Source organism: Tetrao urogallus, assembly GCF_951394365.1.
Source record: "Tetrao urogallus genome assembly, chromosome: 1".
In the NCBI taxonomy this organism is placed as follows: Eukaryota; Metazoa; Chordata; class Aves; order Galliformes; family Phasianidae; genus Tetrao; species Tetrao urogallus.
The window spans coordinates 76480773-76552861 of record NC_136813.1 but is presented as its reverse complement, the minus strand read 5'-3'; the positions used below and the strand labels follow the sequence as shown (position 1 = coordinate 76552861).

Here is a 72089-nt window from a genome sequence, read left to right as displayed (position 1 = left end):
GGTAATCAAGAAACCTGGGACAGTCTGATGCTGTAGGAAGGTCTGCCCTTCTAAAATTTCTTCTGTATAGTCTGCACAGCCTCATTCATACCAGTTATCATTCTGAATAGCACAAACAGCAGCAGTGAGAGAGTGATAGATTCTAAATTTGACCTCTTTTAACCACTTTGGAAATCTTTATTTATTGTGCCTATAGCTGAGGCTTCTCATAAAACAGGAAATGCATTTTGAACATCAGCTGAATCAAACTTAAGCAGCTGTGGTTACATTATGTCCATCACATGTCTTTCAGTAAGAAATCCCTACAGATCAGTTAAGGGAGGAGAGCACAGCTCCAGTTTTAAAATCCAGAAAGAGTCAGGGAATTCATAAAGAGAAAGAAAAATACCAGCATTGCGGAATATGGAGGACAGCTCTGTTATCTCTGAAAAAGCAGCAATACAAACTGTGGCTCTATACGTATCTACTATATGTATTTCTGTATATACACACATAGACAAAAAATTAGAATGACCACTTAAAAATGTAATTGTCAATACAGTTGGTTGTTTCATTGTAATAAAAGAGCGAGTTAACACATTTTCCACTCCAGCTCATCCAGCTCATAACTTTGGACTGAAAAATCTGCAGGTTTGTCTGCAATTTCCCTAGCAAAGTTTTTTGATTTAACTTACAAGGAAGCAAGCTGGTTTTAACTTCAAAGCTAGCAATGAGCGTGTAACATCCTATGTTCTAAGAAGTTACCCGTCATCATTGTCACACCATGCATTATGAGACCATGCTATGGAAGTCCTTGCTGATATTAAAAAAAAAAAAAAGTCTCCTGAAAATAAAAACAACAAATCAGAACAATAATTGATTACAATTATAGAATTCTGACAATTTTCAAGTAAAAACTATGTACAACACTTCCCAATGTTGACATTACTTCTTCCATCTGATACAGATTTTTTAAAATTGTATATATATAAATACTAGCATTCATCCAATCATTAAGAGCGTTCTGTTTTACACTTGAGAAAATAACCCCTATAACGATATCGATATATTCTTTATTACAGAATAAGCTCTATTCTGGGAGGCTAATTATGAGAAGTGAAAAAGATTTCATTTTAAAGTAAGATTGCCTTTTAGTCTTCATAAAAATATAAATAGAAGAAACATTGCAAATAACCCAGAATAAAAAGGCATCACGCAGAACATGATGTGCCCTTCTGTGTTCTCCCTTGCTAAACAAACAAAAAAAAGAGTAGCAACAAAATAAAACAAAACCAACCATTCCAATAACTGTATGTAGGTAAAAAATGGCACTTGCTTTACAGAATGCAATGCATACATTAAGATTATAGGATAATAAAATGGATCCACTAAACAACTTTTTCTTCAGAGAATGGTCCACCTTAGCCATTACCTTTTTCCACAGTTAATCTAAGGTACGTGCTGGGTCACCAAAGTGATCTCAGTTTGCTTAAACCCTTGATTCAAAGTACCTACTCCTACCTAAATCAAACCCCATGCAGTAGAACAGAGAAATAGACCCATGAATTATTTTAAAACCCTTACATCACTGACCTCTACCACAGAAATTATCCATGGCCTTAACAGTGTACTAGCTTGTCTCTTTTGGTAAAGCCATGATCAACAAGTCTTCTCTACCCTCATTTTGATTATGAGATAAAACTTTCAGATTGAAATTCTACTTAGTCTAAGTTTGATTTTCAGAGATCACAAAGTGAAATCAATAGGATTTTTCATTTGCTAAATCATGTTTTGTAGCACATTAGATGATGAGGAACAATCTGCTAGCATCCATATAGTAGATGCAATTTATGTATTATTTAAAAACAACTTCTCTTTGATCTCCAGGAGGAGTTATTTTGCAAAACGGATCATCCCAAGCAGCTGGAGTCAGCATGAATATATAAATCAAACTTGAAATGCTTTTCATTGGATATTTTTGAAATCACTATAGATGCATTTGTTATTCCTCTAGAAATTAAGATAGCTTTACAACTCTGATACATAAACAGTATCTTTTTTGAAAAGCTAATATATCTGGTCTTATTAAATTGCACGAGAGAGCAAATTCATTTTGTGCACTATCGATTGGACAAGAAACAGAGACAGTGGAAACTGGCATGGTGCTTGGAAACTGGAATGGTGCTTGAAAAGAAGAGCTCAGATTAGTAAGCAGCTACTTAGGTGAATGAACAGCCTTCTAGAACATAACTTTAGCTCCAGCCTCTGTAAGAACCAGGCTGCTCATGTCACTGCTGCTTATGGAGAGAGGGAAGAAAGGCACATCAGAAACTGCTACTTTGAATCTTCTGCAAGCTACTGAAAGTGACAATGATCTAGGCTTTTCCTGGTGGCTCCTAAGAAGCCAGTTGGCAGTTTGTAATAGCTCTGTTTTCCTTTCCTGCACTTGATGACTTCTGAAGTCCCCAGGAGGACCAACTCACACTGAATTGGCTGAAGGACTTAATCAGATGCCTAGGCTTAAACAACTGAAAATCAGAGGTACAGGCCTGCCATCCCACAAAGCTGAATTCAGGAGGCCCAGCTTATGCAAAGGCTACTATGCAAAAAAACCGTAACCCATCGGTAAGCAAATGTTAATATCAGAGTTATGTATCCATGCAGCAGCACCAGGAATAGGGCTCAACCCTGCTGTTAAAATTACCCTTATGGCTCTAGCACCAAGATAATGTGTTTTAGCTGATGATGAACGCCTCACAACCCCTGCAGGCCATTACCCATTAACTTATCTTCCACTTAAGTTCATGAATGGAAAGGCCATCTCCTTAAAGGAACTCTGAGCTGCAGAAGCTCCTGTTGGGAGCACTGGGTGAGATACAAGCTGCGGATAATTTTCCAAAACTTCCATATTTCAAATATGTAGGCTTCAAAACCAGAGCAGTATTATTTGAAATATGAGCCTGTATTGAGACAAGTGTCTCAATAAATCTGATTTATACAAAATAGGAAGACACAATGGTCAGTGTACAATCCTACTGAGATATCAAACATTACAGATTTAAAGGGCTTCAGAATATGTCAGACATATTTGAGTCAGCAAAACAGTTTCCTCTTCCATTGCTTATTTAAAAACAAATATATGGTCCACAATAACTTCAGAAAGCAAAACCAAGTGTTAGAAAACTTAGATTCAGAATCATGTTCTTCCTCTAAACAATCCTGATCCCAGAGCAGCTTCAACAACACTCCAATTACAGCACAGGAAAGCAACCCGTTGAAAGACAGAGAAATGTCAGTGAGTTACCAGGCGTACAGCATGCATAGCATCAGAAGACAGACACTATAAAAACAACAGATTTCACTTTTAACTGTATGCAGTATTATTTTCTGAGTAAAAGGACACAAATATTATCACTCAGCAATAATTTTGCACAGCATTCTATAGCACTGAAAAATTAAATTTCAGTTACTGGTCTAGCTATTGTTGACAAGTATTGCCTTTATGAAATCTTCAGCTGTGCAGAGTAATATGCAACCAAATGCCTAAGTAACACAGACACCTGGGCTTTGTTATCCTCCCACATACCTCATTCTCAACAGACACTGGCATTTCCCCTCTACATCCTGAGGACAATATGCTTCCAGTCATTTTGGCCAGCTGTAAAGGAAAGATACTAACCCATATGGCCTCTCTCTCATTAATATATGGCAATCATTTACTTAGTTTTACACCATTTTGAGATGAAGACTTCAAGGTGTCTAAGAGTCCCATTTGGTAGAACACCAGATTAAAAAGCAGAACAGGCACTCAAGATAACACTGACTGAGAAACAATCAGAGCCCACATCTTTTTTTTACATTATTCAAATTATGAGATTTAAGTGTTTTCTCTTTCCACTTTACAAACGTCTGAGGCCATATAATTCCCTTATTCTGAGATTTAAGTTAATAAATCAGGTTTTTCCAGTGAAGTTTTACAATGGAACTTCTCTGAAATTAATACAGTGCTTAAGTGGTACATTAAAAGCTTCTTCTTCTTCTTTCTCTTATTCTTCCCAAGACCACAGACACAACACTGCACAGATTTAAGTTACATCAGGAGCCTCTAGTGATTGTTCTTTCAGTGTCATTTTAAGGGAATTATTTCAATCTGAGTACTGAACAAGTTTTAAAAGGCATTAGACTCATTATGTCCATGTAATACAAGGATTGATGAATATCCGGTGTCTTATCGTGCTGTAACCATCCAAAGTCCCAGTGCAACATTGGCAGCCAAAAGTGTACTCCCAGCAAGCAAAATTAAAAAGCCAACAAGCTCTCTGTTTTGTTTTTCTACAATCAAGGAGCTCAGAGTGGCTTCCAGGAAAGAATTTAATATCCACTGACCATCCAAAGCGAAGCAGGGTACAGCATTGATAACTGCCAGTGCTCCTGACAGTGAAATTAGGTATCTGATTGACAGTAGTTAAGGTCCATTAATAAAATCCAAGAAAATGTAAAACCAAAATCAACAAAAAATACATTTTTTATATCTAGTGTACAGGGAGAAACATTAAGTTGCCATTCTATTTCATGGAAATTATATAAGGACAATGAGTTTTACACCATAACATAATGGCTCAGAATACTGCCCTTATCAGTTCATGCTTTTAAGTGAAAAACAAGCGTTAGCTTTGGATGCTTTAACAATACTGTCCTTTTCACAACTCAGATAGGAGCAGGAGACAGCAAAACCATGCTTTATATGCCCATCTTCCTCCCTTGCCTTGTGTGGTTTTGGAGCAAGGTTATAGATCTGACATTATGCCTGAGGTAAGAAGGTATTATAGAGCTATGATCTAAGTATGAAATAATGATTAGGAATATTTTCCAAAGCACTCCCTTACTGGAGTAAGTAAACGGCTAAAATATGATTGAAAATCTGGCCTCCCTCCTATTTAACTGTTAGCCAGAAAAGTTAAGTGAATTTCTCTGCGTGCAAGTGCATGTGAAATGAGTAAGGGTAGATAATTTCTATGGTTGGTAAAGCCTTGCTAAGGCTAAGCATTCTTAGATTAGTCATATTCAAGCCCATTAGCCTTTATTTGTGCATATATACAATCTCATTCATTAATAAGCATGTTTAAATGCACTATTACTCTGCTTTTTAAACAGAAAAATTTTCTACTGAAGATAAAAAAAAACCACCACTATCAACAAGAGTGAAAATGAACAAATATACTCTATCACTTAGTTGACCATGATGGCTCATGAAAGGTTTTAATAAAACTCTGACATAGCAAAGCTAGCAATAACATTTGTCCTGCCATAAATTCAGGATTACTTTGACTTTCTTGTCAAAACTGCTAAAAATCACTGTCAAGGAATAATAAAGAAAAAAAAAAAAAAGCTGACCAAAAATATCCTGCTAAGCACAAGGAAGTGGGAGATTGCATTTGGGGCTTGGCACGTAGACAATAATCAATGCAGAGATGGGATAAATATGTCAAAACTCTACAGAAATGTTTCAGAGCATCCTGTCTAAAATGATAGCCAACTGAAATTTTGCAGGGTCACCAAATTCTATACAGCTTCCTTCTTGTCTTTAAACAACAAACATACTTCAAAGGATACTTGCAAAATGTCTCTATCACCACTGGCAGATCGATGCTTAGAAAGTTATGTCGTGGTACAAAACTGCTGAGACTTACTGAAATGAAAATATAAAGATAGACAAAAAAAAAATATAAAAAATCAAAGCCATTCCAGAAATTTAACATTGTGAATTCTAGATTATAATTTTGCTGAACAATCAATTTGAAATGACATTTCTTCCAGGGTAAAGAACCAATCTAAATACGGTTTTGCTTGTTCTATTTTGGTTTTAGAAGACGCAGTGCAGCCATTAATTCTCTCTTAAACATACTAACATAGTAAAGTCACTCCACAAAATACATTCAGCATTATTATAGTAAAAGTAGATCTAAGACATGTATTTTCAGAGACAAGAGGACATCTGTACTCATAAAGACCATATGGTGTAATTTAAGCTCTTTTCAAAAACAACGAAACATGTAAAAGGAGATTAAAGTTACCAGGAATTTTAACATATGCAGTCCATATATATGTATATATATATATATATATACATACATTCATACTGTTGGGTGCACATGTGCTCTTTCTTTCAAGGCCCCCCAAATATTTTTCTTTCAGAAAATTCTCATGTTCTGCAGCTCAGCTCATATTGCATGGAAGGGGAACAAACAGGGAGCACAGATCCAGCGTCATTCTGAGAAAGGAAAGGCTGGGAAATGATGCACAGTGCATTGCACTTCTTAACACCAGTTAGCCAGTGCATAAACACCTTTTTCTTCTGTCTTCAAATGATACCTTAAAATGATTCCAAGATGTAACTAAGTACAACATAAAAACCCGGATGTGATACTCAGCATCCTTCATATAAAGTATGGAAGACTGTAGTGCCGAGATCCACATGACCTTGAAGCACTCTTTTGGCACTGTAACTTCTTTAAAGATGTAAATGAAGTTTCAGTTGACTGCAGGTCAAATGCATATGAGAGACTTTCTCCTCAAAGAAAACAGGTAGCTTGAAGTCCCCCAGAGTGCACCCGGCTTGTACCAGGATGCTCCATCTGGGTTTTCTCAAAAGTAATGTTGACACAGTCTTTCAAATTAAACAGTTGTCTGTGTCTGTCAGCCTCAGGGACTGTATTAAAGCCTTAGTTCTTTGACAGCTAAAAGAGAGACTCCCTTCCTACCATAAAACTCCACTCCTAGCACAGTGAAGTTATCCCTAGAGCAAAAAAGTTCAGATAAATTAAGATAGCATTAGAAAATTGTCTAAAGAATTTACCACAGTAAATGCAAGTGTTGCTCTGTCCCTAAAGAATAATTTTGCACAGAGTTGAGGCAAACCAGTGGCCTGAATTCCCCCTACCAATGTGGGCAAAAATTATCACCATAAGAAATACTGTCTCCACAGAAATAAGCAAGTGCTCAAAGCACAGATTAATGAGAGTTCCGAGAAGAAAAATTCAAGTCCTACTCTAAAACAAGCATCCCTTGGGAAAGGAACAATTGAACCCATCCTTTTAGACATTTTAAAACCACAGACTAAGAGAACAATGGAAATCGCAGTGCTAGAACATAATATAGCATTACTGCTGCTAAGTGTATCTTCACTAAGAGGGAAATCAAATTTCTTCACGTTCAATGGATAATTCCAGGAGACCAGAACAAAGGGAAGAGTATAGTTCCAAAGGAACACCAGGCAGAGAATTAGTCTGCTCAGTCAGATAAGCATGCTTTCTTCTCTTAATAGCGCCCTTCTGATGAGCCAGAAGGGCTAACGAGTACCACAGGAAAGCACACTGTGGGATGGGGAGACCTTCATAGCATGGGATGCCCAAAATAGAGTGATTTTGGTGTGGCAACAATCAGAGAACTTCCCAATACAAAAACTGTCTCATCTGGACCAAGATGGTTTGAAAATCATGTTCAGTCTTACCTTAGCTGAAGAAAGACCTTTGATTTAGGGGATCTGAGAGGTAAAGTCTGTTGGACTACTTAGTGAAGAACATACAGACAAAAATCCTGGACATCATCCAGCTCAGAAAACCAGAGGCATCCAAGTCGAGTGATATCCAAGGCAAACAGTTCATTAAGCTGAAGGCTGGTATCAGAACATCTGATCAGATTTCTTGTTCATGAGCCAAAATACAGTATATTCAAAGGTTTCAAAAGAGACACACTGCAATATACCGTATTTGCAAAACCTGACTGCCTCTTGACAAACACCTAATGGTATCATCATCAGAATGGTTCACTGATCCAACAAACTGATACAACAAACTGCCTGTTGTCTCTAAGACAACATGGATCAAACCTCCAAAATTTGCTGCTGAAGCTCGCTCTCCAAAACAGTAAGAAACTCTTCAGTAAGTTGCTGGAGTGAGCTCTAGACACTGTAAGATGAAGTAAGGGATGCAGTAGACCAAATCTAACAGCAGGAGACAAGTCTTTCCTTCAAGGGAGACAAGAAAAGTTATAGAAATTATGGAAATTTCCTAGGCTTGTCTTCAAAAGGCACTGCTGGAAAGAGGAAAACAGTAGCAAAGCTGGGTGAGCAAGAACAGTCATTGCTTTCCCCACTTGGTTTGAACGACTCTTTGACCTGGAATTAAAATGCCTTTTGTTGGCTAATGCTGGATGGTGTTGCAAGTACCGAGAAGACTGTACAGAGGACATACTTTTAATTAGAAGGGTTGGGAAACCGATTGAAGGTATTAACAATGGTGGATCAAAGATTTTTTAAAAATCTCTTTATGGAGAAAAATAACACACGCTACAGCATAAGGTATTTCTGGATGGTGTCCACAAAAACAATGCATGTAGCCCTTCATATTAGGGTAGAAAGCAAAGAATAATCATCCTTAATGATAAGGAAACAAATGTTAAAAGTTAAAACAAGTGAAACCAAACTCTTCCAGACAGAGATCATGGCAGTTGTTGCCTCCAAAACCTAGAAAGTGGCTTTTGTGGGAAGGCTTGGATGAAGCAGAAGTAGGTGAGTGGTCCCATTTTGGAGAAGCCATCTTGAAGGTTAGTTCCACATTCTTTTCATGAAGGAAACCTTGCAATTTGTTGATCCCTCTTCTGATGAGCGATGCAGATACAGTAACATTCCCTCAAGCAGTGTGAATTCCAAACAGGAATGTTAGCCTTCAGATTTTGCCCAAACAACAAGAACCAGAGAAGGAAGCCAAGATTTTGCAATACTAGAAATGACATGAAGGAATAAAAGAACCCCACACATTCAAAATAAAGAAGAAATATTGCAAAGCTGAATGGCAGTAATGACAGGGGATCTCCATTTCAACCTTGCATATCATCATCTGTCCAACAGAAGGAGAACCTCTAAAGTATAATATGCCTGCAGTAAGCAAAGACTGAAAGTCTTGAGTTATACCACACAAATTAAACCCACACATAAATTTAAATTAGATAACATTAGATGCTCTTTACAGAGAGAATGCCAATTCAAAAGATTAATCCATATGTCCACACTAATAATTCCTTTTTTTTCCCCCAGTTTCAGCCAGACTTCCTGCACTACAAGTTAATTTAGGAGTGATTGTTAACAGTTATTTTATATTAGAAACAAGAGCTAAATAAAGATGTTAATCCACATTAACAAAAAATATTTTTTAAATAATATTTTACTTTGCAGAAAGTGGAAGGTTTAACTGGATAGCTTATTTCTTGTAAGTAGCTAATAAGGACATAAATTTTTATAAATATTGGATCCTGAAGCTGGCTTCAAATGAAAGTATGAGATAATTACAGCTCCTCAATAAATCAGAACTATCATGACAGCAATGCAAGCCTAAACAAAAAACAATACACACACTATCTTAATATTTTTCAAACATAACTTTTGAGGCATTACTAGAAAAAGTAAAAGTGAAGTACACATTTCTGCTACTTTGATATTTGGTTGTATGTTAAATGTAGCATTATTCTAAAATGTAACATTTTTGGCAAGCAAAAAGATTATACTAAAAAATGAGGAATATGATTAAAATTTCTTTCTATTTCAAAGTTGGCACAGTAAAGAAAGAAATTATTTGTCCTCCGTAACGATAAAACAAAAACAAAACCCAAAATCAAACGAACATACCATATTGCAATCATCAACTCTAGAAAATCAAAGAAAAAGAAAACAAAAAATTGCAGGCCCTAATCCAATGCTGTGCAAAGCAAGCCTGAAATATTTAGATGTTGTTTCACTGGAATGCATGTAAACCTGTGATGGTACACTAGTCAACCTGATGCCCAGCCCAGCTCAGGATCCTTTAGCTCTGGTGTTTTTAAAAGTTTGTATTAAAGTCACTATTTAGCTTTCAAATTAACACATTTGATATGCAATTCCAAGATACAGAAAATATTTTAACGTTCTATTTCTGTAAATACACTGTAACTTCTTAAAGTAGAACTGCCTCTCTATATGAATTCAATGACACTGTTGTCCTTTCTGAAAAACTAACAGATTTGACTGTTTAGCAGAACTATCACTTAATAGGAAACACTGACTAAAATTCCATTGCTCCAACATGTTGGAAGAGAACAATATCAATTGTTAGAGTACGTATTGTTAAGCCAGAGTTGAGAAAGGGAACTTAATTATCAAACACTATTCTTACAAATTATGATTGCATGTGGAATAGATGTCAAATACAGAACTGTGTGTTGATGTCACACAGCTGAACAATGCTTTTCTTCCTAAGTGACAAGAGGGCAGAAATAACAAATTGAGAGATCGCATTTTGTGCTTACATGAGGGTATAGTGCATACAAATAGAAGTCAATTAATTTTTCACCGAGTATCAAAATAATACCAGCACAGAAAGATAAAAACTAGCAGATTAACTAAAGATATGTTTATGCAAGAACGCTAATATGTTTACACAACCAGATTTCATCACTGTTTCTAAAGCTCTTTTGTATCACATTCTAATGCTTATTCAGAAAAGCATAATGCCTCTCTAAGGAGGTACTTCAAGATGCCTGAAGCAAAACCTCTCCCTGTGAGCCTGTTTGTGAGGAACAGACAAGTTCTTTAAAGGAAAGAACAGTACTTTAAATACTTAATACTTTTTAAAGTATTTAAGTATATGAAGCTTATATTCAAACTGCCACTCAAGCTACTAAGTGAGCATGTATATCAGTCTGTTTATTCTTCCCATTCTTGCTCCAGTGGCAGAACTCCCTTTTCTTTGTATACCTGGCAGAAGGATACAAGCTTGTCCAAGGGAGAGCCACAGTCCATTTCAAAATAGAGAACTACTATAGCTACTTAATTTAGGGCACTTAAAAAAAAAAAACGAAAAAAAAAACAACCAGGAAAAAGCCATGTTTTGATTGCACTTGTGGCTTAGTAGTCATGGGAATCTGACACAGATACTTGGATACTGGGTGTGATTTAGGCAATCATGCTAACGTTCCAAGCAAGGTGTTGGAGCAAGATGCCCTGAAGATTTCACAATACTTCATCTTGAGAATTGTACGTGTTAGCAAAATGCAGGTGCCTAGTTCCCATGACTAAACTCAATGAGATCTTCGACAGTAATAGCTCTTGCATACTTTTCTGAATAAACAGCTATCTCATATCACATATGTTTTCTATTACCTTCGTAACTCATTGCACTGTGCACATTTCATTTTAGGCCTGAGAAGTCCATGTCTCTCCACTGGCTGTAACAAGAAATGGATTCTGCATTAAACACGTTGACTGACAAGTGCTCTAAGACCTTGTTCATGCAGCCAGGAAAAGTAAACCATACAAGAACTCTTTCTTGTTAGATTGCTTTAGTAAGTTACACAAACCTGTGTACTGAAGGTGCATGGGGTGTCCTACAAACAGCATGTCCATATGGGGTGGATGTTTTACCCTGATTAGTCTTGTTTGATTCTCTAAAGAAGGAGTCACACAAAAGCTTGAAACAAAGTCCTTCTGACAGTCTGCATTGGTTCGACAAACTTTGCTGGCCTCGATAACTTTTCGTGCTGGCAGACAGGCATACTGCAAAGGGCAGATATAACAACTTAAGGTAATTTCCAACACAACAGAAAAAGAAAAAAAAAAAAAGGTAATATATGTACATACATTCCTTCTTCAATCAACGCAAAGGTCTCATTGATATGTTACCAGCTCACAAAGAGCTAGAATCTGAGGGATTATTGTTTAGGCTTTTTTTTTTTCCAGATCCCGCAGAACATTTACCTGTTACATATTCAACCTCTCATTCCGCTTCTGGTGGAGAGGATCTACATGCATCCAAATAAAAGCTGACATGCACAACAAAAATCAAGGCATCTGAACATAAGTCAGGGATTCCTAGTAAACAAAGCCTGCATCAATGAACTACTGACTTACCTAGTTAAGAGGTTTCAGCTTTCATTGATCTAAAAGCTTATTTGGCTGAACAAAATCTTATGTTCAGGAAAGCAGCAAACCACCTCGCCCAAGCCATGTCGTTGCTAAGTGGCCTTTTTTACTGGATGAACACAGCACCTGATGCAGTGCTATGTTTCTGGTCCTACCTATGTAATACTCATTCATCCACAGGCTGAAAGACCAGATCTTTCTTGCATGCCACCGGCCAAACAGAACAGTAGAAAGGAACAGGAAATTGTTTTTCCCCACATGTCTCTCCTAAAAGCTCCGTGGTAATTTTCCTTTTGTTCTTAAACACAAGCAAGGAAAGTTCTTCATCTATTGTTTGCCTTGGGAAAGAAAAAAAGAGGATTTTCTTGCTTCTTAGCCTGACAATTACATTGCTTTGTAGATATATGTATGTCAGTCTGACACTCCGCATTAACCTCAATACAAGCTCTTTCTTTTCTGTTTAGGAGGAAGGAGCACATTTTCAAACACTGCTCTGTAGCACTGAAAATACTATTTATTTTATAAAAAACTCACAGCCATTCTAAGGACATACGTAAGTCACAGGATTTTGGATGCTTTTATTTCGTCACTGTTCCTAAGTACCAGATAAGAGCATCAAAGCTCAGTAGAACAATGATTTATCAAACACTGCTGAACTCCAGGATGTTCCCAGCCACTACCACATTTCAAGCAAACTGCTGGTCCATGCTCAACTCTTGGAGCCTAAATACAACAAGAGGACACTGGAGTGGGAAGTTTACAATCAGAGAATCTGAAAATGTAGCAGATATATTTATCCCTACAGGTTGCAACAATAACAAATTTGCACCTGTAGAAAAGTTTACACAGTTGCAACTCATGCTCTTCCTTATTGTAAACAGAACTGTTAAAAATATTCCTTCACTGTCAATATGGATCATGCATTTTAAGAAACTTTTTCATATTTTGAAGACACTAAGGCAAAATCCTACTGGGAAACTTATGATGTTTCCATAAGCTAAAGAAAATCAGTGTGATAAAAAAGGAATCAAATGAAGGCCTCAATGTTGAAAAAATTAATCTTCACGATCTTGACTTACATGGTTTTAATTTTAAATGGTGAACAGCACTGCCAACTTCACAGAAAATAACAGAACAGATAGTCTGGTGTTTTGGTTTGCCTGTAGTGTTCACTACCTTTAAAGGCTGAAGCTCCAAAATATAAAATGTAGCCCTCTTCTCAGAAGTTGTTTTTCTCACCAATATTCTGCATCAAATGGTGAAGATAGGGGAAGTGTCTTTCTGCCTAAATGAATGAGGGGTAAAAGATCTTTTTTGTTTCTTCCAGACGCTGCTTGACTGATCATGGGAAAAATTACAATATTTTGACTCATAAGACATACAGGGGGAAAGTAATGTGCACATATACCTTTAATGCAAACTAGAAGTATTCTTAAGCACTTGAGCATGCTACATACAAGTTAGTGAATATTTCTAACTTCATTTAAATTTCAAATTTATCTAGCAGAATAAGCACTTTAAATAACTTACCCGATGGCTGTCCAAGTTATTGTTGTATGAAAAGCAAATGTCTGTGAGGCTACTGTTACTACAACATTCAACTGTGCCATCAAGCCTTCTATAAACTAAAGAACAGAAGCATAAGAGAAAAAGATCAGTATTATAGTATAGGCAATTCTGAAAAAGAAATCAAAGTTTCTAAATAAAATAACCATTTTGTAGCCCTCAAGAACTAAAGAAAACCACAGAGCCTAGCCATGGTTCATTGCAACTAAAAATACCACCTTAACAATATCGTCTGATTTCAATCATCCCACGTGCTGAATTTTTCATCTTAATAATCTTCTTGAGATCTAGTAGTAGATCTAGGGGATCTATTACTTCTGAGCTCTATGAAAAAAAAATATATTTTAGCTATTGCCTCCAACTTGTATTAAGGGCTGGCATAGAAATTTATGTCAGCTATTGTAACAATTTCACTGGCAGACTACTGAAATAACCAAAGCTCAAAGTGCCTTATTTTAAATGTAAAAGCCCTTTACAAGATTCAGGTTCTGAAAGCGTTCTGAGCCCTGAAAACTGCAGCAGTGAAACAGTGATGCTTTAAAAGCTAGTACAGGATCTTTCTATTCCATTCTATGCCATTTAAATTGTAATTCAATCTAACAGTTAAAAAAAAGAAAGAAATTGAATAGGCACTGTAAGAAGCTGTGTCACAGCAACACTGCAGATCTTTCCTTAGGTAGATCACGCCTGAGATGTTGGTTGCTGATTTAATGCTGCATAAACAGCAGCCCATTAACATGGACCATAACGCCTGGGGCTTACAGGTGTGAGCACTGTACCATACAATTATTTCTTCAAGTACCCTAAAGCAAGCAGAGATATTTTTGAATAGTGAATGACCATGAAATTAGTTCCCATATAAACTAAATTGAAAACACTGCTTTTTTTTTTTTTTTTTTAATTTCAAGAATGTCCCTCAGGTACTGTTTTTTTGTGTAGCTTCATACTCAAATAGTTTATCCTTCATTTGTTCTATTGTCAAATAGATAGGGTCCATTTGCTATATACATTTTTATTGATACTCTGTATTTATGTTAGTTGTGAACTGTCAAGGTTTTGACAAATGACAGCTACTACAGAATGAAAGGAGTTCATTTAATTTCAGAGGAATATTTCTTACTGCTGGAGGCTTATGGCTCTGAAAATGCAGACAGACTGGTCTGATTAGAATGCAGCAATGGGACAAACTGCTAACACAATTCAGTAACTGAGCTGGATGCAATGTTAAGTCTCTAGTATTAAGTCCTTACTATTTTAATCTAAATAGCACCGATTCTGGTGCAAAATAGTCAGTTTTATTATCCATGACTCTGCAATTACATTTTAGAGAACAGTAGAATCTCAGAATATGTAGCTATGGCATCTGAGGATAGGTTCTTACTTGCCATCCCAGCCCAGCTGAAAACATTTGCCAGAAATACCCTCACTTTCAGAGGGATGATCCAAACTGTTACATATCAAAAAGCATGATCTTACCTGTACTCCACTAGTTTCCATATTAAATATTTATCTTAGTTTCATCTGTAAGATTACTTTCCTTACGTGTTAAAAAATTCAAAATCCTACTTTCCCAATCTCATGTCAGAATTCTACTGCATCAAAAAGCATGGGTACTTGGCTTGTCCAACCTCCTGTTTACTCCCATTATGATGAAAAAAAGGCGGTGACAATTTTCTAGCTCTGAGTATCATCATACAGGTTTTGCCCAGCTGCATCCCCTTACCTCCAGAATTCAGTCTCCATGGATGCATCCATAAATCAAACACTGGAGAGCTGTAGGGCATGTCTTGAGACACTCAGCCAATTCAACTTGACTGCTCATTTTTGTTCTACTTAATTTTTGTTTATTGTTCTAACTTAGTTTAGTTCACATTTTTCTTCTTTGTTGGGGTAAGTTGTTGTAGTAACAAGAACTTTAATGTATAAATGAAAACAGAAGAAAAGAGACTGACTTCTAAAAGCAATATATGCAGTCCAGACAAATATGAGTTCATGGGAAAAGATACTGTGAGGCTGAAGAAGCAAATGAAACATAAAACCTCTTTAGTGAGAAACATCAGACGAAATGGCCATAATAAAGCACATCATTGGGTTAAGCCACACAATTTGTAATGTCATGCTGATCAAAGCAATAAGGTGATGAATGGAATTTACAGATGCAAAAGATCACTGAGTTTATCCATATAACTGAACCAAAAATGGAGGAGATAACTGTAAATTGCTAATAACCAAGTCATACAATATCCTGAAAAGGCAACTCTCATTATTCAGATCATACAGGACATTTGCACAGAGTGACTGAAAGACAAGAGAAATTATTTTATCTATCCCCTCCCTGCTTTTGTATTTCACAAAAACAAAAGTCATATTGGTCACTGCTTAAGACATATCTTTATCAGGCTCAATTTATGAGACACCTGTCTCCACTAAGAAACCCTAAATACAAAGTAGTTTTTAAGACATGATAAAACTACAATATAAAATATTGAAGAGAGTATCTAAAACCATACCTCTAGCTGGAAAGCTTAGTTGTTGTAGAGTGGCTGCATTTATACAGTAGCCAATCTGTGATTTCTGCGAAAAGTCTCCCAGACAGGAATTCCAGTCTTCTACACCATAAATTGGGCAGTCTTGTAGACTAGTGACGATATCTCCCACAAAAAGACCTCTTGGTCCATTGGCAGGAGAATCCTGCGAAGAAACACTGAAGTCAGTCTTCTTATTATAGTTAAAACAACTAGGATCCATTTACAGTTGAATGGATGCTGAATATCCATTAAACACTGAGGAAGGGTGTCACTTTCAGACTAACAGAAAATGTAAGGTATCACTGGAACTCATCATACCAGCTCACTGGTAATAGAGCAATACAAAAGTAATATATTCCACAAAGAAAAAAATATTTAGTGCATAAAGAAAACAGGCAGGTCTCCAAGTGTTTTAAGGGATTTCTTAAAATCGGAGCAATTATTTTCATCCAACTTAATATGCTGTGTTTTTCCTGTCATTTTAAGTTGAAGAAGCTTCAGTTAATACCCTAAATATTCCAGCAATGCAAGTTATTCTTATACTGTTAAAAGTATAAATCACAATAAACATCATTCTCCATGAGTTATATCTGCTCATTTTTAGATCTAAAAAGGACTGAATTCTTTCAGTTCTGCTTTTCTTCAACTGTGCTGTATTTGATTAAGTCAGAAAAAAATAATTTGTTTCCAGAAAATCAGCAGAAACTCCACTTTGCTTCCAGCTGACCATGCAAGCATGAAAATCAAACTAATGTCCAACATTAAAACCAGACAGCAATAAGGAGAGTAATAATAGATATCTGAGTATATTAACCTGATAACAATATAAAAAAAACAAAAAAACAAACCACCACATAGAAATAAGCTGCAAACTCATCTGAACAGTCTTAGTGTATGCTTAGTAGTCTTTATTCATGTCATCTTTGTTCACTTACTAATACATAAAAAATGAGATGGAGAAATAAACTTCAAACAGACAAGAAGGACAACATATTGGATTCTGAAGAGCATTGCATTGGTCATATTTAATTGTAATAATAAGGGACGCAGGTACACCTCAGATCACAAAACATATAATATGAAACCAGTAAAGAACTTTTCTTACCTCTGTTACTTCAGTGACAAGTGCCCCAACACCCGTGTAATAGAAAGGGAAAAGAAAGGCTGGCAGCAGAAATAAAACCACGAAACTCACAACACCGAGAACAAAATTATGCCACACTCCTGAAAAGAAAGGAAAAAATTGTTTCTAAGTAAACACTAACAACAAAAAGGTGCAAGATTTTAATGTTAACTTTTAATTAGCTTTCCTGAAATTATTAATGTAAGAATGGATGAAAAATTAATTCATGGCAGAACATTCAGAAGAAAAATACTGGCTTCTGAATCAATTTTTAAACTACAGTTTCTATCTATAGAGATACCCATATATCATAAATATTTTAAAAAATAGTGGAAAGAAATCTATTACTTGTCACCTTTTTCTGCAATAAACCCATGAAGATTCTTAATAAATAGGTTTATACATGAATAAATACTCATTGTCCTAGTCAGCAAAAAGTACAACATTTAGTTGCAGTTCAGTATTTTTCATGGTTATTTCCACTGTAAGAAGAAAAATAATGACATCTGTGTGTGCCAAACAAGGTTAGAAATTTATTTGAAAAAAGGCTTCTTTTACAAGACAATCTGGGCCTAAAACCACTCCATGAAATACAGTATTCTAACCAGCATTTTCAAACATTATTTTAGCAACGTATTTGTAACAGCACTCTTGACAGAACGCTGTGCTCCATAGGATGAAACAAACCTTTGTAAGTCACATTTGCCTTCCTTCAGCATTAAGCACAATGAAAATTTGTTCATTTCATTTACACTGTTGGAAAACATTTTGCAGATCAATGCAGGAAAACTTTTCAGTGCTGAAGACTCTGTATATCTTTCTTCTTCAACTTGGTAAGAGGGTTTGATAAAATTCTATATTTACAGTACAGTGTTTCTGATGCTACACAAATGGGAAACATTGAAAGTACTTGAGTACTTCAGCTGAGTTTGTTCCCATTTTCAGGAGTACTTATTTCCTAAAGTAATTTCTACTTCTGAGAGTTTTTGATCATATCTCACTGATGGATAATCAGATAAAGTGTTTCAGCATTCAGTTATTTTTATCAAACACACATAGGCTTATGTGCACAAACAAATGCAATGAAAGAAGTACTAAGAAAATATTTTAATTGATCTTTTATCTTTAAACAAAACAAAACCTTTATTTTTTTCCAGCTTAATGAACTCTAAACATCTAAGACAGACACAAAATTGTTTCGTAACAGTGTGGTCATTGGAGCATAAACTGGAGGGAAAAAAAGAGTTGATGGAAGTGTTGGAGGGTGACAAGAAATACTTTCCAACAGCCAACAAAACATAGTCCTTAATAGAATAATCTACACAGTTTGCTGTGTGGAATACAGCAGAAAAGCCTAAAATAGGAAGGCTTCAAGTTCATCCCAAGTGATCCTTAGAAAAAACAAACAGCCTAAAAATGAGAATAGCTGTAGAGGCACACTGGACACAACCTTTAACGTACCTTAAATAATACTTCAAAAAAATTTTAACTCTCTTTTTCTGTTAAAGACAAGACAAAATTAAAAAAACAAAAACAAAAGCATTGATTTGTACTAACTACAAGCAAGTGATGTACAGCAGTACTTTTTAATTACTAAGCAGGGAATGAAAGCTAAAAATATGTCTCACAAAAATGCCTGTTCGTTATAGTTGAACTCATGATGCCATCTGCTGTACAAAAATATATTCTTTGAACTCGGAGTAGAAGTGAACTACTAAAGGAATATTCGGTATATTCTCTACTAGTTCTTACATTTAGCAGCCATATAAAATCCAAAATATTGTATCTGTAAGTGCAGATTTTCAGTATACTGAAGATTTGATATTAGATTCATTGAACTGCTCTTAAAATTAAGAAAAACAGAGTCAAATTTACTGAATATCATATTTTAGCATCATAAAACATCCTAGTGCTGAAATATATATATGACTAATTGTAAAAAAACCTGCATATATTTGTTATAACAAAGTGAGAACAAGCCACTGATGCTAAGCAGACTTGCAAGGTGTTTGTTCCTACCTTGTATAACCCTATTTCAGGTTTTCTCAAAATAATTACAAGTGTTCACTCTTCAAGCTATGCAAGCAATTCTTTTCTACTGCAGCTTATAAACTAATTTTTTAAGATGGTTTTCCAGAAATAAATGCAAACAACTCATTTTAAGAATTATTTCTTCTCTTTTGGTTCTGTTTACACCAGCTGAAAATGGAAATTGATTAATTTCAGAAAAACTTGCAAGTATGCTTTGCTAAGTGTTCCTGTGCTAGTCTAAAATCCTCTTTATAAAGCTTTACAGTTACAATATTCAAAAAACAGTGTTAGTATGTTCATAGTACAACAGGCTGGCTGTTTTCTATTGCTCCCTGCAATAGAAAATTATATTTATGATGAACTGAAGCATAACATTAATTTCTCTACCTTTCCTTCAGTATGTTGGGAACCTTCTTTGTCTCTAGAAGTCAGTAATACAAGCAATTGAAGCATAACACCATCTCAGTATAACTTCCCACAACAATGGTGCTCTAATTCCCAGTATCCAGGGATTTCTCTTTAGAACAAAAGACATCAAATAAAAACCATTTGGAAGCTTATTTGGAGCCATTAGCTGCTATTCTCTTTGGAGATGTTTGTGGTTTAGCCTTTATTTCCTTCTGATAGCAACATCAAAACCCAGTCAACTATTTAATAATGTAACTCACACTTTATTGAAAATCACTCAAGATACTGTTGAAAATCACATTGCTCCTATTGCAATTGTGGTCACACAAGAATGTTCAGTTGTGACAGCAAACGACATTTCATACCATCAATCTTTGGTTTGAGCATTTTCCAGCTTGCATGCCCCACCATTTCACTATTTAGGCCATTCAATATGCAAAAAGAGTTAAAGGAGCTTCTGTACCTGAGCTGGTCTAAGAGCTTATGCTAGTGGGAGAGGATGATCAGAAACTACATTCCCAGCCACATCTATGAGCATTCTGAATCAGATATAAGACTTAATATTTTTCAAGGCAGGAAAACAGTACTCATTAAAGTCCTAGAAACAGAACTATTCTGCCTCAGAAAATAAACATAATAAGGAGAATAGCAATTAAAAACAAAATAATGACATCACAGTTTAGGTTCAGAACAGAATGACCATCTTTAGGTAAAGAGAAGTTTTTATGCTTCTCCATTTTAAATGTTTGGTTTTCTACCAAAGATTTACATATGATGCCTGCAAAGTAACTGTGCTAAGCAAAGACTTACTAAAAGAGCAGAAAATATTACCTGCACAAAATATTCTTAACTGCTGGACTGGTGATATTAGTTGCAAGTGGGTTGTGAAGAGATCAACAAATGCACCAGGATAGACAATGAAGATAAAAATCCCAAATCCATTAAATCGCACTTGTTCTCTTAAAAAGAAAAAAAAAAAAAAAAAAGAAAGAAAAATGAAGAGTTATTGTACACTAGGAAACAAAGAACTGTGAGATTCTTCATGGCATATGTACTTTTGCCTATGAGAAGAACAAAAATTATAATTATAAAGCTAACTTATTTTTCATAACATGAAGGACAAAAAGATAATTAAACTAGAGGATACCTTCTGCACTATCTGCCACTTTTATGCAACAAGCAGTTATGAGCCTGGTAAAAATAAACACCAAATTCAATGTCTTTTCTGCCTCCTACACAACAGTAATGCATTAAATACTACTTTTTTTTTTTTTTTTTTTAAGTAATAGATACTTTAACATATAAGTTAATATTAGGGACGTCTTTTAAGTAAAAAGTGATAATGTTTATGACTCAATTTCAAAGTAATCTATGAAAAATTACTTGGAAAAAGCTATGTCTTCCCTTTACCAGGTACACCCTTAAAGGCACTTTTTTGGTGCTCTTTGAAGTTACATATTTTATTAGGGACTTGTAGAGGTGTGGCAATCACATTCAAAGACAAAAGTTGTTGCAAACCAGGCACAAATCAGCTAATTCTTTTTGTTTGTTTATTTTTGTGGATGTAGCATTATATTTAAATCCTTTTTAAACAACACCAGCTCCAAGAATGAGGTGCATATAAAATAAAAGACAGAAAATTATGAATAGAATTTATGCAAAATGACCCAGAGTGAACACATGAATTCCCTGCATTCAGCTCTTAAGACCTACCCTTTCTACAAATAAGAAATCTGCACTCTCATAGGCATTCCATACTTCATCACTTGGATAGAAGATGGACAGAGAAAAGACTTCTTTGGCACAAGCTTTGACTAAGCTAAGACTTAAATACTTTAAGCTTTTGTAGTTCACAGCCAATACTATCTTGAACTGAAGTTGGCAAAAGTGTGTAATAGATTTCAGAGAGTCTAAGTGATTTGCCTGAAAACAGGATTATCATAGATGATGATAATAATAAACAGAATTTTTCCAATTTTTCCACAGTACAACTATTTAGTAAAACCTGAGGATTGACTGCAACAGCACTATACACCCAACCTGTACTAGGAGGAAAAATAACAAATCAAACAAAATGAAAACGGAAAAAACAGCAGCAGCAGAAGTAAAAAACTTAAGCCTTCCAGATTTTAACCAACAGCAACTTTACATTGGACAATACCATTTTTTTCTCCTAAAAATAGATGAGAATCAAATTTTAACAAAAAGATAAACTGAAGCTGAATATTCAAAGCCATCACCCCAGATCTTGAGTGAAAGTATCATACTGCTCTTATACGATACCAGGTTACAAACGTCAGAAACAGCTCTACAGTTACTCCTGAATTCTCTGCAGTTAACCAACACCACCTGAAGGAAATTTTCTTATCTCTTCCTGTTGTGGGATGCACAAGTGTAAGAACTTCTTCTTCCACCAATAAAAATATTGAACATAAGAGAAACCAAGCTTGCAGACAAATGGATTATATGATACATGGGGACCCACATCATTCCTTTGACTGAGAACATTCAGGACCATAGAACAGGTAGTAACAGGTTTAGATGTGTCACGTCTTCCTACGCTCAAGAAAATCAGTGAAACAATTTAGGGTTTCATGCCCATGGGACAGCTAATGCCTCTGATGATTAGGAGAAACATGGAGGACACTGGAAAATCAGTTCCAGGAAGCACCACTTAACCATCCTATGCTGAAGTGCCATTTAAGTGGAATGATTAACTAGGTCAAATAACTTTTTTTGTGAAGTAATCGTCACAGTTAAGTAATAATAAAAATCTCATTTGTGATAAAAAATTCACACATCATTGAGATTAACAGGGACAAATCACATTTGACTGAATTGCTGCTTTAGCCCTTTTAGATGCTACTTCACAAGCTGTGTTTAACAACTAAAAAAAAAAAAGTATTTTAAAGTACCATTGTGCAATAGCATGCAAGTCCTCTTCAAATGCCACAGCTCCAGAAATACAACTGCTGTGTGAAAAACAGGATCACTCAAAAGCAGAATTATTTTAAACCTGATGTGGCGTGGTATATTTACAAAGCAGAATTCCTTTCTCACAATCAGTAGAAAACACTTTTTATGAAAACTTTGTTCTTTATTGTACTTTAGAAACTTAAAATCTAAGAAAGCTATGAAATAAAGAATAAACAGATTGTCAAAAAAAGCTGAAAAAATGATAACAACATTTCCCTTGTAATTAAATACTCTGGAATATTAGGCTTTGTTGGCACATAGTAAGAGAAAAGTAGTTTGTATTACCGAATAGCTGCCACCCCATGGCCGACTTCATGTATCACACCACTGATGAGGATTGCAGAGAAGAAATAGGTCAGCTGGCTGACAGGCAAATTTACACCAGGCACCTGTTCATGTGGGCATGACAACAAAACAAAACACACTAGGAAACCAAGAGGTACAAAGACAAATTATTCTGTCTCTAGCCTTGCTGTTCTCACTCAGCTTTCTCAGCCCACCAACACAGTAAGAGCCACTCACACAGCGCTGCTGGTTTGTAACTCTTCTCAGTTTACTCAATATATTTTAAAATACATGGAACATATATTCGTATGTTAAAGATTGAAAAGCTCTCTAGGAGAAAAAGCCTTCACTCTTCCTATTCGGTCCTCACAACCAAGAGAGTGTGTGTCCTACTTTATATTAAGCTCCAAAACTTTATAAACGCATATGCAGCCTTCAGCTATAATGAGAGAGGGTTGGCACTGTGAGAAGTGGTTTAAATTGTGCTGCAGACAGTCAGCTATTGAGATCCACTCTCCAAATGAAAGGAAAAAGGAAAGGGGAAAGGAAAGGGGAAAGGAAAGGGGAAAGGAAAGGGGAAAGGAAAGGGGAAAGGAAAGGGGAAAGGAAAGGGGAAAGGAAAGGGGAAAGGAAAGGGGAAAGGAAAGGGGAAAGGAAAGGGGAAAGGAAAGGAAAGGAAAGGAAAGGAAAGGAAAGGAAAGGAAAGGAAAGGAAAGGAAAGGAAAGGAAAGGAAAGGAAAGGAAAGGAAAGGAAAGGAAAGGAAAGGAAAGGAAAGGAAAGGAAAGGAAAGGAAAGGAAAGGAAAGGAAAGGAAAGGAAAGGAAAGGAAAGGAAAGGAAAGGAAAGGAAAGGAAAGGTGTATTGCACTTAAAACATGAGCACTAAAAGTTATTAAAAAAAAAAACAAAAAAAACTAACAGCCTTCAACTGGAATTGTCAGTCTCCCCTCTCTCTGTATATAAAGTATGAGATCACTCCAAATTTAAAAGATCACAAAAGGGTAAGTTCTCTCTATTGTTCAAGTTCTGGCAGTCTACATATGGCAAATTAACATTTAAAACAGCGCTTGCAATGGATATATTATTTTGATAAAGGTATAACATGCATGCCATATTGCTGTGGATTCCCACCACACCTCAGCTCTTCTGAGGAACCATCAGAAGGAGGAACCATCTTCTCTCTCCATGGGACAGATGGCTGCTCAGTTCTCAGATCTTCTCAGCTGCTGTGGCTGAAGTAGCAAGGCCACACCACTTGAGCTGCTGACATGGGAGGCAGTTCAGTCATCCTGCCTACCCTGCTGCTCTCCCATTTCTAAGTAAGAAATACTGGGGTACTATCAGCTGCAGTATACTTGGCATTAATTGTGGCTTCAGAAAAGAGATGCTATAGGCAAAAATTCCTCACCTGCCTCTAAGACTCTTAAAATGACCTTGTTTTACACAAAAAGCTGCAGCTCCTGGCTGCTGTTCCAGCAGCAGATTCAACTGAACAGACCCCAGTCAACTCTACCGTTCAGTCCAGCTCATTTCTCAACTATATGCATTTTACTACCCATGCAAAACTCTGCAACAGCTTGATGAGACTAACTTGCTTTAAAAAAAAAAAAAATCCTTCAGAGGACCATATTCACTAGTATTATACTGAACCATTTCACAAATTCTGGTCAGACTATGATCATGACCAAGAAATACTGGCACAACAGTCCTACCTCACTGCATGAAAATAGCTACTATTTACTTGTTAAGCATCCATTGCAGCTATTGAAGCATCAGCTGGTGGCACTAATGGATCTCTAAAGTGGTGTTCTCAGTGGCTGCCTGCTCTATATACACAGAAGGACAGACAGCAACAGCAAAAGCCACCATCTTAGTGCCACCCTGAGTGTAGCACATGAGAAATGCTTTTCAGTGCACATGTCAAAGCAAGTTTAAGATACACCTACAAGGGAAGCTAAATATCATGAAGGATTCATGCAGTAGTTTGTGAATAGGCATTGCCATCTTATATTTCATGGTCTTCCAGTAATGCCTTTATTGAAAGATCCTTTCCTAGTAGCTGATCTTCTTAGCTGCTTTTGTTAACAGGCAGCCAACACAAGAAGGGGCAGCTACTGAGTTACCTACTGGTGGACAGTTTGAATAAAGTACAGGACTGAAAAAAAATAAGAGAAAAGGTGCAAAAAAAACTTAATCAATGGAATGCAAGCAGAACTGTATTTCCCCTCCCCCAAAACTGAAGGCTAAAGGCTAAGCAGATCCATGCCAAACGCTGAAACATAGTTAACAAATTTATTTATTTTTTAAAGAAAGCACCTAACTTTGTCTCTTCCAAGGCAATTAATTAATTATGAAAAATACAGATAAATAATTTAAATGAGGAGAAGACTTTCCTCACTTTTTCTTCATTATTTGCAACCTCATTTGGGTCACTTTTTAGAATTAACTTATGCTACCACATTCCCCTCAAACAGAATACTGGAATTCTTTAAAAGCAGAATTATACAACTGAGTATAATTCATTTCAGAAACGAAAGAATAAGGTAGGAATGAAAGTCAACCACAAGTCAGCTTAGGAGAAGTAATCTCATCCCCATACATATGGCATAACACTATCCCTATAATATCCATCTTTTTTAGTACTGATCTGTCTTTGGTTTGAGTGCAGTGATACTGCCAATATGCAGTTACTGAGGAATCCATTCCACGCTGAAATTGTTAATATTATGCTATACTTCAGCTTCCACAGTTACAGTTCACGCCAGATTACTTCCAAGGGCTCATCTTTACTTTGCTTTCCTTTTATTTATTTATGTCACTTACATAGAAAAGTTGAGTATTGCAAATGATCAGTTTACTCTGGTATCAAAAAAGTGGATAGATCCACTGAATCACAGAATGGCTTGGGTTGGAAGGGACCTTAAAGATCATCTAGTTCCAACCACCCTACCACGGGCTCAGTAGCCACCCACTAGATCAGGAAATGATCTTGGAGGGGAGGGGAGGGAAGGGAAAAGAAAATGTAAAGGATGTTTTTCTTATTGTGGAATGTAATAAATATACATTCTTAGGATTGACCCTATTTGCAAGTAAATGAGAAATCTTCAGTCTCGTGTTCAATTTGTGCTCTCTTGGACACACAGCAAACCACCAAGACATCCCACTTGCTCCTGCCTGCCTCTAGAGATAATTCAGGTGCAGGTTGTGGACCATATGACCACATTGGCCATACCAGTACTTCTTTCCCAGGTTGTCTCCTTTTCCAGCACATACTGCATTTGCTATATTCACCCTGTATGTGTGAAAAAAATCCAAACCATACCAAATGCACTGAATTTGTAGCACATACTAATGTGAAGGTCTATCCTGCGAGCACAGAATCCCCAGCTTCTGCTCACTTGACTGAATATTAAAATAGAGCAAAATGGTTGGGTATCACTGCCATATAATGGAAGGCAGAGCAACCTCTGCCTACACATTGTAGTCAGAGAGAATTCTTGGAGAAATAAAGTTAAAACTAAGGTTAAAACTGTTCTAAGTTCAGTGTCATTTCTTCCATTACCACCTTACATATTTTGATGCAAGACATAAAAAAGACAATATTTGCAATCTCTCCCATTCTATAAAATACATTCCTTTCTAAAATAACATTCTATATTGTCCATCATCAGAAATCCATGAAACAATAAAATAAATTGTTACCAAGCCTTTGGCTAGGTATTGCCAGAAACAGGACCCTCAATTTCATACTGTAAATTAGGCAGAAGTCCTTGAACAATCCAAAAATACGCCATCTCCTCACTAATGAATCTTTGCTTCTACAATAACACAAAGCTCTTTAAAATTCTTTCCCTTCCCACTAATACTTTTATAGTAACAAATGAAAGAAAATACCTCTCTTCTTGTCAATTATGGATTAGTTTTGCAAACTTCAAGGCCACCATTGCCTCTACTGCTCAGAGAAGGTAAACTCCTACTGCTGTTTTGTATTCTTAGTACTGCGATTGCTGTTTTCTATTCTAGTATAATAACTTAAAGCTTTTCAAAATCACTAGCCATTTCTCACTTCTGAGAGAAGTATTTAATATGAGATCTTCCACATATTTGCCTTTATTTGTCCTCTCATTTTTTACCACCTCCATCTCACTTTTAAGGTTGATAATAAACCAGCAAATTTTTTATTTAAATGAGTATCAGCAGATGGGTTATTCTTACATGGGAGAATTTGAGTATTGCATATCTCATTAAGAAGATGGTTAGTATCAGCTCACGACCCTCAAATGAAGACCTGAGGAGAAAACACTTACCACAACTTGCAGCATGCGATCATTCTGGGCCGTTGGTGCCTCAGTCAGCATCTGTGTCAGTGTTTGCATCAGTGTCTTTCCAAGAAGAATCACAGAGCCAAACATAGCAGCTATACCAAACACCATTCCCATGCTGAACCTACAAAACAGACAAATGGTTAAGAAATGCATAGGTGCTAGAATACACTTAACCGCATTAGTACAACTTAGCAGACAAAACAAGTAAGGCAAAACTTACCAAGTGCTACTACTTTTCAAACATCAACAATACAGTACAAAAACATTAGATAAAGAAAACTAACAGTGCTAATAGCATATATCAGTAACATAAACTTGTATAACACTGTCCTTGTTTAATAAGTGTTTGACATCCAAATCACATCTCAATTCATTTTCAAATATTTTTATGCTGTTCTTATATATTCTAATCTTTATTCAGTTACCCAATATGAGTAACTTGTCATTAACCATGAACAAAAACAGAACTTTACAATGTATAATTTAACATGCTGTAACACACCACCGCATATTTAGTGCTGTGGATCAAGTGATGAGGTAGTACACATACATACTTGCATCTTCTTCACCAGCAATAAAAAAATAAACAACATTTACATGAGACTCAAACTTCCTTAAAGAAGAAAAATTAGGAGATACAAATGCAACACTAGGTTAAAATCAATTACTTTAAAGACATTTTTCCTCTCATCCATTTAATTTATTAAAACCGTTATGTTGAAAAACATTTCAATTTAGATCAGCCCATCTAATGGCTGATTTTTATTCATCACTATTATACTTTTACTCTATCATATACTTGAAGGATGTGATAAAATTTATTTTCTAGCTAAAGCATTTCAATTCATTAGCTGTTCTTCTTTTCACAACAGCATAATTGTTCTTTTACCATCCTTAAAAAGGCTCACTGGAAATTAACAAATTTATTTTAATCAATATGTACCTATAATGTTAATTAAATAGAGTGGTATAAACATTATGCTGTAATAAATTATACACAGTAAAAATTGTGATTGACATTGAACTATTTAAAATCAAAGTAAAATCACTCCATGCTAGAGAAACCAACATGAAGCAGAATTATCTTTCACAACTATCTCTTTGGAGATAGAAATACAGGAAATGAAAATAAATTCAAGCCCTACTCCTTTTTTTCAGATAGGATAAAGACTTACAGTTGGAAAGCAGTTCAGCAATAATTTCCTAAACCAGTCCAGAAGCATCCATACTAACCACTCTGCTAATTTACTCATTACTAGCAATCTGTGCAATCTTAGCAGGGAAAAGAGTAGGTGAGTAAAAGAGAGAATGAGAGCAATGTGCTTCTGATTAGGTATAGTTGCTGAATGCCTGGGAAATGATTGGCAACAGGGGCATGATCAGAGGAAAATTCAATGTACAGTAATGGACAGATCTGGGATATGAGAAGCTGCTTTCACATCTGCGTCTTCACACAGTAACATATGTAACAGCTCTGTATTTAAGAACTATGAATGGCTCAAACCACAGGTAGAAATACAGTTTACGGATTTCTAGTTTTATAGTATATCCATGTGTAACTTAGCTATGTTATTTTTAGCAGAGAAGATAGACTTATGCTGACACAGTACATTTATGGCTACCATGTTTGTTCAATTTTACTGTTAGCCTACAGTAATAACCAGATCTACCCATTCCACTGCTATGGATAAAAGGCATACATATGGTGATAGTTGCTGCCTCTGTACTCATTTGACAGAAAAAAATATCCTGAATGTATACCATAAATACAGAAATCTGGGTTTCCACCTCCCCCAGTTGTAGAACTGCCGGTTGAAGAGCGTTGTTTGCCATCGCATGTGAAAAGGAGAGACACTCAAGCCATAATTCACCAACCAGTCTTCATAAGATGCCTTCAAAGAGCTGGATGACTGCAAAACAATGGAAAGTTAGGTTAACCCAAAAATGTAAGGATGATTTGTGCTACGTGGCGAAGCAGTAAAACAGATCCATTCGTATGTAAAGACAAACATATAATTTCAGGTGCATGTAATTGAATCATAGAATCATAGAATGGCCTGGGTTGAAAAGGACCACAGTGATCATCCAATTTCAACCCCTGCTATGTGCAGGGTTGCCAACCACCAGACCAGGCTGCCCAGAGCCACATCCAGCCTGGCCTTGAATGTCTCCAGGGATGGGGCATCCACAACCTCCTTGGGCAACCTGTCCCAGTGTGTCAAAACCCTCTTTGACTCATAGGTGTGACATATAGTACAAAAAGGTATGCTACTGCTTTGAGTAAATCACTGCAGTTCTAGGATTATGAGAGAGATTGGGTATTCAGTAGTATTTATCAAATAAGATCCTTATCATCTTTATTATTGTTACATCACTTTGAGTGATTTTTTAACTGTCTGGATAGAAGGCTACAAAAATGAACTTTTATGGTATTTCTTTTCTGTATATTTTAGTAAATGCTTTTAAAATTGTAGTAAAGAAAAACACATTCTGTTGGCACTAACTTGTTTCTAATATTGGTAAGATGCGGATCAGTAGTGGGAGTATCCTTTAGCAAAGGTAAAAATGAGGTCTACTTTTCAATCACAGACTATTACTGAAGAGACTTGAAATATATGGTCATACTACCAAAAAGGCAGAAGGACTTTAAAATTACCAACCTGTTCTGCAATTGCAATTTCACTGATAATTTTACAGCTTTTCAAGATACTGTTGGTATACCTTCCTAATAGTTCCAAAGACTTCTCCTTACATTTGTCTTTGTAATGAATGCAACCTATGGACTGTATAATTAATACTTTATTGCATTAGTACCCAGTATTATGAATGAACAGTAGCAGTTTTGCAACTGCTATTATATAATATACGGTGGTGGTTTTCTCAATAGTCCTTTCTCAGCCTGCTTTCTGGAAGATAGTATCAGAAAGCCAAAGAAGGACAGCTTTCCCTAGAGGTTAAAAGAGAAATCTGTAGCTGAGGAAAAGTGTATCAGAGCAGAAGTGTGTCTGACATAATCCAGACAAGTCTTCAGAGCTGTCTGAACGATAGCATTGCTCCTGAGTTTCCCTACGAGAAGCAGAACCTACTGAAGATGTCAGGAATGTGCAGTTCACAAGAGACTCCCCTGCACCCCTAGATGGATCTTCACAGGTTCCTGGCTGCCTTCCATGGTTCTTGAAACAAATTTAGAACTTGCCAAGTTCCTTGCACTACTTCTGGCCTTCTGTGGTGGTGGCAGGAAACAAGCAGGGTGTCGTATCTTCTACAACCATACTCATAGCTTTTCTCATTTTGTTGAATTAATAATAACGTACACTAAAATTTACTAAACTAAAAAAATAGTTCAAGTAACAGTCTTCCATGTTATTCTTTCTACTCGTATGTTTCTGTGTAACTTCCATCTACAACTTGATTGATTTTAGTCATATTTTTGTTCAGTCAGCTGAGGACAACCACAGAAATTTTTGTTGTAATGTATCCCCTAGTCAATACTGGTCAGTCATTCCCTACAACACTGCTAAGTTTACTATCCACAACCACGTCAGCATTTGCTAGCCTACTTTTAATAGAAGAGACGACAAAGAATATCACACTTTTACAAATAACACTTAGGCCAGAGAAACAAAGAAAAATGCCTTCTCATATAATGTATCTGGTAATTAAGAACAAAAATCTGCATGACATTAAATACATCTGACATGAGAAATCATCTTTTGCAAATTCAGTAAACATATGTAACCCATTCAGTTCACATAGGATAAAAAACAAAACAAAACAAAAACAAAAAACAATCCCAAACACTCTGAAACCTAAGCAAACAAAAACCAACCAACCAAAAAAAAGAAACAAATAAACAAGCATTATAATCAAAAAAAGAGATCTGGCACTTCAAAACTATCTGTTCTCTTAACCACATACAAAAACATCAACCACATTTCCCCTAGAATTTCCACTAATGCATCCCTTCAAATTCATTCTAACCAAACCACAGCCCTTCTCTACTAGCAAGGCATAAACAAATTAGCAGCTCTTAATGAGAAATGCAGGATTCTTCAATAATACATTTGCAAAGAGACACAAAAAACAACTTTGGTTTGTAAATGGTATTCATAATCACTAAATGACAGCATCCCTTGAAACAAGTTACTACATTCTTTTCAAAGTGTATTAAAAATCTCTATGCAAACTTTTGCTCCTTCTGTTCTGAGTCCAATGATCACAACATTGCGACATGCACCATCTTGCCCTGGTATGAGGTATGTTATTACCCTTTGTTTCATCTCAATCCTCCTCCACAGACCTGGGTTCAGCTTCTCTAACTTGAACTCTAAGTGATCTCTGCTACATTAATTTTACTATAAAAGCGATACCCTTTTTATTTATGCAACCTTTCAAATTAATGACCGCCTACTAAATACTCCAGGAGCTCCATAAATATCTGCCAGCAAGCAGGAGCCCTTAACATTCTTTTGTGCTGACAAAGGCTGTTCAAGAGCCCTAGACCATTTCAGCTTCCTGACCTTAAAAGCTGAAGGCTCACCTCGACTGAATGGGCCTAAAGCATCTTTTATTTCTGATATCAGAAGGAGGGACAACCTTCTACCCTTTTCACATCACTGGTCCTTCAGGCAAATGGGATGACTTAGCATGCTGGGGAGCAGCAATTCAGGGGTCTGCCTAAGTGACACCTTTTTGTAAGATCCAGCCTTCACCAGGAAGCTTTCTTATTTATCAGTGGTTCAAATGAAGAGCAGCAAGAGGAATTTTCCAGAACCCAGCTTGAGTCATTGTTGATTTGCTAACACAAATGTACCTTGTAGTTCAAGCAATATTAGGTGAGTTTATTTGTGCAAAATGTCATTTATACACATAGCTCTGCCTTTCATATTACAGAATCCCAAAGAGTGAGACTGTCTAACAGAAACACTTGAAATCGAACAAAAATAATAAGAGATCAAATTAAGCAAGAGACATTGCACGTCTAAAATGTTTACAGAATAAACATGAAGTTACAGCACATATCCTCTTGCCCAAAACACTATCAGTATAATGAACAGAAAAGTACTCCAGAAGTACTTTTCCCTCATGTTCTGTATGTCCTTTTCATGCACTTACACTGAAAGAGACTGGAGATCTAGGCAGTTTGCTACAGTTGCCAGCAGTTCAGAGTTAAGAGTGTGTTGGGAGATTTAGAGTACTAGCAATAAAACAAACATGAGTTTCCTGATTACATAAATCTGGTTATTTAATCCATAATTTATTTTGGCTGTGGTACTTGAAACTTAACAGATCTACCAGCAAGATCTACTGAAACCCAGCAGCTCCCACATACTTCCAGACGATTAATAACCATTGATAACTTGTAGCTAAAGCATCAAAGTTACAATTTAACTCCTGGACATTCCTGCTTGCAAGAGCATTCCTGGCATTCCCCTTTCTTTCTCAATATGAAGTAGATACTAAATTGCCCCCAAACAATGTAGATTTTTTTTTTCTCCTTTGCTGCGTCTAGTTCTCAGAGAAGAACTGGCCCTTTTTACTTACAAAAAGGAATTATTTTAACCTCTAATTCTGAAAGAAAATCTTCCAAATCTCAGATATACAAATGGGTCTCAGCACCATGCTGTAAGAGTCTGCTATGTGAATTCAGTGATTGCTTTACAGCCCGAGATTTTTCATCAAACACAAAGCTGCCACCAGAAGAACATCAGCTTGCTGACTGATCCTCCTGATAGTTTTTAAAGTGTCTCACTCACTCAGGAGCACGTTCTTCTTGTGTTCAGCCAATTCTCTAATGTGTTTCCAAGTAATGTTGTGCTTGTTACCAAATACCAAAATTATATATAGATATATTTAACATACACATAATATAGCCTCGATGCATTAAAATCTGAAGATTAAAACGTACAGATTAATATTTGACAACTAATGGCTCTCACCGTCGATTGTGTTTGTAAGATCCAGCCTTTGCTGCGTTTGCTTTACGACAATTAGCAGCAGGGGGAGCTACTTAATTTTCCAAGGGTCCTCACCAGCTAAAATAGCTTTCCTTATAACATTTTTCCCCGTGTTTCACACCAGTGACAAAACGAACATTTGTTACTTTGATACTGCTAGGCCCTATCCGTACTTGGTAGAAACAGAGCAGTTCCTGGACTGTAGCATCAATTTCAAAAAGCATGAGAATTCTAGGTGGAACCTTTCGTTTTATATTTTCCTCGTATTTCTTGTGCCACCGCACCTCATAGTAGGAACAGCGGGGCAGCGCTGTGGGCCCGGCGGCCTGAGGCAGCCCTTAACTTTGATTGGCGGGACACCGCGGGTAGCTTCAGGTCTGCAGGGCCCGCTCAGGGGAGCGGCGGCCCCTCGCGGGCGAGGCGCGGACCGTGGCCGGCCCCCGAGGAGGGAGGGGAGGCGGGGAGGCCGCTGGCTGGCGGCGGTGCCGGATTTCGCCGGCCCAGAAGGGGTGGCGGGGGGAGGGGAGAGGAGAGGAGCGGCGCTGCTGACCCGCCTAAGGGCTCCCGGTGGGCTTTGCGCCCACAGCCCTCACCTTGAGCAGAGTATCCGCCAGGTAGATGGCGCACCAGCCCCCCAACACGCACACCACCACCGGGATCGGGATCATTGTGGCAGTCCAGCCGGCGGTCGCGGCGGCTCACGAGGAGGAACCTCTCGGAACTAAACCTGTCCCGGAACCTTTCTCCATCGGTTGCATTGTCCGCACGGACACTTCCGGGATCCGTATCGAGATTGGGCAGGCGACGCCGTGACGTCACGGCACTGGGGGAGCGCGGGGATACGTTGTTCCGCCCAGCGATGCGCGTGCGCAGAGAGGCGCAGAGAGCAGAGAGGCCGGCCGTCCCGCTCGTGCTGAACCCGGGCATGACCGCACCTGCGCGATTGGCTCGGGATGGGGTGGGAGGGGCAATACCGAAGGAGACCCCGGCATGCCCCGCCTTGCCTTAGGGTTGGCGTTCCGTCTGTGTCGCTTTCGCAATGGTCAGGAGCATGGTGTGCCATGAGGTCACGCCTTCAGAACTCACGTCTTTAACTCAAACCTTGAGCGCTAAAGGCAAACAAGTACAAAGCAAAGAGTAAGGAAAAGTGATACTTATTAGCCTGTACAAATGGTGACATTTGACCTCTTTTCCCCCCCACCCCCCAATCTTCCCCCCCCAAACTGAATAAACGAAAACCACTGTTATGCTTTCAATTATCCCATTATTTCTCAAAAGTTCTTTTTAGCAATGAGGACACCAGTGCTGGGGGAGCCCTTTGCAGTTTGTGGTTTCCAGTTCACCTTTCCCTGTGTACAGCAGATATATTTGGCCTCTGTCAGCACTCAGGACACATCTACTAAAAAAAACTCACTCGCTTGGTTCTTCAGCTCTGATGTGTTGGTCTGTGGGTTCACAGGCTGAGCTGTGGAACAGCTGGGAGTTCATAATGTCAATCACAATCTGTATTTTCCACACAGAAAGCTTTGCAGCAGTTGTGTTCTCAAGAGCTCTACCAGTGTCTGTGCTTTGAATCCAACAATAAGCTAAGCCTTCCCTTTGCTAGAGTTTAAATGTTTTAATGCTGTTTTCCAGTAATTTCCAGCTCCTTCTGTGTTCTGCACACGTATTGCTTCATTCTGTCCTTCCCAAAGCGATCTGCTGAGGGTTTTCCTTGCTCCCACCATCCGGAAGAGCACCTCAGCTCCGAGCTCCTGGGCTCTTTCCTGCTCCCTTTCTTTTTACTGATAACATGGCATTGCTAGGGAGCTGATACACGGGAGATGGGTAGGCCAAGCATTCAAGGGAACACTAAATCTAGATTTTAGAATCATAGAATCATAGAACAGCCTGGGTTGAAAAGGACCACAATGATCATCTAGTTTCAACCCCCTTGGTGTGTCGCCAACCACTACACCAGACTGCCCAAAGCCACATCCAGCCTGACCTTGCAAATTTTATTGTAAGGTAGAGTCCAGCTCTGACCAGTCACAAGGGACTGGCCATTGCAGGGGCAAAGGAGAGCTGGTAATAGACTTTTGGCCTCTCTTGTCTTCTGCTGAATTTGTCTTCCCTCTCAAGCTGGAGGTGCTTTTCCCACACACTTCAGATTTTCTGTTGTCCTTAAACCATTACGCTTATATAGGATCTTTTAACTGATGCCTCAAAAACTGTGGAAGGGCTTTCATTCCAAGTAAAAACAGAAGAATTATGGGGAATGTACTCAGCCCTACATGCAATGAAAATGACCAACATGCATTAAATATAAATATACAACATTTATTCTATCTGTGGTCTTTGGAAGCAATAATGGACGCTCACACTTATACAGTTATGAATATTAGTACTTAGAGTGTTGATACAGTCTCTGTATGAAATCAAGCATACAAAAATGGGCTCAGTGCCCTAAAAGATCCAGTCAATAAACAGCTTCTGCAACATTATTATACATTTTTCTTCAATGTTCACTTAATATACCATACAGAATACAGAATTGAGTTTTATTGAGTTTGCACTGAAATTGGCAGTGCAGTTAAAAAGGAATGTGACTAAAATGCACAGTCTGTGCTTTATAGATAGAAAGTTCACCACAATAAATCAAAGAAAAATGATAATTTTCTGGAATGTATAAGTATTGAGTGAACTAGAGCACTTTTAGCCCCACTGCTTTTACTCACATAACTTTAGTGGTAGTTTACTGGTGGCCAGAAGGCAAAATTAACCCTCGTTCTCTTAGAATGAAACCATTGTAGACTGTAAAGTGTTACAGGAGAAATTGCATATTGTGTTTTTAAAATGAAGGTTTTCAAGATTTAAGATTTCTAATTTAAAATTATTTAGGAGGTAGCAGAAATATTGATACATGCTTTTTGCTACCACTTGTTTTTCTTCACATTCATGTACTACACTAAAGTAGTGACAAAAACAAAAGACAGTAGTTAGATCAGTGTGTAGTGTCTGTAAGTCATCAAAATGCTGACTAACTCTCATAGTTTTAGAAGTTACAGCTGAGGTGTGCACTGATGGGAGGGCACGAGTAGACTTCTAAAGGGTGAATATATAAGAACATTAAAAAACGGTATACATCAGTCATCATGCAATGTTAAGTCCATGCAAAAACTTAAAAGGAAAAATTGATAGTATAGCAATAGTGATTAAATGTAATTAGGCAAGTAAATACCAAACAAAATTTGTTAATAGTACATGAATTAAGATATTATCAAAAGCAGTTAGTGAATTAATATCATGCACATCTTTTTATAGACATAACAAATATCTTTTTCTAAAAATAATTATGAACATATCTAATAATGAATCTCTTCGACTTTCATTTATATTACTGAAGTGGATAAAGAATTATTCAGATTTTGTCACGCTGGATACATGACACATTGCAGGCTAAAAATAAAATTACAGTCCTAGTAGTGCTTTCAAAAGCTCTAATGTATCAGAGGCTTGCTGGGCCTCAAGGAAATTGTGCCTTCTCACAGTTCTTTATTGGCTCAGACCTAAAATCGGCTAAATGTGTATTTTGCCGGTTTGAGATCAATACAATCAGAATGTGACCTGGTTGGAAATGTGTTTGAGCCTTGAGGACTACAAATGGGCTTTTAGACATGTTTTGAGGTGTATTTGTTACTAAGTTGCTGGGTTTTGAGATGAGCTAAACAGAGGAAAGGAAGGCTGGAACAAAATGTGGCCTTGATTCTGCATTAAGATCCTGTTTTGACTTGAAATGAAGGACTGGACTGCTTTCATGGAATGCATGAATGCTTGCAGAATTTCAAGCACAGAGAAGGATGCGTACAAGAAAAAATAAATGGGTAAAAATGAAATGGGTGATCCATTAAGCATGTATGCAGGATTGGCTATTGCAGCTGGAAGAAATGTAAAGATCAGGGAAAAGAAGAAATCTGACGCATAAGAGATAAAGAGACTGGCACCCTAGAGAAATATATAGAGTGTTGCTTATAAGTGTTTGAACAAAAAACACTCATCTCTTCAGTTGCTTTACTAGAATTGTTATCGAAAAATCTCAGAATGTGGAAAAAATTCAGTAATGAGAGTTCTGTAGTTATGTAATATGCACGGTATTTTAAACTGGAACCCAAACAAGGAAAGAAAAACTTTTGACCCTTGCTGTGCTTAATGAGCAGAATATCTTACATTTTAAAAAAATATATTTTATGTTCCAATTAAAATAGAAAACAATCTTACTTTATTCAAATACAAATGAGGTCAAAGCATTCTGTTTAGTTGCACCATTTGTTTGCATTTGTTAACCTGTGTACCAAAGTTACATCCTGGAAGTGTGGGACTTTGATATTTAAAACAAATGAAATCGGTTCTTAGGTTACTGTTTATGTAGACAGTTTAAATAAAGGAAAAGTACAAACATTCATAGAAACATGCCTTTACTATGTTTGTCTGTTACAAAGAGTAGTTGTATATGCTTTTTCATCAATTGTTGATTACTAGTTCTTGATCTATAACAAAAGGTACAGATCTTTCTTAATTGCTATCAGTTCTCAGCATTTATTGATCTGTCATAATTCTTTCAGGCACATCACAACTGAAATTGATTGAAAAAGGTCCTCCAAAGCAGTTGTGCTTCAAGGAGAAATGGGCATAAGACTAAAAAATAACATCAAAACCCTGAAGGAAATACAGAGTCTTGAGATCTGTAGCTCGAATGTTAATCTAGAATTAAATTCTGTATTAATAATAGTTTCGGGCTTCCACTGCTTGTTTTAGATGGTAGTCTTGTTTGCTAAACTGTTTGGCTTTGCATTCTCTGCAGTTGTTAAGACTTTACATATGAGGAGAAGCATAGAATTTCTACTGCAGAGTAGCTGTTTAGCATTAGTTTTTGTGCTGGGATACTTCTGTGATTTTATGAATCCATCCTTGAAAATAGATTTATCTAAACTGCAGAAAACAAAGGGTTCAGACAGTGAAGGAGGAAAGCACACATGGGAAGATAACGCCAAACAGCTGTTGTGCTTTTCTGTGCTTTAAATTACTTGTGAAATCCCTAGGTACACAAATCCCTGTTCTACTGCAGCGCAATAAATAAATAGTTTCCTTTTAATGGGTATCGTTTCATGCTCACTGTAACCTGAAATAAACGCACGTGATAGCATTAGACCTATCTAGTCTGAATCCCAAAAGCTGCAGGGCAGCCCTGAACCCTAGGGAAAATACTGCACTATCTTGTGTAAGTCAAAGTGAGATAACACTTTGAAGAAGACAAAGCCGTTTTTGATTCACTGTTAAGCAGATATACTGCTTGAATCACTTGTATTAACCTCTGCGTATAAGGCATTTAGCTGTTCTAACAGGAAGGTCTTGCACAGGAGGAACGTATGAGGTTTTCACTGTCTGCCTTGCCTGCACAGAAGGCTGAAGTAGCTCCTGAGTCACTTCAGCACAACACAGCACTCACTGGTTTTGTTTTGTCTCAAGGATCATGCTGCAAGCAGCAGCTGTTTCATGTCCACTTAGCCCCCAGGCAGCAGATAAACTGAGTTTTGCAATTTCCCAGTACTACAAATGCCCCCTGCCTCTTGTCATTCTATGTGCATGGGGACTGCTTGTGACAAAACCACTGTTTTGCCTTACGTAAGTTATTGTATGTTAGGAACCTGAGCTAAGGACATTTCCTCTTCCTTGATAAATCATCAGTTTGAAAGTTGGTTCTAAGTAAGCTGTGAGCATCTTCCTGTAGCACTCAGAATGCAAATATTATATTCTAGCACCTCGCTGACAGTTGGTGGGCACAGGAAATACAGAGCAACCGGCAGTTCTCAAAATTCATATTCAGGACAAATGATTTTCAAGTACCACTGTTAGCTCCAGCCCTTGAGAATTGAACTGTGCTTTGAAGGGCTACCCCCTGTGTTGCGCAGCCTGATGTGAATGAATCAAGAGGCTTAATATCTATAGCTTCTTTTTTGAGGGTCTTTGCTATCCTTGGACAGAAGATAATACCAGTCTGCAACCCTGCTTCATATAGGTATAAAGTAATACATGAAGATTATAGAAAATACTTTGGGCGATTTCCTAACAGAAACTGTTCATACTATTTTTAACACCTGAGATTTGATACTGTGCTGAAAAGCATCATTTAGAAGTTATCAGCTGGAGAACTTTAGTGATCTTCCTGTGCCAACACTGATTTCTGTTGACAGTTTTTCTCTGAATGATTGCAAAGTTTGTGTGGCAGGAGATTGCAAATGACTGGAAATGTTACTGCATCAGGTCTGATTCAATAAAAATAAGGTTTGATATAGATCATGTTTGACTGCTGGATATATAGGTATGACTAGTAGATTTATTCATATCTTCACCACAGAAAACATTCATTCTTAATTATCTTATTTTTTAAAACTTTGGAGATATGAGAAGCTCAGGATTTTTTTGTTTTTCTTATGAGTCATAGTAACTAAGATAAGTATTTTTATATTGATTCAAACTTGAAAAATCTTCACACCTACAGTTTATCAATCTTCTGCTTTTATTTTCTGTTCAGCAGATACAAACCAAATATAGCAACTGATCGATCATGTGTGATTCAGCAGCTTGACGAAGTTGTCCTTGAATTTGGTTATTTTTTATCTGACAGCGTTAATTTCTTTTTAATGTCCTTGATATTCTGCTTCCAGTGCATTGCCTTGTCTCCCTCATTCTGGATCCATCTACCTAGCCAGGGAGATTTTTCACGTCTCAGCCATGCCTTTTTTTGCTGCCACGTAGATGAGGAATCTTTTTTGTTTTCTTTGTTAGTCCTTTGCTGAGTGCCCTACTCAAGTCATTTGCTCCAGGAGCAGGAACATGTGAACTGAACACCTTCAAAACTGGAATTTAATTACATGCTTAAGAAACAAGTACATTGCTTTATATGGTACTCAGTCCCTAGTTCCTTTGATACATCTGTATCTAGCTCTTGTTCATCTTTGGACTAACTGGACAGAATGGCAAAATTCCTTTCTGTATGTCTGGTGAGACTTCTTAATTTGACCACTGAAGATGAGAGGTAATATTGTTGAGCATATGTAATCAACTGATGATTTAATCAACTGCATCAAAGAAGTCTCTTAGATACTACAGGCACATTTGAATTATCCTCATTTGTGAAAATGATGGATGGCCCTCTGCCCATAATTTCATTAATGATTCACTTATTTCCTTTTTTTTTTTCTTTAATATTCAAAATTGTATGTCCAGAACAAAATCTGATGGTTCGATGTCACGCTTTTTGTATCATTTCCAAATTATGCTGAGTCACTGTAACAGGATGTTTACACAATCAGCATGTCACTTAAAATTCATACTGCCCTCAAAATCTGCCAGTACTTCTGCTCTTTATTATGATATCAGCTTCTACTGGCTGAAATTTCCCAGGAGGAAAATGGAAACAAATCTGCTATTTTTATGTCATCATCACATTTCAGTTACTCAAAGCATGTACGAATTTTACAGAACAAAAAGCAACAGAGAATATAGCTTTTGGGGTAATTCGGTGGTCAAAGATGTAATGTTCTAACATTTGTGAGGGTTATATTCGTAATGCAGTTTTTAGAACTTAATACAAGTTCTTAGGTGATGCTAACAAAGCTATTAAAAGATGCTGGAACTCGGAAATTTAGAACAAGGTCACTGGCAGCCTCTAGTGAGACCATCTTCTAATACAAGGCTAATTATTTCTTGATGGAATAGTCTGTGATAATAATCACCATGCTTTTATGCGGAAAAGAGAGAGTGCATGAGCTGAATTGATATTCAGCAGCTCAGAAACGTCACAGAAACAAAACCAGAAAATTTAGATATGTTTTTTTATTTTCTGTCCATTAGATAATAGCAAATATATTTGCACGCTTTTCTAATGCCATTCATTATTGAAACAGGCTGGTGTTATTGTTATTGGCAGAGCTGTACAAGTAGAAACTCAAAGTGATGAATTTCCCTGGGTACTAAGACACATGCAGATTAGGGGAAATTGGGAAGAATAAACTGTACCTCAAATAATATTTCTTTTGACGCAGCAGTTGAGATTTGTGAGTCTGAAATATTGGATTTACAGGTATTTTTGGTTTAAGACAAGAGTAAGAATTGGCTGTGAGAATGCCAAGTTATTGCTAGCTCTGGTGTATATATATATATGTATATATAAATATAGTTCTTGTTGTTCTGTCTAGCTTCATATGATACCACTGCTAAAATTCTCTGTCTTTCATCAAGCTTCTGTGCCAAATAGTTGTTAACTGGAGTACAAAACTCTTTAATAGGGGGAAGGGCCCAAATAGTCAAATAAAATTTGTGTGGGTTAGAAAATAGAGAGTTCTTTTTTTTCTCCAGGATCCTCTAGGTTAGTCCTCTGATAAATTGGACTGATAACAGGTTCCTTATTTTTAAACCTTAGTCATTATTGTGATTTTTTTTTTAATATCAGTAGCTTCCAAACCTATGTGTATTGAAGGAGGAGAACAGTTTATCTTGCACTGCAAAGAAAACTTGCACTCCTAAATCTTAATATTCTTTGCCAAAAAATTCAAATAAATATAATTAATTAACCAAATACTTCATACTCTCGTTCCGCTATTTTTTGCCTAGCAAGAAATTGTAAAAGAGTTACAAATAAAATAATCAAGCAAAGCTTTATATGGTCAAATATATTACAATATGCCAAACATACTAAGGTGCCAATTGCTACTATCCAGTAAACTGAAGGAAAGCTCTAGGGATATATTTGTTAACTTCTTACTGTAAAGAAGTTTTATTTCATGTGAACTGAGGGTGTGGCTACTCCTTTGTTTACTTGCATTTTTATTTGTATTACATTGCTTGTATCACACTACAGTATTTTGAACTATAGGAGAGAAATATTTTTCTTTCAGGAGCCTCAGGGAAGTTATATCTGTGCTCATGAGATTTCTCAAAGGGCAAAACATTTAAATAAGCATATTAAGTAGTGACAGACTAAAGAAACAATTCTGACATTACGCAGTGAAACATCCCAGTCAAGAAGAAAGATACGTACACATTTCTGTTAACCATCAACTTTGTTTTCAAAACTAATAAGCTGTTCCAGCATGTTAATTAGACAAGCTTCTAGAAATGCAACAAAAGTATATTTTGATCTGTATTGGGATTTTCCTACTTCAAATAATTACATTACTATGTCTTTTTGGATCTTTGGACATAGGACAATAAGTTTACATACTGTGTGTCAGTGTACTGTTATCTGGCCCTAACACAACATGCAATTAGTCTGTCATTTGAAATGCACCTATGTCTCATGATTTACTTATTAAATCATTGGCTGCACGTATTTCGCAGACAAATCTGCAAGTCATGGGGCTGTGCATCCTAGTGACTATTAAAAGGCAGTCATACTCTACATTGTAAAAAATGTGTTTTGTTTTTTCTTTTTCCATTGACAGCTATGCAGAACTACATTTTCTTCTTTTAATGATAAAACTTCAATCACAACTATTTAAGACCTTTTAGGTGTGATAGTTCATGAGTGTTAGATAAGTGACATCGGTAAATTCTCTTCGTGCTTGAACATCACTGAAGTTACCTGTTGAATTACTATATTAAGAAAATGTTGCAAGAAACGGTGTTGATCTTTCTCAGACATATTTCTAAGACACTGGGTTTATAAAATGGAAGCAATGGCATGGTTTGAACTATGGAACCTTTGCTAATTTAACAGCACATGGAGGAAAGAACTCTGCTTCCTGTACTCCAGAGCTGATTCCTATTATGATAATTGTAATATAAATTTGAATAAATTAATTGTCAAGATCATATTACAAAAATATACCACCTCTCTCACCGTCTTCTAATAATTTTATTCTAAATATGATTCTTCACAAAGAGGTACATAAAGTCATTTATGTAATGCCAACATTGCTTTAACATGGTCTCAACTACCTGGAAAGCATGACCTTGGACCCTAACAGAACAAACTTCTGCATTCTAGGGAAAAGACCTGCCTGTGAGCTGTTACAAACTCTGCCAAGTTTCAAGTGCAATATTCTTCTTAAACCTCAAGACACTTCATAACAGTTATGCCTGCCCTTTCTGGATAGGTAGGCCAGGGGCCTCACTGGCAAGGCCTGATAGCTCTCTGTACCTCAGCTGGACTCGACCCAAACACATGTGCCTGTGGCATGCCTTCCTGTGCATCCTTCCTGGGAATGAAGGGGCTATGAATAGCCCGCAAGCTGCCAAAGCAAGTCATCAACTTTATAAGCTGCTTACAGATGACAGCTCTTCTGGGAAGAAGGACAGCAGAGAGTGAATCACTAGCTTAATGAAGTGGTCTGGGATGTCATCTTCCTCTTTGAGGTAGTTGAAATGGAATGAGTGGCATGTCAAGTAAGTTAAAGTCAAGGGAAATCCTCCCTGAAATCACTATTGCAACCATATTTTGGCATAATTTTGGAACTTGTTGACTGTCCTTGAAAAGGACATGTCCTTGCCATATCCTTCTCCAGTCTGAAGTGGTTGTGCAGTATCACAGAATCATAGAATAGATGTTAAAGCCCACCCAGCCCCAACCCCTGCCGTGAGCAAGGCTGCCCCCCACCAGCTCAGCTGCCCAGGGCCCCATCCAACCTGGCCTCGAGTGCCTCCAGGGTTGGGGCACCACAGCTTCTGTGGGCAGCTGTGCCAGCGCCTCACCACCCTCTGAGTAAATAATTTCTTCCTAACATCTAACCTAAATCTGCTCTCTTCTAGTTTAAAGCCATTGCTCCTTGTCCTCTCATGGTTGGACTATGTGAAAAATCGGTTCTTTTCCTGTTTATAAGCTCCCTTTTAGTACTGGAAGGCCACAATGAGATCTCCCTGGAGCCTTCTCTTCTCCAGACTGAACAAGCCCAGCTCCCTCCACCTCTCTTCACTCCAGCTCTCCAATCATCTTTGTGATCCTCCTCTGGATCCCCTCCAACAGCTCCATGTCCATTCTGTACTGGGGGGCCCCAGGTCTGGACACAGAACTCCAGATGGGGCCTCACAAGAGCAGAGAGGGATAATCCCAGTAACACCAGTAATGACACTGCTGTTGTTGCAGTTAGTGCCGTGGGTCAGTGGAAAACAGGCATAGCAGAGCAAGAGGAAAGTTCATTCCTCTGAAGCTGTAATGGGCAGGAGGCTGCACTTATAGAAGTGGGAAATGAGGCTGTGCCCCATGCATGACTTGCTCGTCTCCTTCACTTGACTGCAGCACTCACAGGTAGCGTGAGCACAACTGTATAATAACTTCTCATGTTTTTATTAACTATGTAAGCTTTCCCACACACTTTTCCTTTGGCTTTTCTTCATCTATACGCCCTACCTTTTAACAACCAGCAGCCATGGCCTCACCAATTCAGGAGCTCTCCTTCCCGTCAGCACAGCCTTCCTGCATGCAGGAACAGCAAGCAAAGACCCTTGGCCAGGTTTGCTCTCAATCCAGCAACAATATAGCAAATACTGGTGTGACATTTACCTCCCCTAAATAGTCCCACTGAGGTGAGTTCTTCATAATTACGTCTTCATAATTATTTCTTTCTCTGATGTAGCAGGAGGGAGGGAGGCATGTGCTGCCCCACACGCCGCTGGAGGAGATGTGTACTACCTCCCACCATCATGTGCCTCAGGGAGAGGGAGGGCATGAAAAGGACCCAAAGGTGTGCTCCTTCAACACCTACTGCTTGACACTTGAGCCCTGGTTTTACGATGGTCAAGTGTCACAGGGGACCAAGTTACAGGGTGAATCAAATGCTATATTTAGGAAGAACAACTGGAAGCTATGACAGGAATTCTCTTTTACACTTTGCTTCTCAGCCGAGTTCCACTCCAGCCTGGAGCAGCTCTCGGTGCCGTCCAGGCTGAAAGCATCAGAGCTGTTTCAGACACATTTGGCGGATCACAGTCAATAATTCAGCCGGTAGAAGAAGGTACCTCTTTCACCATCGGAAGGTGTATATATTCATTTGACGGTTTGGAACTTTTCTTATATAACTAGATAAGTAGGCTAATGTTGAAGGGGTCAATTAAAAAAAGACTTATGAAAAGTCTTTAATAGCTGGCTGCGAGTAGTACTGTTTTTATGCCTGTTTTAATGTCTTGTGCACAGTATTTAAAACAGATCATTATAGTTATTGCTCCATCTACTGCGAGGATCTTAAAAGATTTAAAACTGTCATTTAAATGCCTGCTGACTCATAAGAAGCACAACCGTATTAGCTTAAATGCTGTAGTCCATAGGTACATGCTTATTGTTTTCTATATGCTACATATAGTGAAATGTTATGGGAGGGGTTGATAATAAGAGAAGTAGTCTTTCACTGTTAGTTTAACAGGTAATAGTGATGGTGGGAATTGTATTACAGGAAATACACCATTTTCTTACAGCATGTACTAACACTCAGGAAGCTGCAAAGTGGGGGTTCTTTTCTTTCTTTGTGCTAGCTGGGTTCCATAATGATGTGGTTCCTGTCTAAGCCTTTTAATAAGATAATACACTGTGGTTCTGTGTCCAAAATAGCCTTTGTGCTTGATGCTGTAAGTACAGCAGGGGGGAAAAGGACAGCATTCAGCTGGGGGGAGTCCCTCCTGGTGTGTGTAAGCTACTGTGCATCTCTTGTGCAGATTACAAAAGATGGCATTATGATACCTCATTGCATTTAAAGCAAATTGAATCAGTCAGCTCATTATCTTTCTGCAGCCCTGTCAGAAATTATTTTTAGCAGAGGGACAGTAGATAGGTCCTTTGTTTTTTAAAGGATCTTTTCACAACACAGATTTTTGTCAGCCTACAAAATGTAGTGGTTACTTTCACTGGGAAGTGAAGAAAGCACAGGAATTTGCAGGGGCTGCCTGGCATTAAGCAGCTCCAAACTGAAATCTGTTGCTGCTGCTTCCTAAGTTTGGCTCAGCATGCAGACCATAAAAGGTAAGAGATAAGGTATGGAGGAGCCCAAAAGGCACCAGGGCATAAAGGCTGTGTGCCTTTACTGCTTCTCTGAGCCTGCACATGGGAAATTTGGCTGTGGAAGTGACTGTGGAGAGTGACTTGTTTGAGTTTGCAGATTGGAGTGGAATGACAGAAAAAAATCAGTCAATCAGTCAGTGCAGCACTCTTAACTTTCTGAGATAGCTGGAAAAAAATATAGAAATGTATACGAATACAGTAATTACTTCAGTAGTAGATGCATCTGTAATGTGGGGTTTATTTTCCTGTGGTTGATGGTCAGTACTGTTTGGGAGGGAATATCAGGTGAGGGAAGGAAGAGGAAAGAGCTGGGGAAGATTGTCTATTTTTACTCAGTGGTGTGCTGTTGTCCTGATTTCTCTAGCAGTAATGAGGACAGCATAAACTGGTAGGAAAATCACCCTCCTCCGAAAGCAGTCCTACACAACTGTATCATACGTCTGTCTTTAGGAACAGGAGTTTGATTGCAATCATTGCAAGCTCAGAGGATCTAACTGAGGAACATGATTGCTTTTCTTTTAAAGTAGAAATTCCCTGTAAATCCCTACCCATTTGTTTAAGGTAGCCACAGAAATGTGGGGCACTGTTTCTGCAATGCAGACACGCAAGATGGAAGAGTTTACCTTAGCTTGAATTTTTTTGTGACTGTGTTTAGAAAGTAGACCCGCAGTGTTTTAAAATGTTTCTATTAATTTCCTGCCCTTTTGTTTCCATCTTTCCATTCTAATTTGAAAGAGGAAAAGATAAGAAAAAATAATTAAACTTTTCTGTATTATGAACCCTGTTTTCCAATAGCTTGGTGGGTTGTTCTGTATTTATTTTTGGAACAAAACTCCTGATTAACAGCACAATGCATCAGTGTAAGCTGTGTGGCAGTCATAAAGAAATGTTTATTTCTATGCATAGCAAGGACTTTTAAAAAGGAAAGAGAGTGCAATAAATCTGTCAGTTGAAATTTTGGCTTACTGAAATCTTTGCAAATGTTGCTATGAACTTCAGTGACTAAGATCTCATCCCTCAAACTGAATTCTGAACTTTTCTAAACTATCTCTGATTTCAATATAGTGCCACAATGTATGATTCACTTGAAGCATGCTGTTTGCATTTTGTATGGATGGATTATTTTTTTACTGATTTACAAATGTCAGTTCATCTGTTTAAATCTGAAGCCTACATCCTCTGAGTTCAGGGTGAGCTAGGACCCATACAGCTGAGTGTGCAATCAGAGAGAGACCTCTAATGGCAGATCACCTGCATTTTAAGTTCTCAGAATTAGGAACAGATTTAAAGCTGATAAGAGAGTATGCAAGAACAATCTTCCATGCAGCTTAAGGAATATGACTTCGGACTGATACTCTGGTCTGAAGGCAACCTACAACGATCGGTATTTAATTTGTTACTTGCCTCCATGGGAGAGTTATGGCCTTTGGAGTCACAAAATCTTTGGCTCACTTGTGATTTCTTACTGTATTTCTACTATTCTCTCCTATATCGTTTATTACTATTCTCAGTATTTCATTTTCAATGTTAGGTAAAATACTGTAGTCAAAATATGCTACAGTTTGGTTGTTATCACTGAGTTCTCTGATGGATTTTCAAGTATTTACTGATCAACTTTTAGTATTACTATTCTTATTTTTCATTGTAGTGAGATAGTGATGAAGGACTAGTCCAGTTGAAGTAATAAACCTCAGTGAAATAGTAAAATGCTGAGACTATTATTCAATTAAAGGGATAGTAAATTTCTTTTTCATTCTTTTCTTCCCCTTTGCTTCCTTCACCCTTCCCCTTTCCCTCTTCCCTCTCCCCCCCTCCCCCCTTCCCCTTCCCCTTTTCCCCCCTTCCCCCCTTCCCCCTTTCCCCCCTTCCCCACTTTCGCCCTTCCACCCTCTCCCTTTGCTCTTCCCTTCCCTTCCCTTCCCTTCCCTTCCCTTCCCTTCCCTTCCCTTCCCTTCCCTTCCCTTCCCTTCCCTTCCCTTCCCTTCCCTTCCCTTCCCTTCCCTTCCCTTCCCTTCCCTTCCCTTCCCTTCCCTTCCCTTCCCTTCCCTTCCCTTCCCTTCCCTTCCCTTCCTTCTTTCTTTCTTTTTATCTTTACAAAATCATTAGATCTTTGTTTTTGTTATTGAGTATTCTGTACCAGTCTGTGTTTCTGTTTGCATGAAATTATATGAAAAATATTTTTTAAATTTTTTTAAATTTTCTGATTGCTAAATAAAATTAATAAATCTAAATGATCTAAAACTTTGAAGAGATGCTGCTTAGTGCCCTAGCAATATTTAGAGAGAAAATTGTTGTTTAACCATCTTGATTTCCAAGACAGTTTCATCATTTTCAGTCTGCACGTATGAAGAAATTACAACGATGTGTGAATTAAATGATTATATCTGCATTTATCAATGCTTTGTGACAAGTTATGCTTTATTTGAAAGAAGGTTTAAACTTAGAGTTCTAATAATTCCTACACACATACTGTGTCAGTGATAATCATGCATTGTTTATTCTCAAGCACTTCCTTTAGCTCATGCTCATTTTACGATGCCATTAAGGTTTGAGAGATTGTTTATCTGTACTCACTATTGTTTTTAATGTGAAAGAGAGAATTCCATTTGTGGCTATAAAAGATTAATTGGAGAAGCTCAGGTGTTCTGTCTCCTTTTGATATTCAGAAGGAATACCTAAGCAACTCTGAAACTGAAACGGAAATAGGAGATGGGCAGGTGAAATGGATGCCTCTCAAAAGGCAGCATGGGTTAAGTTCTAGTTTATCTCCCCTAGGTATCAGAATGTCACAGCCTGTAACACTTTCCCATTTTGCTTGCAGGGATAAGACACTGTCTTAAAAATGTCAAAACAGCCAGCGTCACATGTCAAAGCCATTCAGGTAAGAGACAGTATTTATGTTTCTAATATAATAAATAATAAATCTCAACCTCTGTTGTCTGACAGACTGCACTTTGCTCCTACAAAACCCTGCAGAAGTGCTAAATGGGGATTATTCTTTCAGAGTTAAAAGCTTGGTACTGAAAAATTTTGACCTGAACAAGATCTTATAATGTGAGCCGAAAAAAAAAGTGAATCAGATAGGCTGTTTGCTCACTTTCTTGCTGATGTGTCCTTTTCAACACTAACTTATGTCTGTTGGTGGACCAGCAAAGTAAAACATGGTGATATATCTACAAAAGTGATCAGCATTATGAGTAAAACTAATTATTGCAACTATTGTCTTTTCCATAAAGTTAATGTAATTTTGGGAAAACTTTAGTCTAAAAGGATAGCAGAACTATTAAGGTTTTTAAATGCCTGTATGTCCTCAATAAAAAGAAAAAAAAAAAGTAATATTTGATTAAGAAAACATTTTGTTTAAAGCATAAATAGAATGTGAGAAAAGTTTACATTTTCATTAGAAAAACCCTTTGTGTCATATACTTCCTCAAATGGGTTATTGTCATAAGAATGAAGTCGGTTTTTATATTGTTGTAAAAGAAACACTTGGAGAATTTGCCCATTGTCGTCATGAAATAGTTAAACTGTACTTAATTCACGCTATCATTGATTCTTGTAAAAACAATTCCTGAGCTGCAGAATTTTACAGAGCGTTCTTGTATTTTGTAAAATGCACTTGCAACCAAATTTTTGCCACAAGTTCAGGTTCCCTTTAAAATATGTAAGAGTCAAAAAATGGATTTTCTAAAGTCTGACCTACCCTCTGTTTCCCCAAGGTAATACTAACTTAGTGGACTAAATTATCAAGAGGATTAGTTATCCGGTGGCTAGACAGCATACTAAAGTGGAAAGACACTAAAATGCTAATGTTGGTCATCATCACATGTACTGGAAAAGAGATGCAAGTTAATTCAGTTGAAATCATCAGAAGCTACTGATTTCATGTAGTTCAGATTTTTATCCTTCATATACAGATGATGGAAATATTTATGTGATTAATGAAAAAATGTAGATAATTCATAGATTAAAATGTTTTACATTTTACTTTTAAACTTCATGAGCATGTACAAGTGTTTTTAAGGAATGAATTTAGTTTGTCCATTAAAAATGGATTAAGTTTAAGCAATGAGTTTCATATATTATGAAACTTTAATTTTTACAATGGTAATTTGCACTAGGAAAATTACTGTACAAACTTTAAAATAAATCTATTAAATATTGTATCAAAGGTTACTCCTGCAGGGAGACTTGTTCTTGAGTTGATGCTTGTTGCCCTTGGAGCACTCTGAGAACCACAACTCAAAACATCACATTACTTTCATACATTGTGATTCATATATTATGATCCTTTGCTATTAGATGTTATTGCAGTAGGACTGACATCCTGTAGAAAATATACATAGTGCTGTAACAACAGAAATGTAATGTCACCTCACTGACTGAATTATCTGGTGATGCTGCATGTCAGGAATAGCTTCTTTCTGACTGTACAAGATGTACACTGAAGTCATCACATGCCAAGAGCCACTAAATACAGACATGTTAAGAGTAACATCTTGTTCCTAAGAGTAGTTTGGGATCACAGGGGACCAAAGATGTATTAACTTCTGGTAACTTTCGTTGCTTGTTTCCCTTTACTCTCCCCCTCAGTGCATAAAAGGATGTTTATAGATCTCGCTGACAATTATTCTCCCCACAAACACTACTCTTTTTTTTTTTTTCCAGTTCTTTCTTTTCTTTTTTTTTTTTTAGTTATATTCAGTTTTTTTCCCTCCCCTCTTTTTGTTTTGTTTTTTGACTTGAACATGTTCATGTTCAAGGAGCTTTCCAGCTTATTTAGTAATGCTTGTGGACAAGTAGGAATTGGTATGATACTGTGAAGAATTTATCTAAGGTCATGTGCCAACATAATAATACAGGAAGCATTACTTTCGGAGAAGCCCTCATTCTCACAGAATCACAGAATCATTTAAGTTGAAAGGGGCCTCTAAAGGCCATCTAGTCCAACTCCCCTGCAATGAACAGGGACATCTACAGCTATATCAAGGTGCTCAGAGCCCCATCCAGCCTCACCTTGGATGTGTACAGTGACAGGGCAGCCACCACCTCTCTGGGCAACCTGTGCCAGTGCTTCACTGGTTCCAGTTTGCTTCACTAACTGTTTCAAAGCCCTTTGTTCCTGAATACCTGAACATGATCCCAGTCAATTTTGGTTAAAATACAAGCAAGGCTTTGGCTTTTGATTACTACTGAATGAGCAACAACCATTACCAACAAATACAAGGGACACACAATGTTTACCAAACTAATTTACACATACTCCACATTCATTCATAGTTCATAAACTTGTTATTAGTTGCAGCAGAACTTAGAAGGTGGCCTCGAGAAAGACAAAGATAGGATGTAGCTTCTCAGAAAGAAGCCACATACTTTTAGACGTGTTCCCTTCAGAGTGTTCAGGAAGACCTTAGTAGAGTGCATTAAGACAAATTTCTACTCATTATGAGAACTGCAATGACATCCAAACTATGATAGGCACTTTCCAGAAACAAAGAAAGATGTAAGTCCAATAAGAATCAGTATTATTAAAAATAAGTAATGCAGATACAGAGGTCTGTCTACAGCAATTATAATTTACAGCTTCAAGAGTTTGGAATGTAAAATGTTCTATTTAGCATTCCACTGGATGGGATCAGAGAAGAAAGAAGTCACCAAGACTTGTGTCTCTATCCCAGCAGCCAGGTAGCAAAAGCCCCAAGGAGGATTTTTAAAAGCACAGTTATACACTTGTGTTGATTGCAATACAAACACAGTCCTTCCAGAGCTACACTGGCATGCAGGACTCAGTCCATTGCTCATGTTTTACATTGGCTTCTTATCCGCGATAATGGACCAGCCTTGGGTTAAGAGGAGATTTATGCTCAGAATTCTGGCATCTCTGGTCAGGAGCTGCTAGGAAATTAGCCATTAGCCATTAGCCAAATATTTAAAGTTATCATGTGTTATAGTGTGGTGTGTGATCAAGTCCAGACAATATTAAACTATGTCTTAAAGGCTACTCATTTTACTAAGTAAGTATTTCGTGTCTGCATACATCTTGTCTAAACTCTGAAGTGAATGCATTTATTGCAGGAAAAATGGTTCAAACCACAGCAGTGTGACACAGATCAGTCTGAAAATGCTGAAGTGGACCAAAGAATGGCTTCTTTAATTTGATTAGCAGTCTGGCACTTACCGATTTGCTTTTGTTTCCTGAACCATTTTTAGTCACCGTTGTCATCTGTCCCCCACAGGAAGAAATACAAGGATTTATGGTTTTGTGGTCAGCCTTGTAGGAGTCTGTTTTATGCTTTTATTGTCCAAGAAGAATAGATGCCCCCAAAAAATGAGGAGGATAGATCCATCCTGGGAATAGTGCTGGTGATTCAGTTCTGCAAACCTGTGTGGCCACACTCTCTGTAAAGTGCTAAGCTGTTTCCTATTCCAAAAAAAGCATCTGGCTGGAGGTACCAGAGACTGTCTGGGGAGATGCATAAAATTATAAATAGCAAAGCTGTTTTTTTCCACTGCTAAATGAAATAATGGGTTAAGTACTGTGAGGCTGAAAATGCCCTGTCTCCTGGGAACTTAATGAGTGCAGACGAAAGGTTTTACAATATCTAAACTAATGCTCAGCGAAAAAGCATGTGAAATGAATGCCTATTTGTCTCTAAAATACATGGCTCTACAGATCTTTGCAAGCCCCACTGAAATGGAATCAGCAACTTGCATAAATAGAAGTGTAAAAAAATGAAAAAAGAGAAAGCTGCTTATTTCATATCAATTGGATTCTTAATTCATCAGGTGCTGAATTATGGCCAGAACATTTGTGGGCTGTGTTCCTGTGGTTATCCAACCTGGGCGCAATCTGCAGCACCATGATTTGAGCAGAAGGATGGTATTGTTCATCCTCATTTTGTGCAAATCAGTCAGATGGTAAATGACAATAAAGCAGCTCACTGTGTGAAGGTTCTCTGCTTCAGCTCAGTGGCATTACCAATTCACCTGCTGGTTTTCGAAGTGGGAGTCATGATATTTTGATGACATTTCCTATGAGCAGCTTCTTTTCAGAGATCATGAGATAAGAATAGGTTTAATTTGTGCACTTAGTTGATCACGCCATTCGACTTTTAAAATGATCCTGTCTGGGTCACACAAGGACAGATACATTTTAGCCATTCTTTCCTAAGCTGTCCTTCCAGGAGGCTTTATTTTTAAAAATGCATTGCAAACTGCATTATTATTATGGCTACTAGCTTATCTCACAAATGAAAAAACAGATTTCTTTAGTCATACAGGTAATATTTGGAGGAAGGCTGTTGAAGCTAAGGCTCTTTCATGTGTTTGACCAGGATTGGGCTGATTTGAGAAGTGGGCCACTTTGGGGCTCCTCCTACCCTTGTCTGGGTAGCTTTGTTTTTTCCATCTTCAAAATAGAATCATGGAATCATAGAGATGGAAGTGTTTCTCTTTCCCATGAAAGTGTTGTTACAAATGTCTGTACAATAATGTCTATACTCCTGTTGCACCCTTTTAGAGTTCTGCCGTTAACCATGTCTATATATCAGTCATTATTATAAGCGTTATGATTTCGTCCTGACAGGCTAATATTAACATCCCCATGGGAGCTTTTAGACCTGGTGCAGGACACCCTCATAAAAGAAAAGAAGTAACACCTGAAGAAGTGGAGGAGGTAAGAAGAAGTGGGCTTTTTGGTATTTTCTTTTTTTCAAGGGAGTCCCTGACGATGTAAGAAAGCATTTAAATCAATCTTACAGCACTACCTACCAATCATAGGTACCACAGCTGACATATGACAATGACTCATGCTAGTAACTGACCACCTATGAAACACTTTGTAAAAAAGTAGCTTTTGCTGCCAAGGTATCAAGGTAGGAACTCAAAGTATTTCGAGGGTCTGTAGCACTACTTCAACAACAGGATGAAATCTGCTATCAGGACCTCGTTAAAAGTATTTATCTAGGCTGAAGCTGGTGGAATACAGCAGGTAAAGTTATAGCAAGGCTTTGGAAGGGTCCACTGGTACCTGCTGCCCTGCGGTGAACTTTATTGTTACACCTTAACAATATTGGACAGGAGTTCAAACCTGACATTTGGAAAGCTTTTTGAATTATTTATCAACAAATAAAAATGGAGTGTAAAGACTAAATGTTTGCAAATTAAAACCAGAAACTGTGAACCCATTTATCTGCAGATGGAAGAAAGTACTCCTTGCCAGACTGAATTCTGTGTTTTGACACCTGTAATTTACAGGGAGCATTTAACACTGGATTTATAACAGGAAGTGTAATTTATACCTTAGCCAACAAGGATCACAGATGCCATATTTCTGGATGATATTAGAGCATTTTATTTACCATGAACTTTTAAGCATCTAAAACCAACTGTGGAGAGATAGAGATGTTCCAAATAAGAAAAATACATTAGTTAGGATGGTTGCTTATTGCTCCTTGGCCAGTTGGCATAGTCTGGCTGTGTAATCCCCATCTCAGAACTGGTCCTTCTGTGCCAGAACTAATGATGCTCTGTGGAGCCATGGCCAGCAGGGCTCAGATTGACCCATGCAGCCAGGCCAGCTTGGGCAGGACTCAGTGCTCACACTGGCTGAAGCAGAGTTGCTGTTGGAAAGAGCATTCCCCATTCAACAGCCTGGTTCACTTTGGACAAATCCTCAGCTGCTTATGACTAGGTACAAGCACACACAGTGGGAAATTTTGGTTAAGAAATGCTTAATTCCTTTTCAGCCTAAATGAGACAAGTTTTCTTTTCTAAATTTCAACATACTCGATATAAATATTGCTCTGTTTATACAAAATTATTCTTACCAAATTCAGCCTGATTTAACTCTTTTTAAGAAGATTTAAAACAAAAGAATACAAAACAGAGAAAGTGACCTTAAGCACGTACTGCTTCCTGTAAGGAAATAAAAACACATTGCTCTACAGTAATTAAATTGGTGAGGAATTAATATTTTTAAGCAGAAACTAATGTGATATGAGTGAATTATGGTAGTATGTGAGAAATAAAATAAATGACAGGTACTGAAAATTAATTTTTGTTGGATAATTCTGTATTGCTTTGCTTTACAGCATTACATAAATACTGTACACCAGACAGACGTTACAAAATGAAAGTTCTTGGACCTGATTTTATATTCACCCAAACCAATGGAAGACTACAGAAACAGCTTTTGTCATGGGAATAAAATAAAAATGCTACCAGTGAACTTGTCTTTTTGCATTCTCCCCTGGTTAATCTTTGCAGTCAATATAGCTCATGAGTCTTTAGAGCAGCCTTAGACGAATATATCTTTTGCTAATAGTCTTTTGCTAATAGCATTTTTCACTGCATTTTAAAACCTTGGCAAAGGACATGAGAGAAGTATGGTTCTTACTCAAATGGTTGTTATAGTCCAAAGGAAATGCATATTTGTGAAGGTCAAAGGAAAGACCTTAGTGACATGAAAAAAAAAAAAAAAAAAAAAAAAGAGGGGGGGATTTCAAGAAACAACTTTTCTTCACTCAGAACAATCCCATGCATGTATCTGTTAACTCTTGTCATACATCTAAATCATTTTACAGTGTGCACCATTTTTACTACCGGAAAGAAGAGTTTTGGAGAGATGACTTGAAATGGTCTCTATAGTATGATATCTGCTATGAACTAGTAAGAACTGTGGGGTTTTCAGGACAGTAGCTAGGGGTAGTTAGTAGTTTTTTTATGAGTTTTTTCAAATTAGCAAGCTGTGCAGTATAGCTGTGAAAGGAAGCAAAACAAGTTCATGGCACCTTTAACTGATACAATTTTGTGCATCTCTCCAAACAATTTCTGTGTCAATTTAATTATTCTCCTGCTGAGTTTTTTTCCCAGATGTTAGATCATAAGCAAGATACTAAACAGTTCATATAGTATCTGGGGCTGGACTACTGACTGGGATCTTAAATGACCAAAACAAAAAATGGTAGCTTGCAATAACTAATACCACATTAACTAAAAAAAAATGGGAAAAGATAGTAAAAATCTACTAAGCCAAGCAATATAATTGCTCAGGTTTTCTTTTATATGGTGATCTCTAAGAAGCTCAGATAAAAAAACAGAAAAAACAAAACAAAACAAAAAAACAACACAACCACAACAGAATAGAGGATACCACATAAAAAGAAACCTGGTTTTCTAAAATTCCTTTTATTTGCTTATTTGCTTTTAATTTGTTTATTTGCTACTTAACATTGTAGAATTCTTCTTCCTAATTGGTATGTAGTCTCTTAATCATAAATTGATTTTACTGGCCAATAATAATTAACAAATAACTCTGAAATTTTAAAAATGAAATTAAATGTTAGGAATTAACTGATTATGGGCTAACTTGAATTAACTTCAAACTCCAAAAAGCCCATCCAAGAGTAATTTAAAAAGAAAAAATGATTTGTGAAATTATTTGCAGTAAAGTATTCAGTCACCTCTGATTCTACCTGATTCCCTCTATGTGTTCAGTCTATAAAATATAGAACAGGCTGGATAAACCTTAAACTCCCTACTGGAAAGCTACACCTTCAAAAAATTGCTCAGTATAGAATAGAAATTGTCTAAAATACATGCTCTACCTCACTGAGGAACAATAGTACAGTGGAGGAACCACTGAGGGGTGAAATGCTATCAGGTCCATCAGGAATATTTGCTATATTTGCTATTGTGTTAATGCTGCTATTTAGCCAGTATTTTTGCAGTGTCAGCAAAATAGCCATTAGGCACGACACCATTTCAAACATAAAGTGGCAAAAATCCCTTCAGAAAAATTAAACATCAGCTCAAGCTGAGACTGGACAGAGCTTTTGGGGATAGCTTACTGTTGATATAGTTGATTTCCAAATCTGGAGAAAAGCATGATGTTTTTGCTATCCAGGAGGCCAGCAACCATGAGACTGTAAGAAAATGGATAATAAAAATGATTCCTTATCCTTTTCTTCCCCCCAAAGTGAAAGATCTGCAGTTGCTTTTAATATTCTTTTGCTTTTATGCTAACAAGCTGACAGTGTAAATTCTTCTCTATTTACAGAAAGATCCATGTTCCTCTGCATTGACCATCTTTTTTTTTTTCTTTTTTTCTTCCCAAAATGTATTTGGAAATTCAAAACAACAACCAACAAAATAATCCATCTCTTCCCACCCTCCTCCCCTTCTAGTGTTTTCATTGTGATTGCATTTAGTATAATATCATCCTTTACTGTTTCTCAAATAATTGACCTGTGCTTAAGCTCAAGAGCTTTCTATTGCAGCAGCAAGGTGACTGATATCCTTTTGTGCAGAGTGTACCTGCTACAGAAGAGGAGAAAGACAAGAAGCATCTCCCAGGAGCTGTAAAACTTCCAGGTCCTGCTGTCAACTTGTCAGAGATTCAGAACATAAAGAGTGAGCTGAAATTTGTCCCCAAAGCTGAGCAGTAGTTGGAAGAAGCAGGTAAGTAAGAGAGGTTCTTTCCATGGCTCTTGGAAAAGCAGGGTGATCTAGACACATTTTTATGCCAAAAGATGGCTTTCCAATTATTTCAAAAATCCTGGAATCACATCCCATATTTCAAAGATAAAATACAATTTGTAGAAGAAGAGGTCAAATAATCCTTGGAATTCTGCTTTATTTCAAACATGCAGCATGCAGGAGACTGTATCTGATGATACATGATGTACTTCAACCTGCCTTACAAAGAGTGTGTTTTGCTATTAGGAATATTTTGAAGCCAGCTAAAGAATACCATCTTGTTCCACAAGCACAAGTTCCAATTTTATGGAGTGCAAGATTTGTACACTCTAACTACAAATAAATGTATTATAATGCAAATAAATATGTTAAAATGATGGAGAATTAGGTCAGTATTTTTAAAAAACTCCTTCAGAACACTAGAGATTGGATATAATTTTAATTTATGTAATTCAAAACTAATGTACTAGCGCCTCCAATCATTTTGTCACACAAATGCACCCAATGCCACTTATGGCATCCAAGAACATGCAACGTAGCTATCTGGTGTTCAGAAATATGATGTGGGACCTCAAGAAGATCTTTGCTCCTCTGGAGTGAAAGCTGGAGATCAAAGAGGGACTCTCAGTTACTACAGACAGCACCAGATACTACGGATTGAGGTGCTAATCTGATCAGCACCACAACTCATAACTCATCTTGGTTATATTCATCACTTTAGAATAATAGAATAGAATTGCAGTAGAATGGTTTGGTTTGGAAAATACCTGAAAATCATCCTGTTCCAACCCCTCTGCCATGAACAGGGGCACACACTTTCACTACACCAGATTGCCCAAATCTCTATCTAACCTGGTCTTGAATGGGGAATCCACAGCTTCTCTGGGCAACTTGTTCTGATGCATCACAATCCTCTGAGTTAATAATTTCTTCTTAGCATTTAATCTAAATCAACATTCTTTTAGTTAAAAGCCATCACCCCTTGTCCTATCACAATACTCCTCAATGAAGAGTCCCTCCCCATCTTTTCCCATAGGCCTTCTTTAGGTACTGGAAACTACCTGAAGGTGTACCTTGGCCTTCTCTACTATAGGTCGAATAACCCAAATCCTCTCAGCATGTCTTCATAGAAGAGGTGTTCCAGTCCTCTGATCATATCTCTGGATGCACTCACTCCCCAGGGCTGAACATAGTACTGCAGGTGGAGTCTCATGGAAGTGGAGCAGAGGGGGAGAATCACCTTCTTTGCCCTGCTAGCTATACTTCTATTGGTAAGGTTTGCTCTCTGGTCTTCAGGCATACATTGCCAGTTCGTGTTGAACATTTTGTCCATCTGTAACCCCTTGTACAGCTCTGCAGTGTTACTCTTTCACTTATTGCCCAGCCTGTATTCATATTTGGGATTACCCCAACCTTGCACATTAACACAGATTTTGGAATTATTTGCACCTGATTTCAAACAAAGCCAATAAATCTCTGTTCTACGTTCTGAGCCATAGGAAAAAAAAAAAAAAAAAAAAAAAGGTCATTTCCATCCCTGAAGTTATGATCTGATTTTCTTTGACAAGCCTTAATCAATAAAGATATATCAGGCAGTTATGATGAATGTTCCACTTTACAGAGGAGTTTCAATCAAAAATAACTGAAGAGGGTAAGATACTTGTGTCAGATTGTAGTCATCTGAATGGCCAGCTGTGGCTACTGACACAAGTCCTTTTTATCATGAAGAGAAACAGAAGAGCTAAGCTGAGTAAAAGAACATCGTCTGGAATTTACTGCATATAAACATTAAAACAAAACAAAACACAATGCAGAAAGATTTTGTGAACACTGAAGTGCTACGGTCCAGTGATCTTAAAGGAAATGGCTTATAATCTGAGTGAATTGTCTCAACATGCTCTGCAGCATCAATATATTTTTTTAATGTACACTATAAATATGCCATTTAGAAGGAAAATGTGTTTAGTTTTTTCTTGCTTTTACCCTGCTGTGTCACAACGTGCCTGTTATTTTAAAAGAAATAACAGCCTTTCTCTTTGGGAAACCTGGGAAAAGGAAAATTAATATTTTGTAAAATGTAACATTGTAGTCATCACACCAAAGGAGTGCCCAGAGAAATATGAATTTTTAATGCCAGGCTTTAAAGATTTTTTCTCTCTATAAGAGGTATTTATATAGATACGTGACTCCACGTTTTGTCTAAGACAATTGTTGTTTTCAGTATTTAAAATTGTAATTTTATTACTAGCTTATGGAGCATCTGAAAGTAACAATTAGAGCATGCACAGACATTTCCTATACGGAAAAGATTTTGACAGGAAGGTCAGTAAAGTAGAATAATAGAATCATAGAATTACCAAGGTTGGAAAAGACCTACAAGATCATCCAGTTCAACCGTTCACTTAAAAGTAAAAAAAGTAAAAGGCATCCTGAAAGCTGTGAGGTCATTATGAAGTCATTTCCTTCTCCATGCTTCTTTTGATGTTGCATTGGTTACCACGTTCTGATGGGAAGGCAGATCACATTGCTTGTGGGGAGGGCAGAAAGGAGCAAAGGGTAAAGGGGGCCCCGAAGTACAGGAGGATTGCAAGAGGGAATGGCTGTGTGAAATGACATAGTACTGTTGGTAGCAGGAGGTGATCAGAAGTTACATATGTCCAGCCATTAACTATTTACCTTTGCAAGGGGAAGCAATCGATTAGAGGTATCTCTCCCAAGAGATGAACAGCTGGTTGTTTTTGATTCCAGACACTACTGCAGTGATGCTAAATATGATCGCCATTTACGTATTTATCTGACTACTGTGAGAAATACCACTTTCTAGAGTATGGATAATAAAGTCACAGATCATTTCTAAAATGAGAACTTCTAGAAGACTTTCAGGCACAGCACTCACTGGAGATCAGGAGTTTGGTTTTGATTGCAGTGCTGAACTAAGTATATGCATGAATTCTACATAATATTGAAATGCAAATCAACTGTATGCCACATCCAGTGGCTTGGAAAGGTACTAAATCTAAGGATAATGCCCCATATAAGATATTCATATGTTCAGTTATTTTAGTCATGTCCTGCAATCTCATATAAAATATGAGGCAATCACTGAATTGTTTTATGGCTGACCATTTCAAGCTAGTGAAGATTATCTGTATTTGTGAGAAGTTCACATTCACATCTGCCTCATACTTTGCTTCATGGCCAAGAAGAGGTTACTGACCATCATTTGGATGTGGTGCTCTCTACAGAATGGTATATTGATTGGTCAATAGAATATGTCTGTTCAGAGTGTATAGTGATAAATGGGTACATTGTTTGGCTTTCATAGTTTGGAAATGAATTATCTCTCACATTAGTACAATAAACTCTTCAGATATTCACAGTGGAGGGATTTCCCTTAGTTAGTATTTTTATATTTCTCGTGGTACTCTGTAGATAACCACTGAAGCTAGTGTAATAATTCCAAATTCTCTAGATAGTTTCCATTACGTTGTAATTATATAATGCAATATCATAAAAGTATCAAAAACATACAGAAATGTATCAAAAATACCAGAGGTTTTATAACTACAACAATTATTTCTAACACTTCCTTCTAATACTGTCGTTTTCCAAGGCATAGTTTCAGTAACTGCCAAGTCAGTATTGTCTATTTTGTTTAAATTTTGATCCATGTTGTGCTCAGTTTTATACTGCAAACTCATCAACAAAAATAAAGAACTGAAGAACAGTAGGTTGGTCCATTATTTACAAATTCAGTCCTGCAAAATTTGTACTTTAAAGTAACTTCAGTTAAATATCTTTGGTTTTACTCTTTCACCAAACTAGGAAAAACTGCAATCATAGCTGTGAGTCTTAACAGTTTGTGGGAGGGATATAATTAGTAAGGTGTCATAAAGCTGGATCCAGTGAAGGTCACAGAGTGCTTATTAGTTAAGATATTCCTGTAGTCATCTCTTACTGCTGATCTATCACCTATAAATAGCCCATTAGAATACTCTGCTTTGTTATAATATTTTTTTTCCACAGAACTGTAAATGTTGTTTGATGCAACTAGTTTTATTATACAAATATGATTCACTTTCCTTTTCTCACCTGCAATTTTTTTTGCTGTTTCCCTTCCACTGACCCCATTGGGACCCCAACTGACCCCACAGGGACCCCAACCGACCCCAATCGACCCCATAAGGATGCAACTGACCTTCCACATACCCATTTTTACATGCACAAGAATGAAACATACACAGAATAGAATCACAACATAATAACACACACTAATCAGCTAAATATATGTCTTGCTGAGTTAAGCCATGCTACGAAGCATTTAATTTCTAATAAATGGAGCATGCTATGGCTGTGATTCGTTACTGATTGTGGTTATATCTCATAAGGTAACTAGCATAGTGATTGGAAATGGAAATATGACAGCACAAATTGTCATTTCTCCTAAATAGAGTGTATATTACTTGAAGACATAGAATATAGAATATTTTGGTTCTTTCTACGTTCTATTCTGCTTTGTGTTTTGTGTCCTAAAAAGTGGATGTTTATGTAACAAGCACTTGTACGAGTACCTTGAAGGACCATGGAGTCTGAACGCTGGGCTGTAGTTTCAAAGGGCCCAAGCCATCAGCTAATGTGGGCCAGTCTTTTCTCTTGAAGTAGATTTTCATACAGCTATTGAAGAAATTTCTCAAAAGGGAAAAAAGGGAAATTTACTGCCTTGAAGTTACAAAAAAAATAAAAAATAAAAAAAAAAATTCCTTGTCGTGGACATACAGGCAGCACTGCTGGCATTCTTTTCTGGACATGTTTGGGGAAAGCTCTCATTGCAATCCCAATCACATCCCTACTCAGAGTCTGGTCAGACACGGTTGCTAAGCCATGTCAGGGCTGTTTCTAACAGGGTGCCTGTCTTGTTTAAGGTGTGAGAAGCACACAGCTGGCACTCGGAGATTATCCCTTGTCCGGAATTCTGGGAGAGTGGCTTAACTGCCAAATGAGCACTAGTTCTGTTGTCAGATACAGAAGCAAGTGAGTTCTCAAGGAACAAACAGCTAGCAAGAACTTCCCAGGGTAGCTTAGACTTTGCAGTCCTTGCAACATTACCTCCTCTGTAACATATCAGAATAATTTGCCTCACAAAAAATGAGGACTCTTGTCAGCAGAGCAGCTATGCAGATTGGCATCACTTAAAGAAGAAAGAGAGAGGAAGGGAAAAAAAACGGAAGTCCCTTAGAGGATAGAGCTCTTATATCCATACTTAAAAGACTTTCCTTGGTGTTGCTATTAATTATTTACAAAAAAAGTCAATTACTCTGAGCTAAAAATACACATTATAATTTTTCCCACTGAGTACTATGGATGTTAATTACAGCTTCATGCTACATACTACATTTAGGATGCATCTCAGCTGCAAGCTGTTATGTACTTCTCTTTATGTCACTGTTTTGATACACTTTTCAGTGATTGTGTCTTACTTCTGTGCTCAGGTAAACCAAAAGAACATGGTTAAACTACTACAAGTCTACTTATTTCATTATTTCAAACTTTAAAATAGAAGACCTATAGATTTCTTTTAAGAGAGAAAACTGGGATCCCAGGAAACAATTCCATTTTAGAGGAGCTGTATTAAAAAAAAAAAAGAAAAAAAGTTACTCACGTTTTGTTTCCCAGTGTTTCTGGGTTTTAAAGTAAAAATTGAGTTAATCCCTTCAGCTGTCCATTGGAAACCAAGTCTCTTCGCTACCACTGCTGAAATGCTGCAAGCCTCAGCATGATATTCTTCAGGCCTTTGCAAATCAACTAGAGGTTGCCTTCATGTTCACTTATTAAATGGTGGAAGTGAGCAGGAAAACTGGCTGGAGAGACTCTGCTTTCTAAATGCCTTGGATAGCTTAAAGGTCTGCATTTGTAGAGCAAAGAACAAGATATGCTCTAAAGAACAACAAATACTTCCATATGAAGTTGTTACACAGAAAATTATTGTGTTTTGTAGTTTTGAAAACTAACGGCTTCAAAGCAAACACTGTAAAATCAAAAAGCATTTTGCTCCAAAGGAAACTACAAGAATGGATACTTAATTTCTTTTTCAAAGCGTAAAATATGCAAAACATATCTGTGCCAAGTTGTGTCTTCAAGCAGAGTGTTTTATTACTGGAAGAGACAAGCACAAAGTAGTAACCCAAAGAGCTCTCATTTTTCCCATGGGTCTGAGTGTGGCAGGAAGTCTCTATTAATTTTTAGAATGTGACCATATTATTTACTACTGTGCCATTGCTGTGTTCAGGGCTCCTTCTGAGAGTCTGCAGACATGTGGAGGTCAACAGACCTCAACTAATATACAGAAGAAATTTCTTTGTTGAATCTCTTGCATCGACCCATTAATGACTTTGAAGTAAGAAAGTACCTCTCACATTAGCAGGGTGGTCCTGCAAATCTCTGCTCCTTTCACAGATGAGAGCCATTAGTCTTCAAAATGAGAGAAAGGCACCAGAGGGCTGCTCTAAAAGTAACGCCTTCTATTTTGTTATGTTGCTCCACTATGCCAGAGGTGAGTGTTCATGGTATATGGCAGCAGAGGCTGAACCTTCCCACCAATATCCCATTGCATTTTGTTGCCGTGCAACAGATGGCAGTAGAGGGACAGTGACAAAATGGACTCTGACATGGAAGTGCATATGAAGCATACGTGTGTCACTGAATTCCTCTATGCAGAAAAAATGGCACCCACTGACATTCATCAGCACTTGCTGAATGTTTCTGGAGACTAACCAGTGGACATTGAGCACAGTGAGACAATGGGTGGTGTGTTTCACCAGTGGCAACAGCAATGCGAAAGAAAGGCAAGCCATGCTCCAGATGGCCACACACAGCTGACACACTACAAAATGAAGAGCATCTCAAACAGCTGATCCATATGAATTGGATCCGGGTGGTGACTATGTCGAAAATTTGTGTTTTGTAGCTGAAAATTTGATCTTTCAAATAGTGTTATTATGCTCTTTGGATGTGTTTTAGTTCCCATGGAAATAAATAGGAGGCATTACTTTCAGAGTGACCCACGTATTTGCTTAGCAATCTGAACCTATTTTATATAATCTGTGTTATTACTACCTGCCTACCTATAATCACTCTGTTGATTAGTTAGCCCTGTACTTTCATCGTCAGACTCTTTAACAGAGAATCCCCTGTGCTTCCACCAGTGCTGCTCTTGACAGATTTTGTAAGAACTAAACTTCTCAGTGAATTCCTCAGTTGGACACTGTCATTGGGTCCACACTTCTCAAATTAAGCTTCTAAAGGCAAGAAGCCTCCTAAAGATGTTGAATGTGAAGGAATCAGTGAAGTCTGAAGATGGGATACAGTTAGCAGGCTTTTTCTTGTTTATCATGGCTATATGTAGTAAAAGGTACTATGAATGAATTGCAGAATCTAAAAGAAGTACCACTGGAATGCATTCCTCCCGGAAATCCCAGATAGGAAGTCAGAAATCCCTAAAACTCCCTATGACTCAAATGGCATCTACTCTGAGGCATGCATGCAGGAGGCAGTACGGGGCTACTTGGGAGCTATGTGCATTAGAAACCATTTGGACAGCAGGAAAGAGATGGTACCAAGCACTATGAAAGATTTACAAATGAGATGAAGGAAATACAACTGGAAACTCTCCTGTCCGCTTTTGGTATGTGTTGAGTCCTCAGACATTGTGATGACAGGCATCATCAGGAACCCAAAATAACAAATAATTCCGGTTACTAATCTTACACAGTTCACAGTATGTTCAGCACAAGGGTTTTCAAGTTCCTCTATCAGAGCAAAAAGGCTAACTGCTTTCGAATACATGAAGCACAACTTCCTACATTATTAACAGCTCAGCTGGTTTTATCAAACCTACATAAATTGTAGCCAATTAAGCTGACAGTATGATCTGAAATATCATGGCTCTGATGTGATAATCAAATGAATTTTCTTCTAAATTTAGTGCCTCATCATTTTGTTTTATAGTTTTTATTCATTTCATTTGATAAGAGACTACCTAATTACGTTTTCACAGCCTTGTGCTCAAGAACTGCATAAATTACTATATCAACATGCTTTGGAATTTTTGTCATCTTACACAGGATTTTGGCTCGATGTTGTGTGAGCCTTGTCATCTGCATCTGGGAGCAGACCGACCACAAGTGTCATGGGCCATTTTTTATACTTAAGATTGGGCTTGCTTCAGTCACTAAATTACTCTTCATGTGCCTTGTTTTGAAAAGGGAGCTTTTTAGTACCAAAGCTACATCTTTTCTACATTTGGTTGAAAATTCCTTCTTGGGAAAAAAAAAAAAAACGAAAAAACATCGTGTGATGGCAGCTATAGGTAGAGCTCACCATGACAGTGATTCCAACATCTGTTGGCCATTGGGCAGCACTACTGAGGAAATATTATTCTGTAGATGTCTGTTGTGACTTTGGTGGGGCTTTTTTTGACACTATCTGCCTCAGTTTTGAACTCCTAATTCCCATTTGATCAGCAACAACAGTCTCAATACAATGTATTTCCATGCACTAGAAGAACAAACTACACAGCATAAATAAACATTTCCTATGAGTCATATTTATTTCTCACATTTGATTTGCAGCATCTTGGAGCTACTTGAAAGGAAACTCAGCTGAACTAACCTTCATTTAAACGTGGAAATGAGTATAAACTTTGGTTTTCTTGTTATTCTATTTTGTGGTTTAATTATTGAGTCTGTGTTTTGTTTCTTACCACAAATGGTTGAGCTCCATATACAGACGTGCATTCAATAGAAGCAGAATAAAACCCTCTGACATGGTGCTCAGACCTCACACCCCCACTTTGGCAAAATTGCCATAGCACTGCTTTTAATTTAATAACACAGTTATTCAATTGATTAAAAAATAAATTGAGTCCTTCAGCTTTTCATTCTCCCAGGTCTCTGTTCCTGTTTGCTGCCTTGAAGTAAACCTTGTCTAGAAATTGCTGTTACCCCTGTGTGGGCTTCCAGAGCCTTTCACAGCACAGCAATGTAATAACAGTGTGAACAATAGCCACAATTGGGAATGCACTTACAGAAGAAGTGGGTAATAACCACACTTGCCCAGTTTGCTTGCAAATGAGCCCAGGGAGCAACGGGCTAATTGACCTGTGTCAGCAGTTGCATGAGCACATTTTGACAGCAGAGACAGCAGTAGTGGTGTACACAGGCAGAGAGCAGGTAGGCAACATTGCTTTTGCTGAGGAAACATCACAGCATCACAGCCAAAACATACCTGTTCTAAAGGAAGAACATGATGACAGTAGCTAGACAGTGTTATTTCAAGGCTTTGAAAGATGCAGCTTTTATAGAGATACAATTTGCATACTGAAAGGGAATAAAATACAAGTATGAAGAGTGCAAACAAAATTTTTGAGCTTAAATAGGCAGAATAGAAGGAAAAGCAAGACTCCAGTTGTTTCTGTATTTGCAAATCACACTGTTCTTAAGTACAACAGCCTTCTAATTGTTGTCAAAGACCAGGATAGAGAATAACCTCTGCTTACAGAGCATTTAACTAAGGATTTTTGATCTTATACATTTGAATTTCTAAGTCTTGTTGTATAATCAATGGATATCAAGATGTTACAACCACGATATAATCAAGAGAGTTAGGCAAAGTGGACCATGACAACAAAAGAGAATAAAATGGAAGGCTTACCCTTCGGCTGGGCTCACCACAAAACACCAACTGAGGCAATCTCCAGAAGAGACCCTTCCCTCCTGGTAGCCAGCTCTTAAATAGGTCTTGGAGGGGTGCAGCCAGGCTCCACCCCTTCCGGCAGCACAGGTGAATTGCCTTCACCTGTGCTCCTCTGGCTGACTCATGGCTCGCCTCAGGTAATCAATCAGAGGTTCAGGCCGTGACTCAGTAGTTCCCATACACTTGTTTTGTCTGAAAATAGTTAAATTGATCTCTTCAGGGTTTGAATGGAAGCTTTTATGTTTGAAAAAAAACAAAACCTTTTTCTCTGTTTTTCTTAAGAAATGCTCTCTCTATGAAGACAAGAGGCATGTTCACTTTTTTCAGCCCCATTTGCTGACAATGAAGTTAATTCAGATTAACGTATGTGACACTCTTAAAAAAAAAAAAAAAAAAAGTTTAAGCCCATAATGCAAAAAGTATCAAATTAGACATAGAATTTCAGTGTCTTCTACTCTGCATATGCTTTTCTCATTTTTCTTCTATGCTTAACCGCATGTCTTGGATTTGCTATTAGTTGTTTGAAAAATTAGTTCTGGAGCAAATCACTTGTCTGTCAACTTAGTTAAACACACCATTAGTCAACACCTGAGTGTCATTGATGAGCGTGTGCATGTTTCTCAGTCTTTGACAAATCAGTAGAAACCTCTGTGAAGATGTACATGTTTTGCTTTTCTTTTGAAGTGAATAAGAGGCTGATCCTGGCAAAAAACCACAACTCAGTTGCTTGTCAGCTTGCTGAGCCACAGGATAACATGAACAAGTATCCAGATGTGAAGTTACTTGGTTGAAATTAAAGAAATGTATTTCCCTCCTGCAGGATGGGAAATAGACCAACTAGCTCTCCAACTTCTTAAATGCCTTAACTTAATACGTACTGTGAAGGTGGCTGGAGAATGGGTCTCAGTGAAGCTCGATCTGAGCCTGAAAGTCTCATCCTTGAGCTGAAGCTTCATTGTCCTTCAGCAATGGAAAGTTCTCAGCAGTGAAAGTTTTGGCACCTAAACTATTCTATGAAAGCAAGCCTCTGGTATGGAAATCATGTGCAGTAGCATTAGTGTGTCATGAACCCGTGCAGCTTTCCTTGATGTCTCTCACCAGCATTTAGAATTTTCCTAACAGCACAGAGATTGGAGACATGTTGGGCAGGATGATGTAGGCAGCTGTTTCTGGAAGCCATGGAGAATGGCATAGCTATATACCGTATAGCTCATTTGCCATTGTGGTTTCCTAAATTCCTTTGTCATGGACAAGTAGATGGCCCAGAGCTGTTTAGATACAGATATTAGAAAAATAATTGAAAATAATCATATTGCCTTCTTCTGTAGGGCTTCAGCAATGTCTTCAGTACAGCCAGGAGCTGTTTCTCCTCACATTGGATGTACAGTGTGAGCCATCAACTCCAGGTTTGCAATTGACTACCTTCTTTATAATAAACAGAAAAGCCATTTGAAAGCACACCAAGAGAAGGAACACTGTGGTGGCCCCTCCTGCATTGGCTCGGTGATTATCACACACATCCAGGATGTATGAATAAAGTATTTCAATCTCTTCTTCAAAAGGATTAAAGCCCGCATTTCTTGTCTCCTTGGACACTGAAGACTACTTTGGCAGGGGAACCTTTTCTAGACTTTGAGTTAAAGCAAGGCTGATTGCAGAAATGAATTAATCTGTAGACAGTGTGCCTGACTGCAGCTTAACAATGCAGTGCTCAGCTGGCAATAGAGAAACCTACTTGCCTGTGCCTTAGCCTGAAGATCTCTGTGTGCTTTGTCTCAAGGTTACTTCGTGTAGCAACAGTTTCCTCAAACTCTATTTTAAAAGAAACCAGGATGGCTGTCACTGTATTTTGTGCAAATCCTGATGCAATTAGATAGCTGCTGAAGAGGAAAGTCTCTGTGGAAACCCAGCAAGTTTCTGGGTGCTGCTCAGTGTTACATCAGCAGGTTTATCCAAACTCAGGTATTTGTAGATGGGTGTGATCACAACTTGAGGCTATGGTGTAGTTAGATTACAGTTTTGAGAATCAAAATTTCAGAGGTAAACACCTAAGCCCTTTTTGTATCCTGGACATTCAAATCATTGGGGTTCTAACCCTCGTATTTGGGAGCAAAATCCCATTGCCACTCAGCAGGAACTGTACTCATAATTCATAGGATCATAGAATCATTTAGGTTGGAAAAGACATCTAAGATCAAGTCCTACCATTAACCTAGCACTTGGATGTTTACCACTAAATGATATTCCTAAGCACCAGTGCTTCTCAAAATGCCACTCCAAATTTGCATGTGCAAATTGCATATTGTTCATTGTTAAGAATGAATGAGCCTCTGTGTCTTTCTGCAGTCAGAGCCAGGATACTAACTGATACAGCTGTGTGAGCACTCTGAAAGGAACTGTTTTACTTAAATCCGAGAAAAGCCTGTAGAGCTAAATGAGCAAAATAAGTCTTTTCCATAGAAACTGTAGATCATGTATGTAGAAATTCAAAACAAACAAACAAAAGTGATCCTGGAGGTATGTCTTTCTATTTATCAGTAGAAAGCTTTTTTATTTTTTATTTTCTTTTTTTTTTTTTTTTTAGTAAAAAATCAATTTTGTATTGTGAAATACAAACATAGGAAAGTTTGGTTTTCCTATGTAACTTCCAATAAATCCTTATATCACATTTCCTAATGTTTTTAAGAAATCTGCAAAATCAATAAATGTATTGACAGTGTATAGACAACATGAAATTATAGAATCGTTTGAGCTAGAAGGGACCCTTAAAGTTCCTCTAGTTCAACTGCCCTGCACAGAACAGGGACACCTACAGCTAGATAATGGTTCTCAGAGCCCTGTCCAGCCAGACCTTGAATGTCTCCAGGGGCAGAGTATCTACCACCTATCTAGGCAACCTGTTTCAGCACTTCACTTATTATGAATGACTTCTTCCTTACATTCAATCTGAATTTCCCCTCTTTTAGTTTGAAACCATTTTCCTTGTCCTGTCACCAAAGACCCTGCTAGAGTCTGTCCCTTTCTTTCTTACAGTCCCCTTTTAGATACTGAAAGGCTGCTCTCAGGTCTCACTGGAGCCTTCCAGGCTGAACAGCACCAGCTCTCTCAATCTGTCCTTGTAGGAGAGGTGTTCCATTTCTCGGATCACTTTTATGGCCCTCTTCTGGATTCACTTCAAACAGGTCCACATCTCTCCTGTACTGAGAACTACATATCTGGATGCAGTACTCCAGGTCTGGCCTCACCAGTGCAGAATAGAGAGGCAAGATCACCTCTCTCACCCTGCTGGCCACGCTTCTTTTGATGCAGCCCACGATACAGTTGGCTTTATGGGCTGCAAGGGCACATCACTGACTCATATCCAACTTCCCATGCACCAGTATCCCCAGGTTCCAGGGCTGTGCTCCATGCTTATATCCCTCACCCTTTACTGATAGTGTGGGTTGCCACGACCCAGAAGCAAGACCCTGCATTTGATTTTGTTGAAATTCGTGAAATTCACCTGACCCACTGTTTGAGCCTGTCTGGGTATCTCTGGATGACATCCCATCCCTCAGGTGTGTCGACCGCATCTCACAGCTTGGTGTCATCTGCAAACTTGGTGAGGTTACTCTTCATCCTTCTGTCAGTGTCGCTGACAAAAATATTAAGGAGCTTCCATCCCAGCACTGACCCCTGAGGGACACCATTTGTCACCAATTTCCAACTGGAAATTGAGCCACACCACCACATTCTGGGTATGGTCTTTAACCAGTCCCTTATCCATTGAACAGTCCACCCATCAAATCCATATCTTTCCAATTGGGAGAGAAGATGTTGTGAGGGACTGTGTCAAAGGCCCTACTGATGTCCAGACAGATGATATCAGTGGTTCTTCCCTTGTCCATTGATGTAGTGGCACTATCAGAAAAAGTGACAAAGTGGTCAGGCAAGACCTGTCTTTGGTGAAATCATGCTGGTTATCCCCTATCACCACCCTTTCTTCCATGTGCCTTAGCATAGCTTTCAGGAGGATCTGCTCCATGATCTTCCCCGGCACTGAGGTGAGGTGATAGGTCAGTAGTTCCTGGGTCAATAGGAACTGACCCTTCTACCCTTCTAAAAATGAGTTTGACATTGCCTTTTTTCCAGTCATCGAAGACTTCACCTGATTGCCTTGACTTTTCAAATATCGTCAAGAGTGTCTTGGTGACTACATTAGCCGATTCCCTCAGGACTCTGGAATACATATCCTTGGGACCCATAGACTTATGGTTGCTCAGGTGCTTCAGGTGGTTGTGAGCCTGATCTTTCCTTACAGCGGGGCATTGTTCCCCCAGTTCCCACCTTCCTCTGAACCACCCACTTGAGGGCTGTGTATAGAGCAGTTGCTAGTGAAGACTGTGGCAAAAATATTCAGCCTTCTCCTTGTTCATTGTTACTTGCCTGCCTGTACTCCCCACTGAGGAAGGTGGAGGGGGGTACGCCCTCCTGGACTTTCCATTTCTGGTTGATGTACCTATAGAAGACTTTCTTATTCTTCTTTGCACACTTTGCCAAGCCCAATTCCAGTTGGGCCTAATTCCACCAGTTTTTGGTAATGGCAGCTACATCATGGTTTTACAGTAACACGATGGTTTCCAGCTTCTCCTGTTTATTTCTCAAGCTGCATGCGTTGGTGTAAAGGTACTTCAGCTGGGCGGCTAGTCTTTTCAACTTACTGGAGGA

At 37.7% G+C, this 72089-nt stretch overlaps 2 protein-coding genes across 2 annotated transcripts; one reads left to right on the top strand and one right to left on the bottom strand.

The window, feature by feature from the left end:
* Positions 1-4207: 4207 nt before the first annotated feature.
* On the bottom strand, positions 4208-33795 carry MBTPS2 (membrane bound transcription factor peptidase, site 2; the record flags this gene model as incomplete). The annotated part of the gene is made up of 12 exons (XM_079544441.1): positions 4208-4430; positions 5593-5664; positions 11171-11231; positions 11368-11563; positions 13460-13554; positions 16006-16186; positions 17129-17247; positions 20417-20544; positions 22847-22950; positions 27153-27291; positions 28932-29080; positions 33721-33795. 12 exons carry the CDS (start codon positions 33793-33795, stop codon positions 4208-4210), a joined length of 1542 nt encoding a protein of 513 aa, XP_079400567.1.
* Positions 33796-48996: 15201 nt separating this feature from the next.
* SMPX (small muscle protein X-linked) lies at positions 48997-57601 on the top strand (the record flags this gene model as incomplete). The annotated part of the gene is made up of 3 exons (XM_079541632.1): positions 48997-49035; positions 53740-53829; positions 57464-57601. 3 exons carry the CDS (start codon positions 48997-48999, stop codon positions 57599-57601), a joined length of 267 nt encoding a protein of 88 aa, XP_079397758.1.
* Positions 57602-72089: the final 14488 nt, after the last annotated feature.